General features: G+C 46.9%; 2 protein-coding genes and 1 pseudogene across 3 annotated transcripts; 2 read left to right on the forward strand and 1 right to left on the reverse strand.

Moving 5' to 3' along the window:
* The first annotated feature begins 24,965 nt into the window (after positions 1–24,965).
* LOC136526924 (cyclic nucleotide-gated ion channel 17-like) lies at positions 24,966–29,487 on the forward strand. 2 transcript variants are annotated; one of them, XM_066519491.1, is made up of 8 exons: positions 24,966–25,274; positions 25,794–26,292; positions 26,647–26,859; positions 27,005–27,109; positions 27,200–27,282; positions 27,577–27,688; positions 28,006–28,242; positions 28,418–29,487. In XM_066519491.1, the coding sequence occupies exons 1-8, from the start codon at positions 25,213–25,215 to the stop codon at positions 29,057–29,059; spliced, it is 1,953 nt and encodes a 650-aa protein (XP_066375588.1). In that variant the 5' UTR covers positions 24,966–25,212; the 3' UTR covers positions 29,060–29,487. The 2 variants fall into 2 exon arrangements, with proteins under 2 accessions (XP_066375588.1, XP_066375587.1); XM_066519490.1 differs by having other exon boundaries at positions 27,005–27,282.
* Positions 29,488–29,799: 312 nt separating this feature from the next.
* Positions 29,800–37,120, reverse strand: LOC136525719 (glutamate receptor 2.9-like). Its single transcript, XM_066518608.1, has 6 exons — positions 36,862–37,120; positions 33,704–33,729; positions 31,715–33,001; positions 31,306–31,618; positions 30,824–31,230; positions 29,800–30,737 (listed from the first exon to the last, which is right to left on the reverse strand). Exons 1-6 carry the CDS (start codon positions 37,118–37,120, stop codon positions 30,315–30,317), a joined length of 2,715 nt encoding a protein of 904 aa, XP_066374705.1. The 3' UTR covers positions 29,800–30,314.
* Positions 37,121–64,395: 27,275 nt separating this feature from the next.
* LOC136525720 (nuclear pore complex protein NUP98A-like) overlaps positions 64,396–72,089 on the forward strand; it is a 10,364-nt pseudogene continuing 2,670 nt past the window's right edge.

A 72,089-nucleotide genomic window follows, 5' to 3' on the forward strand; every position in this document is an offset into this window, starting at 1 on the left:
ACCTTGTGAGCTTAGCCAAAGCCCTCCCACTCATCTCCATCATTGATCCATCATCATTGTGAGATTGGGAGAGAATCCAAGTGCATTGCTTGAGTGATTGCATCTAGAGGCACTTGGTATTCGTGTTGCGCTGTGGATTTCGCTTGTTACTCTTGGTGATTGCCACCACCTAGACGATTGGAGCAGCGGTGAAGGATCGGCATGAGTTGGTGATTGTTCGTGGCCGCCTTCGGTGATTGTGAGGGGAGTTGTACCTTCCCCGGCGGAGTGCCGAAAGGTAACTCTAGTAAATTGCTCGTGTCATAGAGTTACCTCACTTGTGGGTCGGTTCTTGCGGTGTCCTATCGTGTGGACGAGGTTTGTGAAACACCTCTTAGCCGCCGAACCACAAAAGTGTTGGTTGACACAACGGGGACTAGCGTGTTGGCAAGCACGTGAACCTCGGGAGAAAAATCGATTGTCTCTTGTCATTTGCATTCTCTCGGTGATTGGCTTAATCTTCATCTTGTGATTGGTTCATCCCCTACACAGCGGTATAATCACCCTATTCACTCATTTACATTCTTGCAAACTAGTTGATACAAGCTCTTTAGTGTAATTAGAATTGAGAGCTTGCTTTATTATTTACATTCATCTAGTTGAGCTCTTAGTGAGTAGTTACATAGAAAGTTTGGGTGCCTAAGTAATCATTGCAACTAGAATTGTTGGATAGGTGGCTTGCAACCCTTGTAGAGCTAGAGCAAGTTTGCATTACGCCATTTGTCATACTAATCAAATTGCTCTAGTTGATTTGTAGATTTTTAAATAGGCTATTCACCCCCTCTAGCCATACTAGGACCTTTCAGTGGGTCACTTGGGCGTATCTAGGTGAGCAAGATATGATACCTCAGTGAATGGTAAGCCAATCCATACCTAGGATGACCTCTAGGCTTGTGGAAGGTAACAGGGTTAGGTCAGCTTCAAAGACAAGACATTCAATGGTAAGACTCACTCCCTTACAAATGTGTGTGCACTTTAGGTCTCCTAAAGGTGAACTGGTGATGATAGGTTTTTCACGTGGGGTTACAGGCAGGTCATGCTCTCATGCAAACTTGGATGATATGTAAGAACAAATTGCTCCAGAGTCAAATAGAACTGATGCAGTATTGCCATTAACTAAAAACATACCATACACAACATCAGGGGCAGCCTTTGCTTCCTCGGCGTCCAGATGGTTGAGATGCCCATGGGTAGTAGATCCCTTGAACTGAGACTTTTGAGTAGCTAAGTTCTGTGGGCACTTAGTGGCTTTGTGACCTGGTTGGCCACAAGCGAAGCAGGTGAAAGGCGTACCGCCTATAGGGGTTGGCGCGGGTGCCTTCTAGTTTCCAGTGCTTGGTGCAGAACGGTTTTGTGCTGGGCGTTCATTCATAGAGCGGGAATGGTTGAAACAGTCCTGAGTGTTGCGGTCCTGAGCATAACGGTCCCGGGTGTAACGATCCTGAGTAGGGCGGGAGTATTTGGCGGTGTAGCCTCCACTACCCCTACTCAATCTAGGGTTGTCATCCCTGTTGTGGCGAGAGCATTCCTTAGATGGTGCATCTCTGTGGAACCTCTTGCGATCACGGCCACGGAAAGACTCCTCAGGCTTATGCTTCCTCTCCCTATACTCCTCTCCAGCTTCAGCATGGTCTTTCTCAATCTGGATGCAGTGATCCACCAGCGCACGTAGCGTGCTACTCTCAATACCGCCAAACTTTAGCTTGATGCGCGGGTTAAGTCCCTTGTAGTAATAGTATAGCTTCTCCTTCTCAGAGTTCACAACATAGGAAGGTGCATAGCGTAGAAGGTTGGTGAAACGAGTAGTGTACTCAGTCACCCTGTCCTTTCCCATCTTGATGTTGCAGAACTCCTCAGCTTTGGCCTCCATGATACCCTTGGGAATGTGATACTCAGTGAATGCTTCGGCGAACTCATCCCACGAGATGTTGGTAGGGTCCTCATGGGAGTCACTGAAACTATCCCACCAGGTGCGTGATGCACCTGTGAGCTGGTGTGTGGCAGCTCCAACACACTCATCGTCCGTGAAAGTAGTGAGGTCAAGCTTCTTCTCCATCTCCTTGAGCCAGTCATCGGCTACAAGTGGGTCAGGGTCAGTGCCATCATAGGTAGGTGGCCTTAGCTTTAGAAATCCTTCCAGCTTCCTTTGGAAGTCATTCTATTGGCCTCCCTAGCGACAGTTTGCTCCATTAACAAGAGCTACAAGAAGTTGGGTCTGTTGTGCCATCACTTCTGCCAGGTTCGATGGTGGTGGTGGTGGAATGTTCTCCTCAGGCGGCGAGGTATTCTCTAGGTTGAAGGGTATCCCTCCATGTCCACGGCCATGGCCACAGCCATGGTTGTTGCCACAACGCCCCCCATTTGGTTCGGCTGGTTCAGGGGTGGGCGCACGTCCACGGTTCATTAGGCGATTAGATCGGCGGTTCGGCATCTGCAACACGAATCATAGGAATCTTAGTGGTTGTGCCATAAGTGCTTATAATTTAGTATGGTTACATGATTTTGACGATTTAAGGAAAACATTTATTCTATCCAACACTCATTACAAAGAAGCAATAAGGTCCATAAAATGCAATAAGATCCAAAACATTCATTACATGAGTTTTATTACATAGCATCATCTCCAGTAGCTACACTTGAAGACTTGCGAGAATCGTACTACGCATAGGGTCTCATATTACATCTCATAAGGGGTACATCATGGGGTACAACTTATGGAAGTCACTGACATGACTCATGACCACGTAGGGTCATCTACTCTAACTCATACACCGTAGCTAGGATACGACTGTTCTCGATCTCGATCTCCTCGTCAGACTTGTGAAGTCGGGACACGTACTTCAAGGCCTCGGCGAGCTCCTCAGTAGGCTTGGCTCCAGGTAGGGTAGGGCAGGCATCTTGGTTGAGGCGAGTCAGGGCTAACTCAAACTCCTCTATCCTAGGCTTTGTCTTGATGCAAATCTCCTTGGGTAGCTGATCCCACATACCCTTCATCTCCCTGAGGCACTTCTTGTTAGACTTCTGCCAAGCCTGCCATGTCCTCTCACACTTGTCCTATAGGTACTCATTCTACCTGAGTGCCTCGATCAGGTGACCCTGGTTGCAAACGGCCTTCTTCCTGAACTCTAAATCCTGAGTCATGGTCTTGTTCCGAGATTGGATTTTTAGCATATCAATCCCCTTGGACCTCTCTCTGTCTCCTCTGTGGTTGAACTCGACCATCTTGTCATCCAACTCTCTCTATAACTCCAAGACCTTGCTGTCGAGGTAGCAGTTCCTGTTGCCTAGGTCGGCGGCTTTGTCCTGTAAATTTGCGACCTTGGTTCTATGGACTTCTTCACGATGGTTGAGCTCGTCCTGTAGCTTGGCAACTGTCTCAAGCAGACTAGCTTGCTCCTATGCTCCCTATGAGTCTCACTCCTGGTACTCCCACAGAAGGGCCTGGTTCTGACGTCTCCTCTACTCCAGCTGGGTCACGTACCTGTCCTGCTCCAGTAGGTGGATAACCGAGATGCGAAGGCATCTGTCCTCCTCGACAAGGATAACTCTGCCGGCTGCAAAACTCTACTCACTAGGGGTAAGGCTGAGGTCGAGGGCCTAGGGAAGTAGATGAAACTCTATCGTCTTCAGGTGCTCGTAGTGGTCCCTCATCACTCTACGAAGTGCCTTGTGTGAGATAGCTTGCAATCCCTCCTCGACTGTGTCCTCTATAGTCAACTCGGTGAAAGCTGGGACAGAAGGTAAGGTAGTGCTAGCTGAGAACTCGACTAAGGTGACAATCGGTCCTTCGATTCCTCCTTCCTGTGCTGGCTTCCCGGTGCAGGTGACCTTGACAAGCTCGTCAGGGACTCCTAACATGACGAGAACTCGGCTGAGGGTCTGTGCAAAACCCCCAAGCTCACATAGGTCGAAGGTAAGCTTGGCGTGGTCCAGAGGTAGCGGTCCTAGGGGCGGTCAGTCGACGTTCGTTGCCATCTGCATGTTTTAAGGAACAGGTGTTAGCAGGTCAATAATAGATAAGCCTTGCATAAAAGTAAATGCAGGGTCGGTATATAACCGAAAGAAGGGTTGTTCACGTCCTATTCCATTGTCCATTTCTAAGGGTTTCGTCCTATGGTCAAGTATGGCTCTGATACCAACTGAAGCGACCTGATTTCCGCGAAGGGAAATCCATAGAGTTGAAGTGTATTATGACCATTGTAGATCATATTACCCAAATTCCAGTTGAATACCACATCCATACAACGATAATATCAGAGTACAAATAGTGCGGAATTACATAAATTATTACATCACCGCATTGGTAGGATCCAAAGTAGCATTCATTCAGAACAGCTTGAAGATAAGATCGCCAAACTTGAGCGTAGGAACGAACCCCTAAACTGTCAAACTCCTTAGAGCTATACTCCTCAGCAGAACCTGTGTGCCAAAATTTATCAGTACGATTTGTACTGGCCACTCCCACCCTATGAGCATTGCTTTGTGAAAATTGGATGCAAGTTGGATATAATCAAAAGGAACCTATAAGGCTGGGGTTTCCTATGTATTAGCATATCAAGAGTTTGATAATAGTTGGTTAAGTTTTAACACCATTCCCACACCCATTCCACCCTATTTCCATCTAGAGCCAGGTTTCGATCCTAGGATTAATACACCACCATCTCCACACCATCACCATACCATCACTCAGTCGATAGGCCAACTCCCTCTCAGCACTGTCTCAAGGCCTATAGCCCCTGGCTACGACTGACACTCTCTCACGGGGGATGAAGAGAAGGACTCATCTCATTATCTAGTTTAAGCGAAACCCAGGAAAGGTCCATAGCCGATAAGTCGGCACATGTATCGATCGATCAACCATACACTCTGTAGAGGTTTTACATAACCACAAGATCTGCCTTCTTCGCTGACCGTCGTCAACTAGGCTGATTCCGGCCGCTTGCTAGCCTAGGATAATGCCACTCTACCATTCAGCCCTGGTACACCCCAAGTCTAGTCTGGGGTGGCTGAAACTGTGAGTCATGAGCTAGGTCCACAAGGTCTCCATGAAGTCTCAGAAGGGTGTGGGGGAAATCCTCCTTGCCCCGTACCTCCTTACACTGTCCTCTATCAACCTAGCAGTAGTGGCAATATCCTACCAAGTAGTCCAGCCGTCCCGCACCATATAGGGCGAGTGGTACGTAAGGCTTCTCGGTGAATCTGAGTACTAGTAAGTCCTTAGGGATGACCAAGCCAGAATGTCTCCATCAGGGTTTCCATTTATCGTGCCACCACAGCACCTCCATCCCAGGCTCCTCCTATCACAGGTTCACACCCAGGACCACCTCATATACCATTTACCCACCATAGGTATCCATTCCAGGGGTGCCCAGGTAGCACCTCGCAGTAAGACTTGCCCCAAGCTCGTCGTATACTCCAACTTGGTCAACACAACCCTCACCCTCCACACACCCAAGTCACACATGCAGCACTCTCCCCATAGTCTAGATAACACCAGTTTCCACCACGCATTAATGTAGTATAAGCATAGTAGAAGTATAAGCAATGAAATATTGTAGTAAGCATGTGTCTAGCCTAATAGCAGGGTATGCAGGGGTAAGGTTACGTCCAGGTAAAGGCCATCAAGTAAGCTTACTACCATGCAAGTCCTATCATAGTATGATTATAACAGTAAAGTAAAGCAATAGCAGTTCTATATTAGCCATGCGTAATAGGTGCTACAAGATTGGGTGGGATGTGGCACCTTTAGTGTAGTTGTCTTCATAATCCTCACAGTACTCATGATCCTCGTCCGTCTGGTTCTCCTCCGAGTCTGCATACGATCGAATTATAGTCGCGTTAGCGACGTCTATAGATTAGCACCAAGAAGCAATGAAAATTCAAAAGAGACAAATGCACTCAAACATGGGTTCATTGCATAAAGCTCGATTTTTGATGAATTTTGGTCCTGGTTTCGTATTTTTCTGAGGTTGTATGAATTAGTTATGAATTTCCGAAGTTTTAATCATTTCTAAAATTGGGGAAAAGGCTGATTAATTCAGGGCTGACACGTGTCACGATGTGACTGGTCCACGTGGCATGCTGACGTCAGCATGATGTCATCATCTTGGCTCCGAGCTGACAAGTGGGGTCCTGCTGATGTCATCTTGACGTCAGCATGACGTCATCAACGTCATCGTTTTCGACAGGTGGGGCCAGAGGCTCTTAGGTCACTGACTTGTGGGTTCGGTCAAAGTCAACATCAAGTCAACGGGCGAGTCAACGGTCATTGGATCACTGTCACTGATAGGTGGGGCCAGGGCTGCTGACGTCAGCAGTTGACGTCACCGTGACGTCATCATGACGTCACCTCGGCTGTGTTTGTTACTGACAGGTGGGACCCGCGTGATGTCATCATGACATCAGCATGACATCACCTACTGACAAGTGGGTCCAGAGTCTCTGTGTCATTGACATGTGGGGCCAGTCTATCGGTCAATGTTGACCGGTCAACGGTCAACACGGACTGGGTCAAACTGGGCCAGTTGGGCCTGGATATGGGCTGGGCTTTGGCCCACCACGTGGCATGCTATGGCGCTACCACGTCGTAGCCAAGGGCCTCCACTGGGCTTCGTCCATAGCTCGACCCACACTGCATGGTTCACGGTGGACTCGTGTTCACGGTGGACTCATGTTCACGGTCCATGGACCGTAGGCTGGGTCTTCGGTGGACCGAGTCTACCCTTCTTCCCTCTAGCCTGGTTCATGTGCACCGAGTGCAGGCGTGTGCGGCCGGTGAGGGGAATCCTCTGCTTCCATCCCCGGTGTGCTCCCGCCGGTGGTGAGCTCTCTGGCGAGCTCCGACAGCGGCGCTGGCATCCAATTGAGGTGGGGAAAAGCATCGTCAGGTCTCGGCGAATACGGTGGTGGGGTCAAGGTGGAGGCCAGGGCTTCCCAGGGCGTTGGCCACGGTGGTCGGCGGCTCGGTCGTGGCGGTGCTCGCCGGCGGGGCATCTCGGGGCTGTTCCAGGGGTCCTGGTGCCCCGTTTCCTTTCAGACGGCTAGCGGGTGACAGGATATAGCGTCGACGACGACCATAGGGCATGGCAGAGTCCGCGCGCGGTGGTGGTGCATGGTGGAGCTCTGGCCAGTGGTCTGGTGCTCGTGGCCAAGGTGCTGCGGCCGGCTAACGGGGTCTCGATCTACGCGGCTATCCTCCGGGCGTCACGGTGGTGCTACGGCTACTTCCTAGTCTAGCGAGGCGGTCGGGTGCGCAAGTGGTGGCCACACCATGACGGCGGCGTCGTCAGCGCGGCGTGCGCGTGCTCTGCTACGGCGTCCAAGGGCTAAGAGGAGGTCTCAGCAAAAGGTCTCACCGAGTGGTGTTGGTGGCGTTCGGTGGTAGTGCGGTGGTGAGGCGCGTTATCGGGGTAGGCGCTTAGGGCGGCGCTCCGACTCCGATGATCGGCGTCTCCGAGCTCTCTACTCGCCTCCCTCTTCTGAACTCCTTCTCGGCCCTCTTCTCTCGGTGCGGTGCGGGTTGTTGGGCCACCGAGCGGCGGCGGCGTGGGCTGAGGAATCCCTAGGGCACTCTGGCGTCGCTTTATAGCCTCGGTGCCTGAGCTTCATCCATGGCAGACGGGGCGGACGGCTAGCGATGCGTCGAGGGCATTGAACGGTATCGTGGGCGTGGGTGGTTGGCGTGGAGGTTGCGTGGGCGCGATGCTAAGGGAGCAGGGCCAGGTGATTCGCGTGACCCCAGGCCCGCGCCTGTCACTTTGGTTGGGACTCGGTCGGAGGCGGTACCGGCGTGGGGAGGAAGAAGATACTGTGGCGGGGGGTGGCTGACACGTGGGGTCAGGATGGCAGCGACAGCAGGCGAAGCAAGAAGGCGCGCGGGCGTGAGCAGCGCGCGCTGGGCGGGCTTGCTGGGCCAGGTGCTGCCACGCGCAAGCTGGGCTGGCCGTTCGGTCGCGCGAGTTGGGCCGGTTGCGAGCCGAGCAGGCTGAGCCGCTGCGAGGCCCTCTTCTTTTCTTTCTTTTTTTCTGTTTTGTTTTTCTTCTTCTTTATTTGAATTCAAATTGGGTTTGGAGTTTAAATTCAAATCTGGTGTTTCTCATCCATTGGATTATTAGATGTGTGGTCCACAACACTCTTATACATATTGGGAACTTTATTTAGCTATTTTGTATAACAAAAATAGGTGTAGTTTTGTTATACAAAAATAGAAATAGTTTTCTCTTTAAGCATTTATTCTTTGGTTTGATTAATAATTACTTTATGGTTTATTTCTTTTAAAGGAGTTGTTAGGCATTACATAAAGCAAATGGAAATCCAAATCACCATTTGAATTAACCATGTATGCTATATTTTATTCGTCAGTATCTAAATAAACATAATTAACAAATGACATGCCATGCTCATAAAATTATTTAGTTGGGTTACAACTAATGCAACACCTAGGGTTGGCTCCTACAGATGTCACTCAACATTGCATGGGGTTACAATAAAAATTTTGTAGTTGTGATTTTTGGTGTGTGGATTTTTAGATCGTTACAATAAGAACTCAAGTAAGAGGGATAAAATTGAGTGAAGAATCGATAGACATAAGATGAGGAATAAATTATCTTACTTAAATATTAAACATATAATATGCATAGTCGTGCTGTGCCTCTCACGGTCACGAAAGAAAACCAGTTTTAGATATTTACGAGATGATCAATACTCCCTCTGTCCCGTATAGAAATGGTCACAGAGATCAATGCGCAAGCCAAAAGACCCTGACACCACTACACTGGTATCTTGTAGCTGACGGCGACGTCAAGCTTGGCAGCTACTGCTCCGGCTGGGAAATAATATTTTACTAAACTCTCCACACCGGGTAGAGACATCAGCAGTGAATCTCCTTTTTCTATTCGATCTTTCAACCGAGTGGAAGACAAGAAGTGACAGTTTGATGGTATGTTGGTAGTGGCCAAGCGCGTATGCTGGTTTATAACGTCAACAATTGTTTGACAAATTTTGAATCTCAAAACATGGTATTCCAGGACGGAGGGAGTATATTACTTTAAACGGTAACCACGAATGAGAAAGTGTATGCAAAATATGAAATGCCATAATAATAGAACTTTCCGAAGTGTATATACTCCCCCAACCAAAGCATTGTGCGGTCAAACAGCACTCTCCTTTTTGAGATTATAAAATATATAGGTAGCGTGTCCGTGTGTTGCTATGGGATAGCTAACATTTTGTACTAAAAACATACGAATCGCACGATAAGATAATAATACTGTAAAAAATAAATATCAACGTTAAAGTTACAGTTAATCCAAAAAGCAAAGTTTGTGAAATTAACAGTCACGAAGAGCGTGACGTCACATGCTTATAAACTCTACTTTATAGACCTTTCCGTGATGCACCTAAGATAATGTTTTATATCGACAGGAAGAAATCTCCGATATCCATTTCTTTCGTGCGCCAATAAATCCATGAATAAATTCCGCCTCATCTCCATACGATCCTATACACAGGTTTGAGTATATATATAAATATTAGTGCTTCACATGGATAATACTGCGTGTCTTGAAGAATCTCTCGCAAAACCTTAAAACAAAGCATGTTATACTCACTGTATAAACTTTTTTTCAATAATTACATTGCAACTCCACTAATTACAATACAACAACACATATGACGAGAAATATACATTGTATGGCCTCTAAAATTCTTTTTGATAAAACTGATCAGAAGTTTCATGAAAGACTAAAATTATGGCGGACACCCTATGCCGCTGTAGCCCATGCCGCGCCACCTCGGCCGAGCCCCAGGCGATCTATGGCGCCGCAACTTCCCCGCCCCTCGCCCGAACCACCTCCGACGCTGACAGCTCTAGGTGGCCACCCATGCTCGGCCCCACCAGGGCACGCCACATCAACACCCACAAACAAACGCAAACCCACACTACTCATCGTGTAAGTCCACAAATCATGCTGAACAAAAAATATCAATTCAACTTTGCAGTTGTTCATTTGTTACATCATATATGAACATGGTATATATTTGTTTAAATAAAGGTATATAGATAACGCATAACGTCGTATGGTGTACATGAAGAAGTGAACATCTTTCTTTCTTCTATAGATGGATACTCAATAAACTACTAAACCTGAAAGAATAAACACCGTACCAACAGTGTTTCCACCAACAGTGTTTCCACGTAGTTCTATCCCCCCAAATAAAAGTCCCTGCACATAAATTCGCAAATGTTCAGTAATCATGTAACTGAACATCCCCGCAAATGTTCAGTAAGATTCAGATGAATTTTCTAATTCTATGTTTCTTCTACAAGAAAAGGTAAGCTAAAATATACCAAATTGAATTGTTACCCTAAAAGTATTCAGAGCCACCAGCTAAGATTTTTTTCAAAATCATTGAAAAGAGCATTGTCCAACTAATAGCTAAGAGGAAATTATAATGGCTCAAAATAAGCTTATTACCAAATAAATGTCTGCTCCTTCTAGGGGGGAAAAAGGCAACGGTGTCCTTGCTTTCTTAGACCAACTGCAAAAAAAACACTTCATGAACAGACCACTGCAAATATAACTGGTATACTTCCTGAACAGGCCACTCAACAGTCAATACACATTTGAAACTGGGAACAAATCCAGCTGTCAAAAGGATTCAATAATAGTGAAGAAAATATGAGGCAATAGATTTATTCAGCATACTTGAAGAAAGATTGTTACCTGCTTGATTGGTCCAGTAAGTTCTATATCATTTAGAAGAAAGAGCAAGCATTCAAGCACTTTGATCCCAATTTTTGTATTGAGAACAATGCTCTTATCAATATATCAAATTAGCTCCGGTACCTCATTTATGTGGGAAGTGTCTCATTTGCAAGTAACCTAGCATTGTTTTACATTAACTGCTATTTGATTCTTGGGAGCGGGCTACCATGCTGTTGCTCCTCGGCGGCCACCGTCTTCGCTACCAACTCCATCGTCGACCTTCCCGGCGTCCAGAGACATAGTCGTGCCGATCTCGTCGATCCCGTCGACCTCATCGACAATCAAAACCCCCACATCAACTACCATTTCCTTGTTATAAAAAAACTACCATTTCCCTAGGAGGGAGGGGTGAACCTTTCATATATAGTTGTACAAGAGGAAGCCGAACAGGCTTCAGTTACAGGAAGCCGGATAGGCTTCAGTTACATTTATTTCTAATAGCTACGATAACATTTAGGATAACATAAATTAAACAACCAAAATGGTGTAATCATTGGAAAATAGTAGAACAGAAGACTGGGAAAATTTTATGTAGTAGAAGAATGACATAATGAAGAGAAGTAATAAGATGTGAGGAAACACATACAACAAGGCAAAACCAAACACTGGCATCCTAATATGTGCTGGCATGCCATCAGGCCTAGTAACTATAACAGAACTCTCATGATCTTTGGATGTGCCTTGACCTGAAGAATTAGTATCTGCTGTGTTTTTTGAGTCTGGACCTGATTCAGTATGACTGGTGCTGCATTCAAAAGTCAAAACTCCCATAGTCCCATAAACATATTATATTTGCTGAAGCTCCCAATCACAGATTGAAAGGACCTAGAAGAGTAAAAAGAAATCTCAAATCTCTACAAATAAGTTGGCAAAGTATCTGCTTGGAAGAAAAATAATAAACACACACGGTATCTAGGATAATATACCATAATAATAACAAAATATAAATAACTTATCCGAAATTTAAAAAGTTGAGATAAGAGGTAACGTACTGACTGAATAGAATTTTCTGACTTCTCCAATTTTCTTTTTCAATTCAGCAACTCTCTGCACTCTGCTTGTGAAGCTCTTGGAACCATGCACTGCGTCGAAGCAAATAGATAGAACAAGGTGCTAAACAGACATGTAGTAGCAATGCAATCCGGCCCTATAGGACCTGAAGTCCATCCCAAAGGAAATTGAGGTGCATCAGCCGCTGTGTCCGTTGATGGGGTCTGGTTTGCACATGGTAAAGGCAACAGTAAGAAACATTGTTAGCAAGCATGCACATTGTTACCTTTTTCTAAAACTGTAAAAGAGCTATTCGTATATGATATATATTTGGATTCTTCAGCACTTGTCGGGATCAGAACCTAGAAGTACCTAGAAATATCAAGGCCATTTCTTAGCACCTTGTGACTTTGCTTTCTTCTGGATACAGACCGATAAGTCTTTTTGAGTTTCACAGAAAAAGAATTAAGTCAACCCATCAGAGGACAATTTTCATATACACTAATAAATGTTGGAGTTGTTGCAAATTCACTCCAGGATATAGGCCGGGCTTCTGACGGAGCGAAGCGGAGGCCCGTTGCCGGAGGCTTGCTAGGGTTTCGTGGAGACTTTCTCTTGTAAGCCGCCATAGGCGTGTAACCCAAAACTCTTGAGATAGTGAGATTGTTGCTGGCTGGTGCCCGTGGTTTTTCCCCTTCACATCGGAGGGGTTTTCCACGTTAAATCGTGTGTCTCCTCTGTGGCTTGATTCTTTACTTCATATTCCTATACGTCGTTCATAACAAGTGGTATCAGAGCTTTGGTTGCTGTTAGGGTTCATGACGACGTCGATGAAGTTCGATCTTCCGCTGCTGAACTACGACACGCGGTTCTCGCTATGGCAAGTCAAGATGCGGGGGATTCTGGCGCAGACTCATGACTATGATGAGGCGCTGGATAGTTTCGGAAAGAGGAAGGCCGAGTGGACTCCAGAAGAGATCCGCAAGGATCAGAAGGCACTCGCCCTAATTCAGTTCATCTTCATAATGATATTTTGTAGGAGTGTCTGAAAGAGAAAACTGCTGCAGAACTATGGCTGAAACTGGAATCGATCTGTGTGTCCAAGGATCTAACCAGTAAGATGCAGATGAAGATGAAGCTGTTCACCCTGAAGATGAAGGAGGAGGATTCAGTGATGAGCCACATCACTGAATTCAAGAAGATCGTCGCCGACCTAGTGTCGATGGAGGTGAAGTATGATGATGAGGACTTAGGTCTTTTACTGCTATGTTCTTTGCCAAATTCGTATGCAAATTTTCATGACACCATACTTTTGAGCCGTGATGAACTAACCCTAAAGGAAGTTTATGAGGCTCTCCAGTCTAGGGAGAAGATGAGAGGCATGGTGCAGAATGACGGGACGTCGTCCTCCAAGGGCGATGCTTTGCATGTGAGAGGCAGAACTGAAAACAGATCCTCCAATGATGGCAATGATGGTAGAAAGAACTACGAAAGGAGAGGTCGTTCAAAGTCCAAGCCGCATGGTAATAAAAAGTTTTGTGTTTATTGCAAGCTGACAAATCATAATGTTGAGGATTGCAGAAAAGTACAGAATAAGGAGAAGAGGAAAAACAAGTCGGCTGGTAAGGTCTCTGTTGCTGCCGCTGCGTCTGATGATGATTTTGGAGATTGTCTGGTAGTATTTGCTGGTTGTGTTGCTGGTCATGATGAATGGATTCTCGATTCCGCATGTTCATTTCATATTTGCACTAACAGAAATTGGTTTAGCTCGTATAAGCCTGTGCAGAAAGGGGATGTTGTGCGGATGGGAGATGATAACCCGTGTGACATTGTGGGGATTGGATCAGTTCAGATCAAGACTGATGATGGCATGACACGCACGCTGAAAAACATCAGGTATATACCAGGGATGTCCAGAAATCTTATCTCATTGAGCACGCTTGATGCAGAAGGTTACAAATATTCCGGTTCAGATGACGTTCTGAAGGTATCAAAAGGTTCTCTTGTTTGCTTGAAAGGTAATCTTAATTCTGCAAAGTTATATGTCCTTAGAGGGTGTACTTTACCTGGTTCTGATTCCGCTGTTGCTGCTGTTACTAATGATGAACCTAGTAAAACTAACCTTTGGCATATGCGTTTGGGACATATGAGTCACCATGGTATGGCAGAATTGATGAAGAGAAACATGCTGGATGGCTGCACTTCGAGTAAAATAAAGTTTTGTGAGCATTGTATTTTCGGGAAGCATAAAAGGGTACATTTCAACACTTCTGTTCACACCACTAAAGGTACTCTTGATTATGTTCATGCTAATTTATGGGGTCCTTCCCGTAAGTCCTCACTTGGTGGTGCTCGTTACATGCTTACAATTATTGATGATTACTCTAGAAGGGTTTAGCCTTATTTTCTGAAACAGAAAGATGATACTTTTGCTGCTTTTAAGGACTGGAAAGTAATGATAGAAAGGTAAACTAAAAGGAAGGTAAAATTGCTTCGTACTGATAATGGTGGAGAATTTTGTTCGCGTGAATTTAATGATTATTGCAGATCGGAAGGCATTGTTAGGCATCACACCATACCCCATACTCCACAACAGAATGGTGTGGCCGAACGCATGAACAGAACCATCATGTCCAAGGCCCGTTGCATGTTGTCTAATGCCAGGATGAGCAAGCATTTTTGGGCTGAAGCTGCTAATACTGCCTGTTACTTGATAAACAGGTCGCCTTCTATTCCACTAAATAAAAGAACTCCCATTGAGGTATGGTCTGGTATGCCTGCTGATTATTCACAGTTGAAAGTTTTTGGATGCACTGCTTATGCTCATGTTGATAATGGAAAATTAGAGCCTAGAGCTGTTAAGTGTCTTTTCCTTGGTTATAGTTCAGGAGTCAAAGGCTATAAATTGTGGAATCTTGAAACAGGAAAGACTTTTATGAGCAGAAGTGTTGTTTTCAATGAATCTGTGATGTTTACTGACAGTTTGCCCTCAGATCATGTTCTAGAAAAAGAGCTGCAGCGTATGCGCATGCAGGTGGAGCATGTTGATGATGATACAGGTGTGCAGGTGGAGCCTGTTGATGAGCATGATGACCATGATAATGATGTTGCTGAGGATGATGCTCATGATGATGTTCAGCAAACTCCTCCTATTTTGCAGTTAGAGGAGGATTTACCTATTGCTCAACGCAAGTCAAAAAGGACAATTGCACCTCCTAAGCGTCTTATTGAAGAGTGTAATTTGTCTTACTATACTTTGAGTTGTGTTGAACAGGTGGAGAATGTTCATGAGCTAGCAACCTATAAAGAAGCTATTCGTTGTGGTGATACTGAGAATTGGATTTCTGCTATGCATGAGGAGATGCAGTCTCTTGAGAAGAACAGTACATGGGAGATTGTACCTTTGCCTAAGAATAAGAAGACCATCAGCTGCAAATGGATCTTCAAGAGAAAGGAGGGTTTATCTCCAAGCGATCCTCCAAAGTATAAGGCAAGGTTAGTTGCTAAAGGCTACAGTCAAATTCCGGGTGTTGACTACAATGATGTGTTCTCTCCAGTGGTAAAATATAGTTCAATTCGTACTTTCCTTAGTATTGTTGCTTCACATGATCTTGAGCTTGAGCAGTTAGATGTGAAGACTGCGTTTTTGCATGGAGAGCTTGAGGAGGACATATACATGGACCAACCAGAAGGGTTCATAGTGCCTGGCAAGGAAAAATATGTGTGCAAGTTGAAGAGATCCTTGTATGGTTTGAAACAGTCCCCTCGTCAGTGGAACAAGAGGTTTGATTCATTTATGTTAGCACACAGTTTTAAAAGATCTAAGTATGATAGCTGTGTTTACATCAAGCATGTTAATGGATCACCTATATATTTGCTGTTATATGTTGATGATATGCTGATTGCTGCCAAGAGTAAGATTGAAATCACTAAGTTAAAGAAGCTATTGAGTAGTGGTTTTGATATGAAAGATCTTGGTAGTGCTAAGAAAATTCTTGGTATGGAAATTAGTAGAGACAGAAAATCTGGTTTGCTATTTCTTAGTCAACAAAAGTATATCAAGAAAGTTCTTCAGCGTTTCAACATGCAAAATGCTAAGGCTGTTAGTACCCTTATTGCACCTCACTTTAAGTTGTCAGCTGCTCAGTGTCCTAGTACAGATGCAGAGATTGAATACATGTCAAGGGTTCCTTATTCTAGTGCTGTTGGGTCTTTGATGTATGCCATGGTTTGCTCTTGTCTAGATTTGTCATATGCTATGAGTCTTGTTAGTAGATATATGTCTAATCCTGGCAAAGAACATTGAAGGTCAGTTCAATGGATTTTTAGGTACCTCAGAGGCACAGCAGATTCCTGTTTAAAGTTTGGAAGAACTGATAAGGGTCTTATTGGCTATGTGGATTCTGATTATGCTGCTGATCTGGATAGGCGAAGATCACTTACAGGTTATGTATTTACTGTTGGCAGTTGTGCTGTGAGTTGGAGGGCTACTTTATAGTCAGTTGTTGCTTTGTCTACTACTGAAGCAGAATATATGGCTATTTGTGAAGCGTGCAAAGAATTAATTTGGCTGAAAGGTTTGTACGCTGAGCTTTGTGGAGTTGAATCTTGCATAAGTTTGCACTGTGACAATCAAAGTGCAATTTACCTCACTAAAGATCAGATGTTCCATGAGAGAACTAAACACATAGATATCAAGTATCATTTTGTGCGTGATGTGATTGAAGAAGGTAAGCTGAAGGTATGCAAGATTAGTACTCATGATAATCCTGCTGATATGATGACAAAGCATGTTCCTGTTGCTAAGTTTGAGCTGTGCTCAAGCTTAGTTGGTTTAATTGGATAGTCCAAGAGACTATTGTTGGCACCAGTGGTTTTCTATCTTTGTTATGTTCAGGATGAAGGGTTGATTTATGATACAAGATGAATTTGTCTCAAGGTGGAGTTTGTTGGAGTTGTTCCAAATTCACTCCAGGATATAGGCCGGGCTTCTGACGGAGCGAAGCGGAGGCCCGTCAACTCTTGAGATAGTGAGATTGTTGCTGGCTGGTGTCCGTGGTTTTTCCCCTTCACATCGGGGGGGTTTTCCACGTTAAATCGTGTGTCTCCTCTGTGGCTTGATTCTTTACTTCATATTCCTATACGTCGTTCATAACAATAAATAGTGTCATACTCAAAATTACTTGTTCGTATGAAGAAAGGGACATCTTCACTAAAGCGGCGAATGCCAGGGGAGCGACGCGGACGGCGATTTCCTTTTCTTTTCTAAAGCGCGGTGAAAGCGGGCGGGAATCGCAGCATGATGGTTTCCTTTTCTATCGAGCGGGGAGCGCGGCCAAGGATCACAGGGTAGACCGACGAGGTGAGGCGAAGTTTTTATCGCACCAAAATGGTGTCTCCTCTTTAGGCTTTTTAGTTGTGGGAGATTCTACAATCGACATCTTGACTCTTGATTTCATATGCTTAGAGCTACAAACAATAGGTTGTTCCATAAAAGATGACAAAGCAGTTCAAATCGTCTGCAAGCCAAGGATGTTAAATAGGCATTTCACGTCATAACTGGATGCACAAGCAGTTCAGTATCTGATTCGATGATGTATTTCTTCTTTGGAATACTGATAGCATATGACATGTCACAAAATAACAGGCCTCTGCTATAGGATAGAACTATTTGTTCTCAATTTCTTTCGAAAGAAATTGGCTATACGAATACCTTAGTTGAATATGTGAAAGAAGCCAAGAATTAAAACCAATGGTACAAAGAGATGCATACTGACAGAATTGCTATCCTATTTTTGTGTTGTGGGGATCTGGAATTACATTGCATGCTCACTGCAACCGCACACTAATAAGCAAATTTGCGAATAGAGAACATGTAGGTTAACTTAGAGAACGCACAACGTACCTTGTTACCAGTGATGACCTTATTGCTCTGGCACTCCTTGCCGCACTGACACCACGTTTCATCATGGCAGGGAGCAGCGAGCAGTGGCCTCCGTGTGTAGCGTGGTTGCGGCAAGGTTAGCAGCAGGACGGGCCTTTCGTCAGCACGGAGACGATGGTGGCATAGGTCACGTTGTCCTTGGGCACCCCTTCTTGGCCATTTCATCGAGCTCTACATTCTATCATTGGATGATAAACAAACAAATGAATGCTCTCTGTAGCACAAAAGTAAAATTTCACATTCAATCAAACTACGAGCTACAACAGACCCAACTAAAGATCTGAACAATGATGCAGCCAAGCTGCTGATGACTGAAACCTCCTATGCATGGTGGTGACGGAGGTTGCCTGCTGCAGAACTGATGAAAACCAAATACATTTGCTGCTAATGTCACCTGCAAATAGAGACTCAAACTGACAAGCTACTGCTCGTATTTAAGAATTGAGTGTTATAATAGGTAGTGCTAATCCCTATACTGATAGCTAGTCAAAATAGTATAAACCTCTTCTTGGACCTTGCTTATCAACGAGTTTAGCCACTGTTTTTTTCATAAACAGTAATTGCAGTGTGAAAATATTAAACACATTAATCCTTACCAATCTCAAGTGTCGATTTTATTCTTGAAAGCATAGTTAGCAGAAACAGAGGGCACTTCTTCAAATGTCATACTAAAAACTTGCTGCCACTTTGTGCTGCCCGATCAATCTTGACAATACAACAGTTGGTAGATCCACTGTAGGTGCAAACAATTTTGACCATTTTTGGATTCTAAGTTTTTGCAATTCTGAACAAACCATACAAAATTATATCTAGATTATATATATATAATTGAAATTCACCAAGATAATTAATGACTGCAAAATGTGAAAGGACTCATTTACCACATCTGTAATATGAAACTACTCTGAAAGGGAACTGTCCCTTCTTCCCACTCTAAAATCTCAAACTACAGTAACTATGATACTAATTGGATGCAACTGGAAAGGAACCGTGCCAAGGGGAATTTTTTTAAATTTTAACCCCTTTTTGAATTTAATTTTAAATCTAACACTGTCGGTTTTTTATTTTAAAACTAACACTTTTGGCCGCGCCTATTGCCCTGGCGCGGCCAAATGCCTGTGCCGCGCCATGCATGGTGGCACGGCAGAGGGCTGACGTGGCGACGACCGGAATCGCTGACCGCTGGCGAGCCATCCATCACGGCGCGGCAGGGATCGACCTGAATGGACTGTGAAAGAGACCGAAAGAGACCGCTCGGTCGCAGGGCTAGCTTTTTTTAAAATGGAGGGCTCGCCACCCGAAGAGAGAGGATGTGGCCGGAGCTAGCAGTCGCATGCTGTGCTGCCTACGGCATAGGAGCCAGCTACTTGGTCTGTGGCACTGCACGTCTGGAAGAGCGGTGCTAGCGTGGTCTACAATCACCATGGTCTACAATCAACGCACATTAGGAAAGTGCTGGCACAGGATGTGCAGTGCTTGCAGCCATTTTTGACCAAGAATCGGAGGGAGTAGAGTAGAGAGGGAAGCGGCACAGGCATGCAGGCCAGTCCATGCGCCCAAGCCATGTAACATTCATTAGGGCACTCCCAATGGAGAATTAAGGTCTTGTTTAGTTCCAAAAAGTTTTCCCAAAAAGTGCTACAGTAGCTATCACATCGAATCTTGCGATACGTGCATGGAGCATTAAATGTAGACGAAAAAAGAACTAATTGCATAGTTTGGTTGGAAATCGCGAGACGAACGTTTTGAGCCTAATTAGTCCATGATTGAATACTAATTGCCAAATAAAAACGAAAGTGTTACAATTGCCAAATTCCCAAATTTCCTCAAACTAAACAAGGCCTCATGGTGGTTTCTATCTCTATCAAATGAGATGCCAACTCAGCAAAATGCTGACATGGCAGCTTAATTAATGAAGAAAGAGATGAAAAATAGAAGAAACCGTTTCTTCAAGAGGAAACGAAGTCGTCTCTTGAATCGATGCACGAAGAAACTGTGATTTCACTGTTGGGAAGAAACGAGTCGTTTCTATCAAGTTGCGGCGCCTGTGATGGCTTGCCGGCCACCGCGGCACGCTCGCTCGCCAATGGCCCCAGCGCTTACCCTGCTGGCTGCGCGCTTGCTAGCCGCCACCGCGCTCGCCCGCGCCGCCGTTGCGCTGGCCGCCACCACGCTGGCCCGCTCGCTCGCCGGCCGCCACCGTGCTCGCCCGCACCGCCGCTGCACGCGCTAGCAAGCAGCCACCGCGCCAGAACAGCGCCAAAATCATGAGGCCGCGGCGCCGGAAGGGGCAGGACAAGAAGGCCGTCGTCATCTACTAGGGCATCCAGCCGTGGAAGATCATGAAGGAGGACGGCACGGAGTGGAGGTGGTTCTGCTTCAGGCTGAGCACTTGATCTGCTCTACACATTGCAACCGTCGGGTTCCAATTTGTGATGGTCGTCGTTTGATTGTTCGCTGTTCGTTCATATGCATCATGTACGTACGTATAGAGCGGACACGTCGATCGACATGAAGAAGCACCACGAGCCGCCGGCAGCAGCGCGCACTCGCCTGGGCCGCCGCGCACCCGCCGACCACCGCACGCGCTCGCCTACGCCGTCGCGCACGCCCGCTGGCAGCTGCGCACCTTCGCCCGTGCCGCAGCGCGCTCGCGTGCTGGCAACTGCTTTCACCAGCTGAGCTTGCCCACGGCAGAGAGTACCAGAGGCAAGAGCATCCATGGTAATCGGTGGAGGAAGTGAGAGAGAGAAAAAACACACATTTATTACGCGAAGAAACCTGCATTGTGGGGATAGTTTCTATAGACGAAATTTTGTTGACGTGGTCACTACGGAAACCGTGCGTAGTGTCTACCGTTGGGACTGCCCTTAGAAACTTAGTAAAATGTGAACTAATTTAACTAGCATGCAAGGCATAGTTACATTCTTTTTTTTAACAGAGGTAGTATACTGTCACCACTGGAGTAATATAAACAGTACCTATTTCGTACAGAAATGCTTGAGAGGGAGTATAATAATACATATATTATCATCATCACTTCATCAGTCACCCATCGAGCAGAATGACAATGCAAGCAGCGTACTAGTAGGCAGCAGGTACTACTGCGCTCTGAGACGACGTGCCAGCTGGGAGCCGTGCAGTGGTGCAGGAGACATACGTGATAGGGACACGACGTGACGATTTGAGAATGGAGAAAAAAACAAATAAACTAGTACTACTGTGACGCGTGCTGCAGTACCTTGCCGCTTTAGCATCCTCACCACGACCTCACCGTCAGTACAAGGCCTAAGATTTGGGAGAGTGACGTGACGTTGCGGCAAACATCATCATCACTGCGTGCTTTTCAGGCCGGTCAGCGAGGCCGCACACAGCAACCGAGCGGTCTCTTTCGGTCTCTTTCACAGTCCATTGAAGTCTATCCCTGTCGCGCCATGATGGATGGCGCGGCCCTGCCGTGCCAAGATCGGTGGCGCGGCAGGCCCAGCCACGTCAGCGGTCAGCGATTCCGATCATCGCCACGTCAGCCCTCTGCCCCGCCACCATGCATGGCGCGGCACAGGCATTTGGCTACGCTAGGGCAATGCAGCGCGGCCAAAAATGTTAGTTTTAAAATAAAAAAACCGACGGTGTTAGATTTAAAATTAAATTCAAAAAAGGGTTAAAATTAAAAAAAAGGGAATCTAATTTCTTGTGGCAAGACAAGTTATATACGACAAAGACTGCAGAAAATCAGATCTGAATACAAATGACTCCAGGGTTCGTGTGCTCGGTTTCGCACAGCACGAAGGGAAGAGAAGAGTGGGCATACCTATTGGGTGCTCGTCGCTGACGAAGGGCCCGATGTACACCTGAGCACCTTGCATGCGGCGGCGGCATCTTCTCCTCCTCAGTGCTCCGTCCTAGGAGAAGGGAATGATAGGTGCGGGTTGGGCATGGGCCAGGCGGCATAGGTTGAGGATGGCCTTGCGGCAGTGGCTCGGCCTTGTGGCGGCAGCGCGGCAGAGCAGAACGGGGCACGGCGGCGTTGGCGACGTGCGGCGGTGCAGACAGGCGCCCTAGCCTAATTTCTTGCGGCGAGCGTGACGGCGCAGGCGAGGGCGACGACGAGGATGACGGCACGGGTGTGATGAGCGCAAGGGCAGAGCGAGGGGAGAGTGTGGGGGTATGGCCCCCGGTATCCATAAGACAAGACATGGGCCGCACCATCAGAGCTGGCCCAGCCTGCAAGATCAAGGCGTACACGGCACTGGTCGACGTGCACCGCAAAATATTGATAGTACCAAATAGGATACTTTCCTTATAACCCTATCCCTCTAGAGTATATAAGGAGAGGCAGGGGTCCCCTAGTGGATAGATACATACATCTTATGTTCAATATAATACACCAAAGACACAGGACGTAGAGTATTACGTCGATCAGACGGCTCGAACCTGTCTAAATGGCTGTCTCTACGCCTTGTGTCACCATCCGGTTCCTGATTACGTGCACCTTCACCGATCAATCTACCTTCGTGGGATATCCCTTAGAGGACTGCCGAGCATATTCTATCGACAGTTGGCGCCCACCGTGAGGCTCATGCACGTTGATCCCTGGCGAACCAGATGGCGTAACTCAAGATCAACATCCTTCGTGGCAACTCGGCTGATCGCATCGACATCCTTCGACAACCACGACGCACGTCTTCGTATGTGGATTGACACCGCCAAGCTCCGACTACGTCCGTCCTACTCCAATATGAGATCAACTTCATTCCAGCCATCAAGCGAGCTGCCCGCGTCGCTGAATAGATAACGCCATACGCCGCCGACTAGATAACGCCATACGCAGCCGACCAGACATTCTATCTAACGCTAAGTCACGCTTTAATATTCTTTTAAATATTCTCCAATCTTCATATATCGCCATGATGTTTCTCTAAGCTGTTTTCTCCATGTTTGCTCTCCAAATGATTTTCTTTCATGTATACCATCTTAAAGATGACATACAGCTAAGTCTAAGACGTACCCCCAAACAGTCATGTTGACGCTTGGATGTCCCCAGAGACGGCCTTGTCTTTGGCTCCTTCCTACACGTGCATGAACGTCTACCCTCTGCGTCATGGGTGGTCGGCAGCGGCTCCTTAGCGACGCTTTGTTCTTCCTACACGCACACGGGCTCCGCGCTCCGCGTTATGGTTAACAAGCTAGCTAGGGCTGGAGACTCAGCTACACACTAACTGGTCGGGCGATTTATATTAAATATAAATACATCTTAACACCAACTGATCGCCGAGCTGCATACGCTATTTCATCACCACTGCTGATTTTTCTCCAGAGTTCATATATTTTTACATCATGTACTACCCGTTCTATATATTTGTATTGCAGGATCATTGTCCAGGTGATCGGACCACCTGGTGCTCGAACCTCTCCACCGATCAATTGGTCGGATCGCTAGGTTCATTGACTTCATTGCCGACCAGTTGATCGGACTGTTCGCCGGTCGCTTCTACTCAATGCTCACTTCGCCGCCGACCAGTTGACCGGACTGTCATCACTCGTGCTTCATCATCAGCTATGCTGGGGACTCCTCGGTGCTCGGACATCGCCAGCTACGCCGGGGACTCCTCGGTGCTCGGATATCGCCTGCTACGCCGAGGACTCCTCGGTGCTCGGACATCGCCAGCTACGCTGGAGACTCCTTGGTGTTCGGACATCGCCAGCTACGCTGGGAACTCTTTAGTGCTTGGACATCGCTAGCTACGCCGGGGACTCCTCGGTGTTCGGACATCGTCAGCTACGCCGGGGACTCCTCGGTGCTCGAACATCGCCAGCAATACCGGGGACTCCTCGGTGCTCGGACATCGCCAGCTACGTCGATGACTCCTCGGTGCTCGAACATCGCCAGCTACGCCGAGGACTACTCGGCGCTCAGACATCGCCAGCTACGCTGAGGACTCCTCAGTGTTTGGATTCTTCGTGCACGCGTCGCCAGCTAAGCTGAGGACTCCCTTGGTGGTCGGATCTTGCTACGTCTCATCGGTGTGCTATCAAGCTGCTCCATGCTGTTCAGATTAGGGTGTTGATTTTGGGCAGCACATCTGGGGTCTTGATACGCGCATGTCAGATGACGTCGGCAAGCTTTCAGGCTTCTTTTTCTTTGATCCTACTACAAGATTCATTCTTCATCTTCCAGCAAGCTCGGGGACTAAGTGGGCACACTTCACCTTGCGGTGAATGTGCGCTTTTAAATTCAGGGCTCCGCCCGTGGATTGGTTGCCTGCTCGGCTGGTCTTCTACTTTTCTTCTACTTTGGACCCTGGCACCACGTGACTGCGTCACCTACTGTTAGGCTCGGGGACTAGCTGTGGGGGTATGACCCCTGGTATCCATAAGATAAAGACATGTGCCGCACCATCAGAGGTGGCCTAGCCCGCAAGATCAAGGCATGCACGGCACTGGTCGACGTGCACCGTAAAATATTGTATAGTACCAAATATGATACTTTCCTTGTAACCCTACACCTCCAGAGTATATAAAGAGAGGCAGGGGCCTACATACATCGACATACATCTCATATTCAATACAATACACCAAAGACACAGGACGTAGGGTATTACGTCAATTAGACGGCCCGAACCTCTCTAAATCGATGTCTCTACGCCTTGTATCACCATCCAGTTCGTGATTACGCGCATCTCCACCGATCAATCTACCTTCGTGGGATACCCCTCGGAGGACTACCGAGCATATTCTGTCGACGGAGAGGGAGAGGCGCAGTGGAGAGGGATCGAGACCGGGGGCTGCGAGAGAGAAGGGCGAGGGCGCAGGGGAGAGGGATCGCAGGGGCGACGACGGCGAGGACCGCCCGCGACGGTGATGACGGGGGCGGTGGATGAGGACGACGCGTGTGGAGAGAGCCGGGTGTCGCACGAACGCGCGGTATCGCAAGGGCATGGGCGGACCGACGGAGCGACGATTGTCGTACGAAATGATGGTCATCCTTTCTTTCTTTTTAGTTCGAGGAGAAAACCACCCATTTCTTTTTAGTTGGAGGAGAAAACCACCCATATACCGAAGTAGCAGTATATTGCCGTAATTTCCATGCCTGTAGGCTGCTGATTAACTGTTGATTAAACTGTGCTTTGCTGTCAGAATCTGATGCTTACAACTGAGTCAGCAGTGAAATTTCCATATCCCTATTTTTTTATCCCCAACAACCGGTGGACTGTTTTCTCCAACGGGTCAAGCACGACAGGAGTGCGCGGTCTCCGTCTTCGGCCCGCGGCAGTTCTTGCTTTCCAAGTCTCCTCACTTCCTCGAACTCCGAGCGGGCGGCTGCGATTCCCAGCGTCCGAGCACCCCGCCCCCAGTCTCCTCCGCGGGGAAGGACCGGCCTTGGGCTGCTACGGCGGCGGATGAGCGAGCAAGGCTGTTTCTTGGGCGAGCTGCCGGTCAGTGTAGCGGCGGAGTAGTGGACGAGCGGGCCCCATGAGGTTCGGCTCCGGGAGGGTGGAGGACGTCATGGCGCTCACGCGGCAGAGGACCGTGAGGTGAGCACAACGCAAGGAGTACCGAGCTATTTATTGTTTCTCAGAATGTTTTGGGGGCTTGGGGAAGTGGTTGGTGGCCTGCAGGTGATCAAAACCCTGGGTAAAGCAGCAATTTTGCAGCGAATTTTCTTGGTTTTGGAGGGGATGGGAGGAAGACTCTTGGTTTGGGTTTCCTAAGTTGGTTGTTCCCGTGCTCTTGGTCTCTCGGACTTGTTTGTAGCTCGGTAGTCGTAGTACCTGTGTGAAGCTTGGAACTTAGTGTTGGATTTTAGTTCCTTGATTCGGATATAAAATTAGTTTGGTACTAAGACTATAGCGAGTTCCGTGATTTTGATAGCTAATTGGAGTTATAGTTTAGTTTCTGGTGAGTAGAAACAGATAGGGGATTAGCAGTATGTGGATGGATGGGATAGCACGATATACCATTTTTGGGATTAGCAAACAATCACTGAAGTGTCCAATATGCTATTTTTGGTGCTACCTATATAGGGCAATCCTAATGCTATTTTCCATTCACAGATTCCATGATGAGAGGGCAAAGGCAACTATTCCCATTCACCAGAAGCGGCATAGGCTGGCTGCTAGTAGGCTCGCCTTGGGAAGTTCGGGGAAAAACAAGATCTTTGTGGCAGGAGATGACTTGTGGTACAACAAGATTATTGACCCGTCAAGCGACTTCATCTTGACATGGATATACGTCTTCCGCGTGTCATGCTTCATTGCTCTGTTCATGGACCCTCTGTATTTCTATGTGCCTGAAATCGATTACAGGCAAACCAATCATTGTGTCAGGAAGGATACACGCCTAGCCATCATCGTTACTGTATTCCGATCAGTTGTCGACCTCTTTTATGTCATCCAGATGATAATAAAGTTCAGGACTGCATACCTTAATCCAAGCTCAAACCTAGGGGTTTTTGGTCGAGGAGATCTCATCACAGATCCTAAGGAAATCGCAAAGCGGTACTTGAGATCTGACTTTGCAGTTGATTTGGTGGCTTCTTTGCCTTTACCACAGGTAATTCAGCTCATTTTCGGAACTGAATGCTGTAATCTGTTAAGTCGCATATATACTTCATTATTGACTACTTGTTTTAATTCAAATGGGCGCTACTGAATTACCAAATATAACTTTCTTTTTAAGGTTTCACCCATTGTCTCATTAACCGTGTCCCCCTGGTACACCTCCTCTCTTGTGGGAAAGAAGTTTTTAGGGGGAAAAAATATGAAACATGCCTTCTCAATTTCTTACCCTTGAAGATTATGTGCTATAGTTGAGAGTTTGTGGATGGTAAAACCATCTGATATCTGATGTTCTGAGTTACAGCTGTAATCTGACTATCTAATATATACCTTTTCTTCTTTCTTGCAGATCATTGTTTGGTCTGTGATACCAGCTATCAAATATTCTTCGTCTGAGCATGGCAATGACATGCTGCTTCTGGTTGCTCTTTTCCAGTATATCCTAAGATTATACCTCATCTTTTCCTTGAATGATAAAATAGTCAAAATTACTGGAGTTTTTGCAAAGACTGCTTGGCAAGGAGCTGCATACAATCTGCTGTTATACATGATTGCTAGCCATGTATGATGTTTATATGAGTAATACTTGAATGTTTTGCCATTTAATATTTTTGGAATTTGTCATATTACTTTTAGACTGCTACCATTTTTTTTCTGTCTTGCTATCCTACTGTGGAATATCTAATCATGCAGTTCTCTTCTTTCAGGTTTTAGGAGCGATGTGGTACCTTCTATCTGTTGATCGCCAGATCGCTTGCTGGAAAAGGTTTTGCAATGAAACTGATTGCCACACTCGGTATATGTATTGTGATGTAAAACCAGATTCGAGTTGGAATGGGACCTTAGTCTTTTCTAGTTGTGATGCTAAGAACACTAACAAATTTGACTTTGGTATGTTCCAGCCATTGTTATCAAACAAAACTCCTAATGAGAGCTTCCTGAAGAAGTATATCTATTGCCTTTGGTGGGGCTTGCAGAATCTAAGGTATGACTTGCTGAACACATGTTCTTTTATGACTGTTAATTGTGTCTCAAAGAAAAAAGGTACCACTGTAATTTACAACTTGTGGAAGTACAATATTAGTATTCTCTGTTATTAAAAGAGAAACTCAGAGATAACATAAGCAGATCTATGTTAAGTGCTAATATGATATGCTAACTTGGGTTATGCATGGAAAGCACGCACAAAGATATAACAGGAGCAATTAACCTTATAATCTGTATGATGATCATATTATGTTTCTAACATGCTATTTTGGTACCCATTTTTTTTCTACAGTTGCTATGGCCAGACATTGAATGTGAGCACCTTTATTGGTGAGACACTTTATGCTATACTCTTGGCAGTGGTTGGTCTAGTCTTGTTTGCACATCTGATTGGAAAAGTTCAGGTACTTTCATCTATGTTATATGCAATGAGGAATAGAATCCTAAGATTTTGCTCTTGATTTGTTCAAACTTCCCCGTTCATATCCCACTTGGTAGTGTATGTGTGTTTTTACTAATGTGTGATAGTACATCGTGATTCTCAGTCTGTAAATATTCTAGCTTATCTTAAGTTGGTAGGTTGAAATTACCAGTTAACCTTACCGAACAATCTCCCCAGTCCCATCATGTTCATACATTAAGTTAGTTTTGTTTTCGCTGCGTAATGTCAGTGGTTCTTTGACAAGGAACATTGTTCTGATCAAATTATATTTTCTGCTAGACCTACCTGCAATCAATCACCGCTAGGGTTGAGGAGTGGAGGCTAAAGCAGAGAGATACTGAGGAGTGGATGAGACATAGGCAACTGCCCCATGAACTACAGGAAAGAGTGAGAAGATTTGTTCATTACAAGTGGCTCGCAACTCGAGGTGTGGATGAAGAATCTATATTGAATGCCCTACCTACAGATCTTTGTCGTGACATCAAGCGCCACCTTTGTCTGGATCTCGTTCGTAGGGTAAATTAGCTTACTACCTTTGCTCTCATATTTTGGTCAGCAGCACAGTTGATAGTGCTAGTTCAATGCTTATCCCTTTGTGATGTGATGAATGGTACACCTGTAACGGTTACAGTCTAAGGGATAACCTGATCATGAGCATTACTTATTAATCTTTTATATCGCAATGCTGCAGGTCCCACTTTTCTCTCAGATGGACGATCAACTTCTAGACGCCATATGTGAGCGTCTTGTATCTTCCTTGAGCACAGAGGGCACATATTGTGTCCGTGAAGGCGACCCAGTGACTGAGATGTTGTTCATCATTCGTGGTAAGCTGGAAAGCTCCACCACAGATGGTGGCCGAACAGGTTTCTTCAATTCAATCACCCTCAAACCTGGAGATTTCTGTGGCGAAGAGCTCCTCGGATGGGCTCTTGTTCCCAAGCCTACCGTCAACCTGCCGTTATCCACTCGGACAGTGAGGGCGATTGTCGAAGTTGAGGCCTTTGCTCTCCAAGCTGATGATCTCAGGTTCGTCGCCAACCAATTCAGGCGCCTCCACAGCAGGAAGCTGCAGCACACATTCCGATACTACTCTCACCACTGGAGGACCTGGGCCGCGTGCTTCATCCAGCACGCTTGGCGCCGCCTGAGAAGGAGGAAGATGACCAAGGACCTGAGTATGAGGGAGTCAATCTCCTCCATCAGATCATACGAAGGCGACAACTCCCCTGAACAGAATCTCGCGCTTAGAAGAGGAGCCAGCATCATCAGAGAACTGCCTAAGTTCAGGAAACCATCGGAGCCAGATTTCTCAGCAGAGCATGATGACTGACTGACGGAGAACTGAATAGCTGATACATTATTTGTTAAGGCAAGATTGCTTTGCAAACAAACCCTGCTAGTCGCTTGTCCCCTGCAAACAAGCATTGGTTTCAGGCTGGCTGGTGACTGATTGTGGATAATAGTGGCTTGATATTGTGGGCTAACCTATTGTTAGTGCATTTTCACCAGGTGTGCATCCACCGGTTGTTCATACTGTACATACATATGTAGTTGTGCTTGTGGCATTGTATTGTAGGGATCTCACCTTGACCTTGGATTAGATGATTGCTTGTATTGGCTGGCCGAGCAGATTTTACTTCCCTGGCCAGGGCTCTACCATTCTTATTTCTTCCACGTGTGTAAATTGCAGCAGGATGTACCGTTATCTGTTTCTCTTACACCGGTTTGGTTATTGATTCTGTGAAATTTGTGGTCTGATTACCGAGAATTTAATCATTTTACAGTTGTGCCTGCTCTCTTCTCAATGTCACAAATGCGGTTGGACTTGAATAGTCTGTACGTCGTAGCGCGTACAGCAGTTTTTTGTTACGTTGTTTTTTACGAGGAGCTCCAGAAGTTCCATCCCGTAGCTTCTTTGGCAAACACCGCATCACCCTTGATGAACTTCTGACTGTACCCTGTGACAATGCTTAACCTGAAAAGAACATTTTTCACGATATTTGAATGAAGAACATCTGAATTAGCAAATCTCCTAAAGATCGTTGCATCATTGCTAGAGAGTTGTTTGTCTAAAGATACCAGGCAACCATCTTCTAAAACTCAATTACCATAATTGTTTCTCCTTGCAGGCTTGCATGGAAACATCATAATGGGCCAGACTCACAGGTCGAACCTTGCCCTGCTAAAAGTCTAAAACTTCTTCTGGGTCTGGGGTTGCCAGCTTACAATGTTCAGAAGGCACAACCGCGAAATCAAAATGCCTCACAGGGCAATATAAATTATATATAAAACCTCGATGACAACCCAACTGAACTGCTATTACCAACGAAGCTACCCAGCCAGCCGAACAATGACACCGGGCTAAATGGAACATATATACAAAGATCATGAACCATTTTAATGATAGCAGCACGCTCATCAGTCATCAAACCTCACGCGTTGTTATCTTCAAACAAGTGAATCTTTTAAGGCAAAATGGTGCAGTCATGAGATCCACCGGTTTGACTTGCCTATATAAACTGCTATAAGATCAAGGGAGGAAGCAAGTTCATCTAACAGAAGGACAAAAGGTACAGCTGATTCCCTTATGCATCTCCTTGAAGCTGACTTGATCCATACCCATCCATCTCATACTCACCTTCCTGCCTATTGATGATGGGCAACTCCCTGTGCTTGGTACTGCGAAGGCGTTCAAGCCACGTGTGCAGACTCTGCAGTGACATCGACCTGGTGCGAGACGCTTCAGCCCTGAGCTCGTCTCGTTTCTGGTAGACGAAGATGCTGAGGCTGATGAGCAGCGCAAGGCCAGAGGTCAGGCCACTGATGAGGAACAGCCCACTGAAGTTGCTGAAGACGAGCCTGGACGAGTTGATGCCTCCACTACTGCTCGCACAGGCTCCTGGGTCGCCGAACCATTTCCTCTCTATCCGCACCATCTCCTCCTGCACTCCAGGTGTCATGATGGCCTTGGATATTTCATGCACCATGGGTGACCCTATTGGGAAAGCCTAAAATATACAACGAAAATCAAATACAATACTGTTCTTTCTACATAGGAGTATGAAATATCAGATTGATTAGTGAGATAACTTACAAACCCAAAGCCTCCCAGCCTGTAGGTCGGGCCAACCATGGTGTATCCTTCACAGTGCTTTGACAAGAAGATCTTCAGGTAGGGGTTTTCGTCGAATATCGCAGAGACCCCTCCATTTCCTGATCCCATCTGTAGAGCCTCAGCATACTCCTCCACTGTGTCATAACCCAGCAAGTTCTTCTTATGGAAGCCCATTTCCTCCAGCCAGTACTTCACGGCAGAACCCCTTTGGTACCCAACGAAGTGACCATTTCTTAGAAGATCTTGCACGCTAGTCACTGTTGGCTGGAACCGCTGGAATGTCAGCATTGATGTCAAACTAGCCGTATAGCTTGAGGTCAAGATAAGCACGACAAATACCCATACAATCACCACGAGTCTTGATAGGTTGCTCTCCAGTTTCTCCTCTGAAATCGACATGTGATACTTTAGGTCATCAGTTAACCAAGCATTTTAGCAGCAAACATGGAGGAAATGCTTACTGTGGGAGAAGACAAGAGTCGAGAAGGCAAAGTAGAAGATGATGCCAAATTGTTGCCAAGGTGTGCCACGGAACTCAGGGTTTATCCGGTGCTCTATCGCCCACACAACAAAACCAGTTAGGAAGAAGAAGGCAAGGCTGGTGATCCAGAGGGTACGAGTCAGTGGCTGCAGGAAGATCCACATGCTCCTGCTTGAATCTTTCTTCAGTACCACGATCATTGACAATCCTGTGTCGGTGTAGGGCATTGTGAAGGCCACCTTATTCATCCTGTCCGTCGAGATCGTCGTATCACCAACCACGGCATCAGCTTTCTGCAACCGTCACTGCAAGTTATCATTCACACAAATCACTTCAAAATTTACAATGGTCATATTAATTACATTTGTCATGTCTACCTCTACACTAACCTTTTCATACACCAGATTGAGAATACTGTCATAAGTGCTAATATTATGAAAGGGTGAGCTCTCTGCACTGGATACATATTGGTAGGCCACTAGATAGGGCAAATTCTTCATCAGTGCATCAAAAACATCGATGCAGTAGCCTGTAACAATAAAACTGATGTTTGTTGGGTTGTAGGAAACCTTCACGAGCTGATCGAACCCATGTCTTGAAGGCACAATAACACAAAGCGGGCTTCCAGTTGAAGACACATCCCACCCTCTCGGAGCAGTTGCTAGATCACCTGGCCAGAGGATTTGTTTGAGCCCTTTCTCATTGTTGGCTTTTAAATTCTTGAATATCCCAGATTCAGGTGTCCAGAACCCAACTGTCCTTGCACCTTTGCCAATGATGTTAACGACCTCATATGTTGAGAGTTGTAACTGGCCATTTACCAGTGTGAACCTCCCTGCCAGCCCATCAAATGTTGTGTTGAGCACTGCACCAAGAAGTGTTCTTCCAGGTGTTGAGCTGGACACTCTGTTTCTATTGATTGCTGCAGCAAGAGACCATGCTGTGTCATACGCCCAGAGAAGAAGCAGGCTTGGGTTAGGCACCTCTTGAATACCCGGATTTTCCATCTGGAATTTGTCCTTGAACCTTACAGTGAAGTTCATGATACGGTCAGTTGACTGAACATAAGGTCGGAAGGTAACAACACCCTGCATGTTATCAATCCTGTCAGGGCCATAGCTGTCCACCGCACTGCCAAAGCTGGCGGTGGCTATCCAGACGTAGCCATCAGACATCATATCAGCAACACTGGCCTGTCGGAAGAAGCGAGCAGCAAGATCTGGGAGCATATGCACAATAAACACCCGCGTGGAATTCTCCTTGAGGCTGTATACTACCTTGTCCAGGTAGTTCTCAGCTGCATCAATGGGCAAAGCTACACGATCCGTGATGAACGTGTTGTAACCCTGAAGGGCGTACACAAGCTCTGGGAGAATGCCAGCTCCATATGGCGAGTCTTCATAGACCAGGATAGCTTTCCGCCATCTGAACTTATCAAGGATAGCAGCAGTCAGCTCAGCCTGGGAGGAGTAAATAGGTGCAGTATGCAGAAAGAATGGTGCTACCAATGGCGTCAATGCTGCAGAGATTGGAGCAAGTGCGAGGATTGGTGTGAGTGTGTGCTTCCCAAGGTAGGCAATGAACTCGGCTTCGGCTGAAGTCAAAGGCCCAATGATGGCTTGCACTCTATTATTTCTGATCAAATCTTCAGGTGCAACACATTCGCATAATTCACACTGGTCCAGTCAATGTTGAAGAAATCAAATATGCATCCTTTCTTGCTGACAGAATAGTTAATCAAAATTACATGCTGACTATGTATCAAAATAGCAGCTGCATCTTGTGCCTCTTGTGCCTTAGAGGATGAAGCCAGCTGTTCTTCCTTTATCTAAAAAAATAACATTCCTTGCTTTCCCTCCATTCACAGTTCTTTACTTCCCTTGTGTAGTTGTGTAGGGTGGTTAATTAATCTACAATCTTACAAATGTAGCACTGCTCACTAATATTTTTTCTTTTAAAAGAGAGGAATTCAATTTCCAATTTTGCATACTAGCTAGAGTGAAGTACTCCCTCCGTTCCAAATTATAAGACGTATTGACTTTTCTAGATACATTGCTTTTAGTATATATCTAGACACAATGTATATCTATGTGCGTAGCAAAAACTACGTATCTAGAAAAGCCAAAACATCTTATAATTTGGGACGGATTGAGTAATTGCTTGGCGAATGTTACAGACTTGCAGTTAGGAAAGATCCATCCACTTATCTGTATCTAGGGTTCATACTTCTTTCCACACAAAAAATTCCTAAACATTCGTCATCAGTTTACCATCTTTCACATTTTCTTAGATCTTCTCATACGTGAATACTCGTTCAAACAAACGCGCGGCCCACTACCTGATCGAGTTGAATCGATCTAATTAATCGAACAGCGTACCTGCTCCGTTGAGCTGCATTTGACAGCTGTAAGAACAGGTTGCAGAGGCAGAGCTCAACTAGGAGCCAAGAGGTGTGCACATCCTGGCTCCTCCGAGGAGGGGATCAGCAGACAGCAGCAGCCTTGCCGTGGGGATTGTGGAGCGTGGCGACGGCGCAATTGAGGTCGAACCGGGGCAGTGGCAGCGTGGAGTTCATCAGCGCCTCAGCGGGGTGAATGGTAACGCGCATGGCATGCAACTCTCCAGATGGTCGCCGGCTGGACGCCGTCGGGGATGAGTTACCAGAGAGGGCGGGAGCTCGACGGCGGCCATGGCAGGGTTGTGCGGGCGACAGGAAGAAAAGTCTTTTTACCCCCTCCGACCGACAATGCGCGGAGTGTAATTTCCCTCATCCTCAATATAAAATCAAATGTTAGTTAACTTTGAAAACGGTAACGCTCGCCTTGGGTAGTGTTTAGTTCTCAAATTTTTTCAAGATTTTTCGTCACATCGAATTTTTGACGCATGCATGAAACATTAAATATAAATAAAAAATAAAACTAATTACACAGTTTAGACAAAATTCACGAGACGATTCTTTTAAGCCTAATTAGACTATGATTGGACACTAATTGTCAAATAACAACGAAAGTGCTACTGTACCGTTTCGCCAAAAAAATCGCCAACTAAACAAGCCCTTGGGGCATCCGTCCGTTCGGACGTGGCGCGCGCTACCGGTCCAAGAACGCTTGCTCTCTCGCTAAAATCTCTCTCCCACTCTCCATCGAGAGTCATCTCTTCCACTCGGCTCATTCCTTTCGAGGCAGATAAGGCCTGCCGCTGTGCCCCTGCCCGACCACCGCCGGCCATGGTCAAAACCAAAATTTTATTACGTTTTTTATATGGTCTTGTTCGGCTTACCCCATGTTCGATTTATTCGGCTTCTTTTTTCAGCTGGAACAGTGTTTTTCTCTCACAACAATTTAGCCGGAACAATGTTTTTCAGCCAGTTTCAGCCAAATTTCAGACCAGCGAACGAGGCCTATAAGGTTTAGACGGCTGTTTTAGGATGGCACAACGTCAACAGCAGAGCTCAAACAAATTTTATTAAAAATATAAATACTTTAACAAAAATCTAAATATTATTTAATTTTGAAAAAAAAATGCAATTAAGAATCTTGAAATTAGGTGAAAAAACTGAAACAGGTACTTGTCAGAGCTAAAACCAAAATTTTATGATTTTTTAAGATTTAAACTAGACTTTAGAAATTCTGCATAACTTTTCTATGATATTTTCTCTATGCTCTGTCTTTATGTTTGACATTTTGAACGTGTGAAGAGATAGGAGCAGGTAGGTCATTTCAATGAGAAAACAATGGAGAAAATATAAATTTCATGCGTATGTGAAATGACGGAAAAAAATACTAAAATACCGATTCAAAATTTTCAAAGACATGGAATGGCATCAAACTAATGGTTGAAGATGCGATGATCACTCCAATGAGTCAGGGATTTGAAGGGGGGAAACTGGGTCTATTTGGATGTTATGGTTTTTTTTAAGAAAATGTAGTATAAAAAAACTAGTTTTAGGAGGAGAGATGTGAAAAACTATAGTTTAGAAAAAAGAGATATAAAGTGAAGCTTTTAAAAGTCTAAAAGACTACAGTTTTTTAGTAATACCATAGTTTTCAAAACTACAAAGACCTTTACGTCCAAATAGCTTATAGGTCTCAAAACCATGGTATTTAAAAAAAACAAAATACTTTACATCCAAACAAGACATAATAAGTATTAAACTTTGTTTGTCTTCGATAGAAATGAACTTCTCTGTCTAAAAATTTGTACGAGAACACAAACGGTTTTTATTTAGAGGATTTGATGATGATGACGATGCCTTTTACTGGTCCAGAAGAGGAGAAAGAGACAACAGTCAAAGCCCAATAGAGCCTCAACCTTAACAAGACGAGTTTTAGTAAGCTTGTCGCCTTAAGCTTGGGCTCCGCTAGTTAAAAGAGTTGAGCTCAGCCTTAGAATCATCTAAGCCTTATAAGGTTAACTTGTTTGTGATTCGAGCTAAGACGAGACAAACACGGGTAATTGGTGATCAACTCTAACATTTGCTTACCAAAGTCTATCTTGTATAATTGGGCTTCAGTTCTGCTAAAAGGCCATGTTTGGTCAGATTTCTGCTGGCTCCTACTTCGACTCCAGCTTTAGTGCATTGTTGAGTACCGTTGAATCTACTTTGTACAGTAACATTAAGGCCTTATTTGGATTTACCTCAATCCACCGTACCCAGCACATGTGGATTGATGTGAATCCAACTACATCCAAACAATGCCTAAAACGGCTCCAACTCTCATAAGTCTAGAAAGAACTATGGAGAGAAAAAAGTTTTCTCTGGCTCAAGCTACATTATTATCTTAGGGAGGATTTGGTTCAAGTTATGGGACGTCAAGCCACAACTAAAGCTGTCACACTACTGTTTGGTTATTGATTAAAAGTAGACAGTCACAGCTTTTACAGGTCATTTTCACCACAGTTGTGGTGCCCGATTCTGCCACCACCAAGTGTGGCGCTACAACCGAACAAACCCCTAGTTGTGGAGTTAGGCGCGCGATGTATGACAATACTAGGTTTTGAAGCTAGGATAGTACCAGATCTTGTTACAAATTGCAACGAGCAAAACGAGAATGGACCGAATCAAAGGGCCTGCTTGGTCTGCGACAAAATTTTGCCAAGCCAAAATTAGGTAAAAAAAATTTAACATAGATTTAACAAGTCAAATATGAGAGGCTAGCAAGTTTTGGTAACAAACCAAATAATAGTTAAAATTATTTCTTGCCAAATATTTGGCTTGACATAATTTAGAAGTCAACCAATCGTACCCAAAATTTTCTGGCTCATTTTTCAAATCAAAGTACCTGTATTCAAATTCGGGTTTTTGCAATTTGATTTGCTTTGTTACTCGAAATGCTTAATTCCAAGACAGCAGACATGGGTGGGCGTTAGGTGTGTTTTATCTTCGTCGGGTGTGTGTTACCTTTATGTGTACTTAGTGTAATTATCGCCTGTACTGCTGTATTTGGGTTTTTGTGTCGGTTTTCCATGCAGGTCCGGTTTCCCTCCTTCCATTTTTTGCGTTAAAAAAAAAAGAAGAAGATAAAGACGGCCTTACCAGCGTGTGCTGCGGCGACGACATCTCCACGCGTGTCCCCCACGAACAGGTGCACCCGCCGGCTGGAGTTGGCATGGGCAGAATAGAAGTCGTCTAATGCCATGGAGACGCAGCTGAGGCTCTTCCTCCCCGCCTCGCTCGTCAGGTCCAGCACCACGCCGACTCGCACGGCGGCCGCCGGTGGCAGCTCGGAGGCGGAGGCGGAGGCGGACGAGAGCACGAGGAGCAAGTGGAGGAGAGCAAGGCCGCGTGGGATCATGGACCGTAGTACCATTAGCTCACACTCAACCAACTAGTCGCAGGATCGGAGTTGCAGAGCCGCAGACGCATCGTATTAATTTATATACAGTAGCCACGCGTTTCAAGTATTTCAATTTCAACGAGAGCTAAAATCTCCCAGAAAATTCGAACTTATACCGTAGCCACGCGCTTTAGAATTCCAGCAATAGTTGAAAGTTCCCTCGAATTCAAATCTATAGCGGGGCCGGGGGAGAACGCTGCAGCGGCGCTATCAAGATGAAATCGATAAGAAGATGAAAAATTGGACCACCGCTCCTCTCCTCCTGAGCGGCTTCTTCGCAGGAGCTACAACCGAAGCCGTTTTGGAGCCACTCCAAAATAACGTGTCTCCTCCAAAAATGACTCCGACTATTCTATTTTTTACTAGAAAAACAGCTCATCTAATAAAAATTTTGGTATAGCTCCTCCGAAGGAGCCAGAGCTAGAAAGGAGCTCTATCAGCCCTGATAACAAGCAAAGAGTAGCATCACCCTTAAATATACTCTTGGCCGGAGCTTTACGTGATTACGTCGGCTTGTTTTCATTGGTAGTGTTTTACGTGATTACGTCGGCTTGGTTTCATTTGTAGCGACACTACCACCCTTTGACCACAGCTGTAGGGTTTGTTTCCCAAAGCTCCACCGTTAGTTCCAATTCTTTAGTAAACCGGATTCTTTGCTTTTAAGGTACAAAATAAGAACTAAAAAACCTCTATTTTACAGTACCTTGTACTGTAGTAATCAAGGAGTTGGAGCGCAGCCAAAATGGCCTTAGCAACGGTGCGTAGAGTATTCCTTTTCATGCCCATACACCGGTGAATTTTCAACGCTCTGGATAAAAATCTTCCAGTAGGACTGTAGGAGTATAACCTGTTGATCATTTCCATCAATTTCAAGTCCTTATTATGATTCCTTTTATGAGAAAAAATGTCTAATGATTTACATTCTTTCATTTCTAATCCTGAACGTTCTCGTTGGACTTTCCACGGAATCAGCGACCAACAAGAAAGCCAGGGTAAGCAGAACAGGACCGATCCTAATTTAAATGATTCGGGGCAGAGAAATGCATGAGATAAATAAAGAAATATCACCAGCCAATGGAAAATAAAATCGGCGACAAATGAGCTTGCATCCTTCGGTGATTCAGCGCAGTTCAGCCTCGCTTCTATAACCTACTCCCTGAACTTGCGAAACGAAAAATGCTTTCCCAGATTGTCTATTTGAACACCTTTGCATGATCATATTGTTCGAATCGGAAAAAGAAAAGAAAAAAAATCCTTCAATCAAACTTAAAACGCACCGTAACATCTTCAGTACCGACCAAGCAGTAACATGCTGCCAAGCTTCCCACCAGTCGGCCCAGCAGCCAACACTTCCCTCGACCACGCCCGCGAGCGGCCGAGTCGAGCGCCATCGATTTCCCAAAGGCCGAAGGCGTTGGTGTTAGCTAAATTGTTGCACCATTTTGTATAAACTTTGTTCATCATCTGCATTAGTCAGGTTAGCGGGTAGCGCGTGGCTGGAGGCGTGCTCGGCCCACGATGCAGCCCGGTTGGGTCTGTTTGTCAGTGCCATGGCGTGTGACGCTGCACGTAGCGCGCATCGCGGTGAAACGGCATTGCGCACGGCACGCGGCATGGCGCGGGGACTCGGAGGTTGTTCCGAGATTCCAGTGTTGCGTTGTGTAAACAAAAGGGCAACGAGATGATCCGAAAGAGCTGCGACAGTTCTGTAGCGCATATCTCTCTCTCGTGTGTTTTCGCGTTTTCATCTATCTCGCTCTCGCCACGGTCACCGCGCCTCCGCCGTGCCGCCGCCAGCGTTCGCGTGTGTCTAGGGCATCGTCTGGCTCCAACAAGTGGTATCAGAGCCGCGGGTTGCCGAGGGGGAGGCGTGTTGTGGTGGTGAAGAGTTGCTGAAGACACCGGGTGGAGTAGTTCACCGGATCGGAGGAGAAGGAGGCGTGAACGCTATCGCCGACATGGGTGAGCCGAGTGACAAGGAGGTGATGGAGCGGGCGTTCATTCAGGCGGTCGGAAATCGAGTGTGGCCGATGTTGACCCGCACCAATTACTAGGAGTGGTCCTCGCATGTGCAGTGCAATCTCGAGGGTATGTTTCTCTGGGACGCGATTGAATCTGACAAGGTAGAGAAGCGTCGGGATCGGCTGGCTCTTGGAGCCATGATCCGAGGCATGCCACAGGAGATGAATTCCATGCTCCTGAACAAGAAGACGACGAAGGGGGCATGGGAGGTGGTCAAGACGATGCGTCTTGGAGCAGATCGCGTCAAGGAGGTGAACGCCCAGAAGCTGTTGGCGGAGTTCGAGTCAATCTCGCTCAAGCCAGGAGAGACCATCGATGATTTCACCATCCGCATCACCAAGCTCGCCACGGATTTGCGTGGCCTCGGGGAGAACAGCATCGACGACTCGCGCGTCGTGAAGAAGTTCCTCCAAGTCATTCCATCGCACTACAATCAAGTGGCGGTCACGATCAAGATGTTTTGTGACATGAAGACACTGACGATCGAGGAGCTTGTGGGTCGCCTCTAGGAAGCAGAAGATCGGTTTGGGCCCTCGGTGGAGCAGGTCACAGACAAAGTTGGTTGCCTCCTGTTGACGGAGGAAGATTGGGTGGCTAGGAACAAGAGTCGTATGCTACCGGACGCAACATCATCGTCAGGTAGCAAGGCCGGCGACCACTACATCAAGAAGGAGAGGTCCGGGGCGCACGGTGGCGGCGAAGCGCGTGACTCTAGTGTGAAGCTCACGTCGTTGGGCACTCCATGACGGAAAGGCAAGTGCTGCAAGTGTGGCATCTACGGGCACTTCGCGAAGCAGTGCAAGATGAAGGCGCCGAAGGAGGAGCGGCAGGAGGCCGCTAACCATGTTAACGCCGACACCGAACAGCCAGCGCTCATGGTGGCGCGAGTCTGCAATCTGGTGCAGACCACGACAATGGGTGCGCAGCGCATGTTCTTGAATCAGGAACACGTGTTCCCGACCGAGTACAATGAAGGGGCATGGGTGCAGGACACCGGCGCCACGAATCATATGACTGGGTGCCGGGAGTCACTAGCGAGCCTCGATGAGTCGGTGCGTGGCGCCGTGCGGTTTGGAGACGGATCCATTGTGGAGATCCACGGGATCAGTGCAGTGATGATCGTCGGGAAGAACCAGGATCACCGAGTGCTCACCAAGGTATACTACATCCCGTCCCTCAAATGTAATATTGTCATCCTTGGTCAATTGGAAGAAGGGGGTGCCACATCAAGATTGATGATGGTGTCCTGAAGGTGTTCGAGCTCCGCCATGTAGTGAACCAGCAGCGGGGCGTTCTGATCCGGGCAGAGTGGAGGAATCGCCTGTAAATCGTGAAGGTGAACCTGACCTCGCCCATTTGCCTGCTGACCAAGATGGACGAGGAGTGTAAGTGCAATCAAGCTCTAAGTGGGTTTTGGTGATGTTGAATACATAATTAAAGGACTAATGGCTTTGACAAGTGTTCGACAATATATCTTTAATCGTGGGTGCAAAGAAACAAAAGAGGAGACCCCCAACTCGAATGGATGGCTTGCAACGGCTCCAAGAGCTAGTTTTTTTTTGAAATTGAGTTATAGGACAAGCCATACTATCAAGGGGGGTACTAATAGTGTGATGGGTGGAACCAAGTGCTCAAAACTCCATCTATATCTCAAATAATCCCAGCCGCAACAAGCCAGCCGAGCTGAATTCTTATCTGCTCTAGCCTGCGCGGAACCTCCGTGCTCAGGTGCGGAACCTCTGCGGTGCGGAACCACCGCGTCCTGACGCGGAGGCTCCGAGGTCTGTCTCGACCCGACCATTTTGTGGGTGACGGTGGGGGGTATTTATACTCACCCCTTCGCCCCCAACGGTTATCTTCTTCATAAACTCATTCACTCCGAATAGAAGCTCTCTCTCTCTCAAGCTCAGTGCATCCCAACTCCCTTGCTCAAGATCTCCATGATTCCTTGAGGGATTTGACTCTAGAGAGTGTGAGAAAGCTTGAGAAGATTCTTCTCCTTTGTTCTTGTGCACTTGGTGAAGCCCTAGCCGCTTGGTGTGTTCATTACTCTTGGAGCTTGGCTTCTAGACGGCTAGCGGTCGCCCGGTAGCTCCCAATCCGCTGTGGTTGAGCATCGGGACGTTTGTATTACCCTTGGTGACTTAGTGGAATCCTCCAATCCATTGCCTTGGTGATAGGTTGGAGAAGAGGAGCGAGTTGAAAGAGACTCCATAGCCTTTGTGGCTAACCTCAACAATGTGGACATAGACAAGCCTTTGTGACGAGTTGAACCACGGGATAAATCCTTATGTCCTCTGTGATTGCTGTTGTTGTTGCTATTACTTGTGATTTGAATTGATTTTTAGGGTTTGCATTCGATCTATGAATCCCCCATCCTCTAGGTGCAACCGATAGTTTGGATAGCTCAACACACTCCCTAGGAAGGATGGTATTACATTCGATCTATTTTTCATTCGTTAAATTCCACAGTAGATCGATTTCTTACTCTGATCCCGGAGGTTCCACGCTTTGCCCTAGAACCTCCACGCTCAGGCCCGTAGGTTCCGCGTTCTGACTGGTTTTGTGAAGTTGATTAAATTTTAGAAAAAGGCCTATTCACCCCACCCCCCCTCTAGGCCACTTGCCAGATCCTTTCAATTGGTATCGGAGCAGGTTTGCTCATGATAGCACTTAACCGTGTGAGGAAATGGCAAGTCCTAGAGAAAGGGTACCGGAGGAAGATGGAGATGACCACTTTGAGGATGTTCCTAGTGAAGAGGAACCCAAAGCTTTTGAGGATGATCCCATAGCAGCGCTTGAGCAACTTCCAAAGCTTAAGCTTGGTGCTAAGGGATCCTCCAAGGGAGACAAACAAAGGGACAAGAACAAGAACAAGGAGAAGAAGAAATACAAAGCAAGAAGAAAGATGCGATCAAGCCCACAACCAAGCAGCAAGTCGAAGAATGGAGATGATGATGATGAGTACTATGCTCAAAGGCTACTAAAGAGGACACTCAAGTCCAACATCAAGAGATCATATTCGAGTGTATCATTTAATTATGATTCTGAAATTTGCCTACTAACACTCACATCAACATACCCGCGGGCAAGTTACCCCAATTTGATGGGACTAACTTTGCCAAGTGGAAGCATATGATGAAGGCTTATCTTATTGGACTCCATTCGAAGATGTGGAATATTGTGTGTGTAGGTTTTGAAGATCCTGTTGATCCCAAAAATCCCACACCAAGAGAGATTCGCATGATACACCGCAATGCTCAAGCTATTAGTGCTCTTCTAAGTGCATTAAGCCCGAAAGAGTACAACAAAGTGATTGGTTTGGAGATTGCTAAGGAGATTTAGGACACCCTTTATCTTGCATATGAAGGGGTTAGTAAGGTAAAGAAGTCCAAGATTGATCTATTGATGGCTCAACTCAATAGGTTTGTCATCAAGGATGGAGAAGGCCCTCAAGAGATGTTTGATAGATTGATGGTGATAGTTGGCAAGATTAGAGGCTTGGGTGGGGATAACTTGGATGATCATCATGTTGTAAAAGTGACGCTGGATGCATTTGCTCCAAGAAACCCAACTCTTGTGACATTGATTAGAGAGAAGAAGAGGTTTGAAGAGTTCACCCCTAGTGATGTCCTTGGAAGAATACTCACTCATGAGCTCATGGAGATGGAGATACAACAAAGGATGAAGTTTGGAGAACTAGAAGCAAAGATGGAGAACTTAAAGGTCAAGGAGGTAGCTCTCAAGGCAAACAAATCAAACAAGGCCTTCACCTCAAGGAAGCCGCCAAGATCAAGATCAAGCAAGGTTGAGATGGTTGATTCATCAAGTGACTCAAGTGATGATGAAGATGATGAAGTGTCTTCTAGTGAGATTGGTGATGTTGCTTTGTTCATGAGGAAGTACAAGAAGGGGCTGAAAAGAGAAGGGTACAAGTTTGTGAAGAGAAGGTTCCCCAATAAGCAAAAGAGAAAGTGCTATAATTGTAGAAGCACGGAGCATTTTATTGCCAATTGTCCTTATGAAAACAAAGAGGACAAGAAAGACAAGAAGAAGCACTACAAGAAAGATGACAGGACCCAACACAAGAAGAAGAACTATTCAGGTCAAGCTCATATTGGTCATGAATGGGATTCAAATGATTGAAAGGTCCTAATGGCTAGAGGGGGGTGAATAGCCTAATAAAAATTTCTACAACAACACTTAACAAAATGGTTAGACAATTATGAGGCGAAGCAAGTGTTGCACTAGCCTACTCAAAATGCAAGCCACCTACCACAATTCTAGTTTAGATAGTATCTATTCATACAATAGCTATGACACTACCCTATATTAGTGTGCTCTCAAAGGCTAACTAAAGCGCCACACCAACCAAGCAAACAAGCTCTCACAACTAGTTACACTAAAGAGCTTGACAACTATTTTGTGATAATGTAAGGAGAGTGATCAAGAAGGTTATACCGCCGTGTAGATGAAGGAACCAATCAATCACAATGATGAATAACAATGAAGACCAATCACCTCGGAATCAATGATGAACACAATGATTTTTACTGAGGTTCACTTGCTTGCCGGCAAGCTAGTCCTCATTGTGGCGTTTCACTCACTTGGAGGTTCACGCGCTAATTGGCTTCACACACCAAACCCTCAATAGGGTGCCACACAACCAACACAAGATGAGGATCACACAAGCCATGAGCAATCCACTAGAGTACCTTTTGGCTCTCCGCCGGGGAAAGGTCAAGAACCCCTCACAATCACCACGATCGGAGCCGGAGACAATCACCACTCTCCGCTCGACGGTCCTCGCTGCTCCAAGCCGTCTAGGTGGCGGCAACCACCAAGAGTAACAAGCAAAATCCGCAGCGAAACATGAACACCAAGTGCCTCTAGATACAATCACTCAAGCAATGCACTTGGATTCTCTCCCAATCTCACAAAGATGATGAATCAATGATGGAGATGAGTGGGAGGGCTTTGGCTAAGCTCACAAGGTTGCTATGTCAATGAAAATGGCCAAAGGTGTGAGCTTCAACCGGCCATGGGGCTTAAATAGAAGCCCCCATAAAATAGAGCCATTGTACCCCTTCATTGGGCACAACGTGGGCTGACCGGACGCTCCGATCAAGTTGACCAAATGCTGGACCTCAGCGTCCGGTCGCCCGACGACAACCACGTGTCCTGATTTCAATGGTCACTTGAGTTGACCGGACACTGCGCTATTACTAACCGGACACTCAGCTTCTAGCGTTCGGTCGTTTCCAGTAAGGTTTCAGAAACAACTTTCTTTGACCGGACGTGTCCGGTCATGCTTGACCAGACCCTGACAGCGTCCGGTCACACATTGACTTTCATCAGCGCTGTCCGACAATAGGACCAGACCCTGGACCTCAGCGTCCGGTCAGTTCAAGACCCAGCGTTCGGTTGTATGACCGACGTCAGTGTCTTTGCTATCACACTTGACCGGACACGTCAGTCCCTCTGAGACCAGCGTCCGGTCACTTAGTGACTAGCAAGACTAACTTCTTTTTATCTCTAACTTCTTCACCCTTGCTCAAATGTGCCAACCACTAAGTGTATCACCTTGTGCACATGTGTTAGCATATTTTCACAAACATTTTCAAGGGTGTTAGTATTCCACTAGATCCTAAATGCATATGCAAAGAGTTAGAGCATCTAGTGGCACTTTGATAACCGCATTCCCATACGAGTTTCACCCCTCTTAATAGTATGGCTATCAAATCTAAATGTGATCACACTCTCTAAGTGTCTTGACCACCAAAACAAAATAGCTCCTATGGTTTATACCTTTGCCTTAAGCTTTTTGTTTTTTTCTTTCTTCTTTCCAAGTCCAAGCACTTGATCATCATCATGGCATCATCATCACCATGCTATGATCTTCATTTGCTTCACCACTTGGAATGTGCTACCTATCTCATGATCACTTGATAAACTAGGTTAGCACTTAGGGTTTCATCAATTTACCAAAACCAAACTACAACTTTCAACGATGATAGCTTAAGTGAAGAAGAAACAAAGAAAGTTGCAACCATTGCTATCAAGAAGCATTCTTCTTCACCAAAGCTCTTCACCAACTTGACTGATGATGAGGAGAGATCTACACTCTTTTGTCTCATGGGCAAAGGAGAAAAGGTAAAACCAAAATCCAAGCCTAAACCCTCTCCTCCATCTAGTGATGAATCTGACATAGACTCCAGTGATGATGAAATAAACAACTTGGTAAGTAAAATGGATAAAAAATCTAAGAACTTCATAGCCAAGGTGGTAGATGAATTAGAGAGAACTCAAGCTACTCTTGTCAAACAAGAGAAACTCTATGTTACTTGCAAGAAAGCTCTTGCATCGGAAAGAAGTGAGGTTGAAACTTTACGTTTGGAAATTGACCAAGCGGAAAGTGTCATAGCTACCCTAAAGGATGATCTAAATACTCTTTAAGAAAAGAATAATGCCCTCAAGACAAGAAATGAGGAGTTTGAAGTGCAATTTAGCATCCTTTGGGATAAAACCTCACATCCTACGAAGGCAAGTGAGATATCTAATGCATCTACTAGCAAGGGTTGTGATAGATCCTATAATATTGATTTAGAAGCTTGTGCTACTAACCTTGCTAATATGGAAGCTATGAAGAAGGAAATTACAAGACTCAACAATATCATAGCTAGTGGGTGCATGGATGATGCAAGCAAGAAGCCCAAGTTCATTCAAGGAAGACATCCTTTTATCAAGGATGGTCTCGGCCACAAGAAGGGTGGCAAGACCAGTGAAAGGAAGATGGTGAATCAAGTGTCTTGCATCAGGTTTGAGAAGGAGACCATTGGAGAGGTGCAGCCAGTGCAGACCATAGAGGCTCCACGTAGAAACGCGGAGGTTCCACGCCCTGGAGGCTCCACACCAAAACATGGAGGTTCTGGGATCTGGCAGAACAGTGGTACCAACAAGATCAAGGCACAACCTCGATCATGATAGCAAGCTCCTAAAGCATCTAACACTCATGTACAGGTCAAGGAGAACACAATTATACCAAAGAGGAACAAGTATGCTTATAAACCCAAGACCCATGCACCCCATGAGAGCATGTCCTCTAGCTATGTGTTGAGACGCAACAACCTTAGTAAAGTTGTTGCCACGTATGTTGGGAATGAGCCTAGCATATATGTGAAAAGATCTCTGCTAATTGGGGACCTAAAATAAGGAACTAAACTTGTTTTGTAGGCATACTCCTCCGGTGGATCAAGTTGGGTGCTTGATAGTGGATGTACAAAGCATATGACCGGGGAGAAGAGTATGTTCTCATCTTATGCCCAAATGGAAGGTTCAAGTGAAAATATAGTATTTGGGGATAATTCAAAAGGATAAGTGCTTGGTGTCGGTAAAATCTCTATAACTGAAGATCATTCAATTTCAAATGTTTTACATGTTGATTTGTTAAGTTACAATTTATTGTCCGTATCACAATTATGTGAGATGGGCTATGATTGTCACTTTATGGATAAGGGTGTGACCACCATTAGAAGGGAGGATTCCTCTATTGTTTTTATGGGCCGCTTGAAGGGCAAGCTTTACCTAGTTGATTTCAACAAAAGTAAAGCAACACTTGAGACTTGTTTAGTGGCAAAATCTAGCATATGTTGGTTATGGCATCGCCAACTAGCACATGTGGGGATGAGGAACTTGGCCAAACTTCTAAGGGGGAACATATCCGTAGACTAATGAATGTTCAATTTGAGAAAGATAGGATATGTAAAGCATGCCATGCCAGAAAGCAAGTAGGGGTACCACACCCACTAAAGGGCATCATCACTACCTCAAGTCCATTAGAGCTCATCCACATGGATCTTTTTGGACCGGTTGCCTACGTTAGCATTGGTGGTAACAAATATGGTCTTGTTATTGTTGATGATTATTCTCGCTTCACGTGGGTGTTCTTTGTGTATGATAAGAGTGAAGTGCAAGGGAATGTGAAGACCTTCATTAGAAGAGCACAAAAGGGAGTTTAGGCTACCTATCAAGAAGGTGCGAAACGACAATGGCACCGAATTTCGCAACACCAAAGTTGAAGAGTTTCTTGATGAGGAAGGCATCAAGCATGAATTCTTGGCTCCATATACCCCTCAACAAAATAGGGTGGTTGAGAGGAAGAACCGCACTCTTATTGACATGGCAAGAACAATGCTTGATGAGTACAAGACTCTAGACAACTATTAGGCCAAAGCAATCAACATCGCTTGTCATGCTATCAACCGCCTCTATCTTCACAAGTACTATAAGAAGACTTCATATGAGCTCCTAACCGGTAACAAACCCAAGGTGTCGTACTTTAGAGTATTTGGGTGTGAATGTTTCATTCTTAACAAGAAGCCCCGAAGCTCTAAATTTGCACCTAAGATTGATGAAGGATTTCTTCTTGGTTATGGTCCAAACGAGCACGCCTATCGGGTTTTCAATCTTTTGACCAGAAGAACTAAAATCACGGTAGATGTGACGTTTGATGAATCTAATGGCTCTCAAGTGGAGCAAGTTGATCTAGATGTTGTAGGAAAAGAAGAGCCACCTTGTGAAGCAATCAAGCAAATGGCCACAGGTGATGTGAAGCTACTGAAGAAGAAGATCCTCCACTCCAAGCTTCAACACCATTCCAAGGGCCAACTGCTGTTCTCGGTCATATGGACATGTAGGACGCAGAGGCTCTGTGCCTGAACATGGAGGCTCTAGGGCCTAGAGGTTCCACACCAGGACGCGGAAGCTCCAAGGTTTGGGGCAACAATCAGCAAGAAGATAAACATATTGAAGCTAATGAGCCTCAAGCTGATGTTGATGATGACAACCAACCCCTATATCAACCTTCAAGCAGGACACCTCATCCAAGAGTGCATCAAAGTGTACAACGAGACCATCCCATTGATAACATCCTTGGGAGCAAAAGAAAGGGGGTAACAACTCTATCTCGTCTAGCAAATTTTTGCCAATTTTACTCGTTTGTTTCCTCCTTGGAACCACTTAAGGTAGATGAAGCTCTTAAGGATCTGAATTGGGTGATGGCTATGCAAGAAGAATTGAACAACTTCGAGAGAAATCAAGTGTGGGAGTTGGTGGAAAGACCCAAGACTAATATGATTGGCACCAAGTGGGTCTTCCGAAACAAGCAAGATGAACATGGTGTGGTGACAAGGAACAAGACAAGATTGGTTGCTCAAGGGTTCACTCAAGTTGAAGGGCTAGACTTTGAAGAGACCTTTGCACCAGTGGCAAGACTTGAAGCAATCCGAATGCTTCTAGCCTTTGCTATCCATTATGATTTCAAGCTATATCAAATGGATGTGAAGAGTGCTTTTCTCAATGGTCCACTCTCTGAGCTAGTCTATATGGAGCAACCACCAGATTTAAAGATCCTAAGCATCCTCATCATGTCTACAAACTCCATAAAGCACTCTATGGGCTTAAGCAAGCACCAAGAGCATGGTATGAATTCCTTAAGGAATTCTTGCTCAAGCAAGGCTTTGAAATAGGCAAAGCCGACACTACTCTCTTCACAAGAAAGATTAAGAATGATATATTTGTGTGCCAAATATATGTCGATGACATAATATTTGGTAGTACTAACCAAACTTTTTGTGAAGAATTTAGTAGGATTATGACAAAGAGGTTTAAGATGTCTATGATGGGTGAATTGACGTTCTTCCTCGGATTTGAAGTCAAGCAATTGAAGGAAGGGACATTCATATGTCAAACAAAGTACACAAGAGATATACTCAAGAAGTTTGATATGGTGAATGCCAAGCCCAACAAGACACCTATGCCTATAAATGGGCACTTGGACTTGGATAAAGATGGAAAAGCCATTGACCAAAAGGTATATCGTTCCATGATTGGCTCCCTACTTATGTGCATCTAGGCCAGATATTATGCTTAGCGTGTGCATGTGTGCTAGATTTCAAGCTAACCCAAAAGAGTGCCATCTTATGGCCGTTAAGAGAATCTTGAGATATTAGTACACACTCCTAACTTTGGCTTGTGGTATCCTAAGGGCTCCAATTTCAATCTATTTGGGTATTCGGATTCTGATTACGCTGGTTGCAAAGTAGAAAGAAAAAGTACATTGGGAATATGTCAATTCCTTGGATGGTCCCTAGTGTCTTGGAGCTCTAAGAAGCAAAATTCTATAACCCTTTCCACTGCTGAAGCTGAGTATGTGGTCGTTAGTGCATGTTGTGCCCAACTACTTTGGATGAAGCAAACCCTCAATGATTACGAATGTCGCTTTACCAAAATCCCACTTTTGTGTGTTAATGAAAGTGCCATAAACCTTGCAAACAATCCCGTAAGCCACTCAAGAACTAAGCACATAGACATCATTCATCATTTCTTGAGAGACCACAAAACCAAAGGAGATATCGCAATTCACCATGTGAGCACCGAAAAACAACTAGCCGATATCTTCACAAAGCCCCTCGACGAGTCAAGGTTCTATGCTTTAAGGAGTGAACTAAATATACTTGACTCTCATAACATGGTTTGAAATCGTGTACACCTCTGTTTGTTGCTTTATGTTGCAACTAGTGAGGCTTGCAAAATTTTCATAAGTGTTTCTAAATGTTGGTTCTTATGTCCAATCTTGTCTCTAGTATCTATTGTTATGTACTTGTCGGGGACCAATACTAGGGTACTCAAAGAAGAGGAGTTAATACCGATCAACGCTAATTCATCAGAGCGATCAAGAACACGACTACATTTCCCAGTAGGCCCTGCCTTGTCCAAACCACCAAGGTCACAGGCTCCATTTCATCCAATCATCTGACCCCCGAGGGTTGGGAATGCCTCACGCTAACCCCCGAGGGTTGGCTCTGCCTCGCCGAACATCTGAGAGCTGGCTCTGCCTCACCCGACGTCTGAGGACTGGCTTCGCCTCGCCTGACGTCTGAAGGCTGGCTCCGCCTCACCTGATGTCTGAGGACTGGCTCTGCTTTGTCCAACCCCCGAGGGTTGGCTCCATCTCACCCGATGTCTAAGGACTAGCTCCGCTTCGCTTGATGTCTGAGGACTAGCTCCACTTCACCCGATCCCTGAGGGTTGGCTCTGCCTCGCCTGACGTCTGTGGACTGGCTTCGCTTCACCCGACCCCTGAGGGTTGGCTCCACCTTGCCCGATGTCTATGCACGACTCCTTCCTAACTATGCATGCAGATAAGGTAGGGCACTCAAGTCAACCGCAATACCGAGGACCATACCCTACACGCCTATAGGAAAGTACCATCAGGATATGACAAGAAGGGCACTTTGAGAGCTTCCAGGCATGTCAGAGCCCAAACAGTGTTGTAGGCGCCAATATTTGTCTTACAGTGTTGTGGGCGCTGTCATTTGCCTTCGGGCACAAATACTGACAAAAGCTCACGACAACCACTATGGTCCAGGCGAAAACTCACATCACCTACAGTAACGGATGTGTGGTCACTATGCCGTCTGCTCCCTGGCCACAGATCAGCACCCTGGTCTGCCACGCCGCCCGCTAGGATGGGATGGGACATGACAACTTTCTGACAATGCCAGGACATGGCATCATCAGTGGACAGATGCCCAACACAGCCCTATCAGGATTAGCAGACATGCACCTAGCGTGGAGCTATCCCTGACTCCGCCTACCATGTTAGCAGGGCCTGCACAGAGGAAAAGGAGGACCCAACATCTTTGAAATACCTCCTTTGCCTCTGTTTTTTCTCCCATCTATAATCTCTGCTCTCCTTTGGCCTATAAAAGGGAAGGTAGGGCACCCCACTAAGGGGATTGATTCAACACATCACGTATCACGTCACACATAGCTGAGCAGCAACCAAGTTCTCAGCAACCATTTGACCTTTCCATCATAGACTTGGAACATGTCCTTCTCTCGCCCGTTTGTAACCTCTACTATGAACTTTTCAGTGCTAATAACATGAGCAGCAGCCATGAACTAGACATAGGGACATTCTACTCGAACCAGTATAAACCTTGTGTCTTTTTTAGCACACCATCTAGGCTAGACGCGTAATAAACAAATTTACTCATTGGTGTTTACTCGAAACACCAACAGTTGGTACGCTAGGTAGGGGACTTTGTGCGTCCTGACATTAACATTAGGCCACGGATGGCTAGTCATAGCATCAGCTAGGTCCTGGGTGCACACATGCGCTTTGGGGACCTAGACTTCATCATTATGGTAGGAGGAGAGTTGGCATTGGCTCATGCCGCCGTCCAACATCTCCCCTCCGTTGGCCTCAACTACGGGAGGCTTGAGCTCTAGCTCGGCGCCTCCCTAGGACCCTAGCCATCTAGGGAGGACCCGCACCGCCTCACCTTCTCTTATGCCAATGACATGGCACTGCTCGCCGAAGGGGAACCCCTCTCTCTGAAACACCTCATACGCAGCGCCCCGACAGTGCTTCCGTTTGGTCTCCGCAACGCCGCGGCGACCATTAGCCACCTTGTGGCACAACGCATGATTCTACCTCCCACGAATGATGAATTCATGGGGGTGATCTAACACATCATGGAATCTTTCCATGACCTCCTAACAGAGGAGCTAGAGTCACCCTCTGGCTCTGACTCTAGCAGGGGGAGTCATCACCCCTCTCATGATTGCTTCAAGACGGGTACCCCTAAGGGACACATCGAAAGCATCGTTGAGGGGGAGGCTACCCCAACAAATGACCTTGACAACAAGGCCGAGAGGGAGACAGTGGCCCCACCTCACATGTAGGTGGAGCAGCTAAAAGCCCCACACCGAGAGATTGAGGAAGCGCGACTCCAGCTTGAGCAGGAATGTGTGGAGCTCGATCAGGAGATCGAGCGCCGCTGAGACGGTGGGCGCGCACGCGCCATGGCCTGCGATGTGAACTGGAGGATCATCACGGAAGATGAAGCCCACCCTCACTTTGCCCAGGCAAGCCAGAACATCGCCGCTGCGGTGGCTTTGCTCCATGGTCTTCTAGAGGCCATGACGCCCGAGGATCATCGGGCCCACCACGAGATTCGCATGCTACTCAAGCATGCGGCTACGTAGCAGGCCAAGAGCTCGTTGTCTCGACGATGCAAGCTCGATGCTAGCCAACACACACTCTCCGAGCACCCTAGCAAGGACACATCGGTCCACCAGGTGCCACAAGGAGACAGGCAGCGCGCCATGGTCCCGATACATCAGCGTCTCGGCCGCAACCATGACGCACGCGACACCCTCGATGCTCGCAGGCATTCCCACAATGACCCAAGAGAGGGAGCTAGCCATGGCTATCACCCTCGCCATGGTAGACGCTATGACAACGGCGAGGACCGAAGCCCAAGCCCCGCCAAGGTACCAGCCACCAATGCTGCCTTCCCGCTAAGGTACCAGCCACCAACCAACATCCCAAAGTACTCTAGGGAGACAAACCATGGACTATGGCTCAAGGATTATCGGCTTGCCTACTAAGCCAGTGATGCAGATAATAACGATTTCATTATCCACAACCTTCCACTGTTCTTGGCCGATTCGGCACGAACATGGTTGGAACACCTGCCATCCAACAGAATCCAGAGTTGGGCGGACCTAAAGGAGATCTTCATGGGGAACTTCCAAGGCACATACAAGCACCTTGGGAACCCATGGGACCTCAAGAACTACCGATAGAAGGTCGGTGAGACCCTCCGTGGGTACATCCAGTGTTTCTCCCGGCAGTGCAACGAGCTACCTAATGTTGCCGACGCCGATGTTATAGGAACTTTCTTGTCCGGGACCACATGCGAGTCTCTAGTTCACAAGCTAGGATGCAAGGGCCTATGAACCACCCAGGAACTCCTAGACATCGCCACTAGCCATGCCTCGGGTGAAGAAGTAGTTGGAGCGATCTTTGACCGCCTCAAAGGTAAGGCGAGACGGGACGAGGATGCCGACAAAGGCACCTCCAATTGTCCCGCTAAGAAGAAGAGCAAGCAACAGTGCAAGGGCTCTCTCGTGGTTGCCGCAGACTGCAGGGGTGGTCGGAAGCCTGCGGAGGGCACTTCGAACCACTTTGAGAAACTGCTCGAGGGACCATGTCTGAACCATGCCTTTCCCGTTAAGCATTTGTACAAGGACTGCGGCCTCATGAGACGGTTCTTGTCTGGAGGCTCAAACAAAGGGGAGCACGGGAAGGACACTGACCTGACCATGGACGACGCCGAGGGGAAAGACAATGGCTTTCTAACACCGAATGGCTGCCTCATGATCTTCGGAGGGTCGGCGGCCTATGACTCCAAGCACCGCCAGAAGGTCACACGCCGTGAGGTCTATATGACTGAACTAGCCACGCCTGCCTTCCTCCGGTGGCTAGAGTCTGCCATAACCTTCGACCAGACCAACCACCTAGAGAGCATCCCGCAACCGGGGAGATATCCGCTCGTGGTTGACCCAATCGTCGGTACGAAGCGGCTCACCAAGGTACTAATGGATGGGGGCAGCGACCTCAACATCATGTATGCCGAGACGCTCGACGCCATGGGCATCGACCGAGCATGCGTCTGGCCGACCGGTTGTAAGGTCGAGATGGCGGACTAGAGGGGGGTGAATAGTCCTTTCTAAAAATAATCGCATCGGCTAACCGAAACAAGTGCGGAATTAAAACTATCGGTCTAGCCAAGACTACACCCCTCTATTTATGTTCTCTAGCACCTTCCAAAGATACTAATTAAGCAACAAAGGTGTCGGGCTAGCTAGAGCTCACCTAACCAATTCTAGAAGCAAGATCACACAAACCTATGCCACTAGTACTTCAAGCAACAAGGGAGCTCCTACACAAGCTAGTAAGCAAAAGCACAAAGCCACCTAAGCTCACTAGCAATGCTCAATAACAAGGCAACCACTGCCAAGTTAGAGAGCGCAATTACTTAGCTACACAAACTAAGTAATGTGACTAACAAGGTTACACAAACCAAATTAGCCACGCAAGGGAGCTATTTCTATGCTACACAAGCAAGAAGGTAACTAGTAAGCTACACAAGCTAACTAATTACAAGAGCAACTACACAAGCACAATGTATATGAAATATAAATACAAGCTTGTGAAAGGGGATTGCAAACCAACGGGAAGAACAAGGTTGACATGGTGATTTTCTCCCGAGGTTCACGTGCTTGCCAACACGCTAGTCCCCATTGTGTCGACCGCTCACTTGGTGGTTCGGCGGATAATTGGCATCACCCACCAAGCCCGCATGTCAGGTACCACAAGAACCTACCCTGAAAGTGAGGGTAGCTCAATGACACGCTCAACTAGAGTTGCTCTTCGCAGCTCCCGCGGGACGAGCACAATGCCCCTCACAAAGCTCTCCTCCGGAGCACGCACAAGCTTCTTGCGGGCTTCGATGGAGACCACCACCAAGCCATCGAGGAGGTGGCAACCTCCAAGAGTAACAAGCACCACCAGCTTACAACTCGATCACCTAGTGCCACTCGATGCAACCTCATGATGCAATCACACTAGAATCGCTCTCTCACACAATCGGATGATCACTATCAAGCATATGTGAGATGGAGGGCTCCCAAGCACTCTCAAGCATGGACACAAAGTCCCCCAAGGTGCTCAGCACTAGCCATGAGCGAGACCCCCTTCTATTTATAGCCCCACAGGCTAAACTAGCCGTTACCCCTTCACTGGGTGTTTTTGGGTTGACCGGACGCGCCGGTCATATCGACCGAATGTAGGACCTTAGCGTCTGGTCAATGGATGCTTGCCACATGTCACCTTCGTTCAACCTTAGTCACTTGATCTCAACGGTCAAGTGATGACTAGACATAGCTGCTCAAACTGACCGGACACAGTAATCCCAGCGTCCGGTCGTTTCTAGTAAGGTACCAATCACGAACGGACGCGTCCGGTCGGTCACGATCGGACACAGCGTCAGCGTCTGGTCCTTCTCCAACTTTTTTGTGTTGCCTACATCACCGTATGTTAGCCTGACCAGACACACCCTGCCAGCGTTCGGTCACTTCTAGCGCTAGCATTCGGTCAAAGACCGACGCCTGCACGCTCTCGGCCGCCACTGACCAGACGTAGGACCCTAGCGTCCGGTCACTGCATGACCAGCGTCCGATGCACTCTGTGAGACCCTATCTTTTCTGTATAGGGCGCCAGTGGCACCGTCGGACTGTCCACACTCTACGGGCAGACACTCCGCCGGTGGAGTTTGAACCCTTGCCTCCGTTCCTTCACCGAGTTGATCCACATCAACTCCAACTTCATCTCCTTTGTAAATGTGCCAATACCATCAAGTGTACACCACAATGTGTATGTATGTTAGCATTTTCACAAACCTTTTTCAAAGGATTAGCCACTCAACTTGCCACGCCACTCAATCCTAGCAATGATGCAAAGTTAGATCACTCGAGTGGCACTTAGATGACCGATATGCAAACAAGTTTGCCCCTCTTGATAGTATGGCCATCTATCCTAAACCCGGTCATCAACTTCTCTACACACCTATGACCGGTGAAATGAAATGCCCTAGGTTATACCTTTGCCTTGCACATTCTATTCCACCTCCTCCAATGTTGATGCAACACATGCACCAACATGATCAACAATGATATGATCCACTTCATATCATCACGTGATCATATTGGTTCATCGATGTTAACTTCACTTGGTTTTCACCGTTGCCTTCATCCATCGGCGCTAAGTCTTGCTCAAGCTTCACCGCCACGTGGTCCATCGCTCCAAAGCCTCCGACTTGCCCGTCATGCTTGCAACCAGTCCATCAAGCCAAGTCTTGTCTTGATCTTCTCCACCTTGATCATATGACTCAATGTCATGTCTCATGTGCAATGAGCTCCTTCATCATCACATGTGTGAGCTTTGCAACATCTCCAAGCCATTTTCACCTTCATGGCATAAGTTGCTCACACATATGTACCTGTGGACTAATCGCCTGTGTATCTCACATAAACACAATTAGTCCACCTAGGTTGTCACTCAATTACCAAAACCACACAAGGACCTTTCACCAGAGCACCTTTCCACAACATCGTGCCTGGAAAGTAGGCCATGCCGCTTGGGCAGATCGATCTACCCATCACCTTTGGGGGACCATCCAACTATAGGTCGAAGACCCTCACTTTCAAAGTGGTTGGGTTCCATGGAACCTATGACGCCATCTTGGGATGACCATGCCACACGAAGTTCATGGCCGTCCTAAACTACACCTACCTCAAGCTGAAGATGCCAGGCCTAGGAGGGGTCATCACCGTTGGCACCTCCTTTCAGCGTGCCTACGAGTGTGAAGTCGAGTGTTGCGATCACGCCACAGCGATTGTCGCCTCCGGAGAGCTCGCGGCCCTCAGGCAGGAGGTTGCCAAAGAGGCACCCGACCCCAAGCGGTCAGCCAGATCCTTTGAGCCAGCGAAAGGATCTAAGGAGGTCCTCATAGACCCCGGGAGCACCAAGGGCAAAATGGTGTGCATTGGTACCACACTTTACTCCAAATAGGAAAGCGCGCTCGTCAACTTCCTCCGCGCCAACAGAGACATCTTTGCATGGAAACCCTCGGATATGATGGGCATCCTGAGGGAAGTCGCCGAGCATGCCTTAAAGATCCACCTAGGCTCTAAGCAAGTGAAACAACGCCTATGTTGCTTCAACAAGGGGAAACACAGGACCATCGGCGAGGAGATCGAAAAGCTCTTGGCGGCCAAATTCATCAAGGAAGTGTACCACCCAGAGTGGTTAGTCAATCCCATTCTTGTATGAAAGAAGAATGGGAAATGGAGGATGTTTGTTGACTACATGGGTCTCAACAAGGCGTGCCCAAAGGATCCATTTCCTTTGCCACGCATAGACCAAATAATTGACTCTACCTTAGGGTGTGAAACCCTCTGCTTCCTTGATGTGTACTCCGGGTACCATCAAATCATGATGAAAGAGTCTGACCAGCTCGTGACATCTTTCATCACCCCCTTTGGATTGTTCTGCTATGTCACGATGTCGTTCGGTCTAAAGAATGCTAGGGCTATGTACCAACGTTGTATTCTCAAGTGTTTTGGGGACCTCATTGGGTGAACCGTTGAGGCCTACGTTGATGACATCATGGTCAAGTCCAAATGGGCTAACCACCTCGTAGCTGATCTTGAGCGAACCTTTGCGAAACTCCAAGTAAATGGCATCAAACTCAATCCCAAGAAGTGCATATTTAGAGTCCCAAGGGGCATGCTGCTTGGTTTCATTGTCTTCGAGCATGGCATCGAAGCCAACCTAGAGAAGATCTTAGCCATCACAAGGATGGGCCTGATTTAGAATGTTAAGGGAGTACAGCGAGTTATAGGGTGCCTCGCCATGCTTAGCCGCTTCATCTCGCACCTCGACGAATGAGGTCTCCCCCTTTATTGACTTCTGAAGAAGATCGACCACTTTGAATGGACATCCGAGGCCCAGGAGGCACTTGACATGGTCAAGCTGCTTCTGACGAAGGCCCTAATCCTTGTTCCTCCTACCGATGAGGAACCCCTTCTGCTCTACATTGCGGCCACCACGCAAGTGGTCAGCTCCATCCTGGTAGTGGAGCGGGAAGAAGAGGGGCACACCCTCAAAGTACAGTGCCCTATGTACTTCATCAGTGAGGTCCTATCCGACTCAAAGACCCGCTACCCCCAAATCCAGAAGCTTTTGTACATCGTCCTCATCACCAAAAGGAAGCTATGCCACTACTTCGAGTCACATCCGGTGATAGTCATGATGTCCTTCCCCCTCGATGAGGTCATCCAAAGCCAGGATGCCATGGGAACAACCGTGAAATGGGCACTCGAGCTAATGGGTCAGGGCATTGCGTATGCCTCTCAGACAACCATCAAGTCCCAGGTGTTGGCTGATTTTGTTGTGGAATTGACCGAGGTCCAAATGCCACCAGCGGTCGTCGATCAAGAGTATTGGACAATGTACTTTGATGGGTCATTGATGAAGAAGGGCGCTGATGCGGGGCTAGTCTTTGTGTCGCCCCTTGGGGTACGCATGAGGTACATGTTCCATCTCCTTTTCCCCTCCTCCAACAATGTGGCTAAATATGAGGCGCTCATCAACGGCCTACGCATTGCCTCAATGTTCGAGGAGATTCCTAGCTGGTCATCAACCAAGTCATGAAGGAGTCAAGCTATCACGACGCCAAGATGGCTGCATACTACCAAGAAGTCCGCCGGTTGGAGGACAAGTTCGACAGCCTCGAGCTCAATCACATCCCGAGGCGCCTCAACGAGGCGGTGGACGCGCTTGCGAAAGCAGCATCTGGCCGAGAGCCGGTGCCAATAGGCATCTTCGCCAGCAACTAGCACAAGCCTTTGGTTCACTACGAGGGGTTGGAACAAGGTGGTGATGGTCCATCCAATGTAGGCCTAGGGGCTGACCAACCATTGGCTCCATCTGGCCCCGAAGTCATGGAGCTCGAAGAGGACCCAGCGACAGAGCCCGACCCTCTGGTCGACTAGAGGATGCTCTACCTCGACTACCTCCATCTGCCTGCCCCTACTGGTTTAGAGGGTAGGCCAATAGTCTGGCCCATCTCTGCTGGCCTCACGGACGTGCTTTCCCCTCCATGAAACGGGAAAGGTCCCAACCCCTGCAAGGACGAGCGGGCGCCTATCAGCATGACCTTGCTCTCTAGGCCACCACGCTCGGTGTCATCAACTACCTCATCATCTTCTTCCTCCTCATCGTCGTCACTATCAGTTTCCTCCCCTCACTCCTGCGCATGCAATTTCTGCTTCTTCTTCTTCTTCCTCTTGTCCTCGTTCGCTTTCCTCTACCGCTCGGCCTTAGCGTGGTTCACCGCCATCAAGGACGGATCTCTCGGCAACAGAGTCGGGAGATCTATGAGGATGAGGTCCCTCAGCTAGTCCCCCAATCTCAATGTTAGTATCATGGGGTTGAAAGTTCAATTGAAGAAGAAGGCATAAGGAAGAGAAAACTTACAAGGACAATGTACCCTGGTTCTGGCCACATCGGGGGATGCCCCAGCACTAGGTACACAAAATCAAGAGGGGCGCTAGCGCTGTCCCAAGAAGGCTCCATCACCTCCTTGATGCGCTGCGCGACTTTGGAGGGAGAGAGCACCTCCTCGGCAAGCGCTGTCCCCTTAAGTGACGCCCTGGGCGCATCGCGTACAGGGGAAGCACGTGCCTCATTAGTGGCACCACCCTCCTCGCATGGTAGCCACCAATGATTCCTAACCCCTTTAGCCCCTTCTCCTTCAGGAAGCGGATGGCGGCGAGATGGGCCTGGATCCTCTTCTTGTCCTTCTCTAGGATGCCCCAATTCCTCCATGAATCTAGGGCCTCTTCGATTAAGTGCCTGGTAAACTCCGGTAAGGGGGCGACGACATCGTTCTTGAGATAAAACCAATGCGAATGCCACCCCTTATTGGAGGTCGACAGCCGCATTGCCGGGTAGTCGCCGACTCAGTTGTTTCGAAGCTGGATGCCAGCACATCCCATTGGCACATTCAGCTCCTGCCTCTTCTCCCTCTTCTTCTGGAGGGTGACGACGAAGAAGTGTTGCCACAGATCAAAGTGGGGGCTGATCCCTAGGAATCCCTCACACAGGACAACAAACACCGTCATGTGTTGGATCCCATTAGGGTTGAGGTGTTGTAGCTCTATCTTGTAATAGTGCAACAGTCCTCGGAGGAATCCGTGGGCGAGGGTGGCGAACCCGCGCTCATGGAAGCGTGCGAACAAGATGACGTAGCCATTGGGCAGCAACGGCATGTCCTCTTTACTGGGCAGCCACCACTCCTCGGTGGCGGTCCACGCACAGAGAAGACCGCAGCGAACAAGGCCCTCTAGGCGCTGGAGGGTGATTTCAGAGTGGCACCATGGCTCCATTAGAAGATGGGGGTGGGTGGATGCGAACTTGACAATGGCAAAGATGCAGATGCGGGGAGCTTAGGCGATTGGCGGTGGAGGTGGCAGATGCGAAGGCAAAGAAGCAAAGTATGAAACCCTAGGGGTGAACCTTTTGGTTTTATAGGGGCGACAGATATGAGGAAACCAACTGTCCGCTAAGATCTCTGTGCCTCCCATGATCTACCACAACGTCACGCCGCGGGATACATGCACGCAATCCCTATCCTTTCCTTCGAGAAACTCACCAAACATTTCGCCTCCCCGGGTGGACCGGGACTCATTACGAGTAGAAGGAATATGGATCGAAAGCGCATCTACGGCCCATCTGGGCCTAGGAGTCCGATGGTTGGCCCATCAATGGGCCCAACAGCCACTCCAAACACCCCTACAACAAAGGGTGGAAAGAGCTAGGCCCCACAAGCGGCCGGCGCCCAGACACACGAATGCCACGAGCATCTTGGCCCATGATTAAGTCTCAGTTAGGCATACCCTAACCGGGACCCCAATCAAACTATCTAGCTAACAAACCATCAAACCTCATGACCACACCTGCGAAGGGTTTGACCTCGACAAAAAGGGAATCGCCATCCCCAAGGCACGTCGTGGGCGACAAGAGAAAGCCAAGGCCCACAAAGTCCTCCCTTTTGAAAAAACCTCCGAAGGAGTATTCTACTCCTCTGTAGGATCAGGGGCTACACCTACTGGGTGCGCTCATGTGCACCCACTGGCAAGTCGAAAAAAGCCTCTGAAGGAGTATTCTATTCCTCCGCAGGCTCGGGGGCTACACCCACTAGGTACGCTCGTGCGCACCCACTAGCAAGTCGAAAGATCCCCCAGATGATTCTACTCAAATCGATCAGGGGCTCAGGGGCTACTGTGGGAGACCAATACTAGGGTACCCAAAGAAGAGGAGTTGATACCCATCAACGCTAATTCATCAGAGCGATCAAGAACGCGACTACATTTCCTAGAAGGCCCCGCCTCGTCCAAACCACCAAGGCCGTAGGCTCTGTTTCATCCGATCGTTCGACCCTCGAGGGTTGGGAACGCCTCAGGCTAACCCTGAGGGTTGGCTCCACCTCGCCTGATGTCTGAGAGCTAGCTCCACCTCGCCCGAAGTTTGAAGGATGGCTCCACCTCGCCCGACGTCTGAGGACTAGCTCCACCTCGCTCGATGTCTAAGAGCTAGCTCCGCCTCGCCCGATGTCTGAAGGCTAGCTCTGCCTCACCCGATGTCTGAGGACTGGCTCCACTTTATTTGACCCCCGAGGGTTGGCTCCGCCTCGCTCGATGTCTGAGGGCTGGCTTTGCTTTGCCCAACCCCTGAGGTTGGCTCCGCCTCGCTCGACGTCTACGGACTGGCTCTACTTCACCTGACCCCCGAGGGTTGGCTCCGCCTCGCCCGATGTCTGCGCGTGACTCCTTCCTAACTACATGCACAGATAAGGCAAGGCACTCAAGTCAACCGCAATACCGAGAACCATACCCAGCATGCCTGTAGGAAAGTACCATCAGGATATGACAAGAAGGGCGCTTTGAGACCTTCTAGGCATGTCAGAGCCCAAATAGTGTTGTAGGCGCCGATATTTGTCTTACAGTGTTGTGGACGCTGCCATTTGCCCTCAGGCATGGATACTGACAGAAGCTCACGACGACCACTATGGATATGAGGTCACTACGTCGTCTACTCCCTAGCCGCGGATCAGCACCCTAGTCCGCTGCGCCACCCACCGGGATGGGATGGGACATGACAACATTTTGACAATGCCAGGACATGGCATCAACAGTGGACAAACGCCTAGCATGGCCCTATCAGGATCAGCGGACATGCACCCAGCGTGGAGCTATCCCTGACTCTACTTGGCGTGTCAATAGGGCCCACACAGAGGAAAAGGAGGACCCAATATCTTTGAAATACCTCCTTTGCCTCTGGTTTTTCTCCCATCTATAATCCCTGCTCTCCCTTGGCCTATAAAAAGGAAGGCAGTGCACCCCACTAAGGGGATCAATTCAACACATCACGCATCACATCACACATAGTTGAGCAGCAACCAAGGTCTCAGCATCCATTCAAGCTTTCCATCAGAGACTTGGGACCTATCCCTCTCTCGCCCGTTTGTAACCCCTACTATGAACTTTTTCAGTGCTAATAACACGAGCAGCAGCCACGAACTGGGCATAGGGACATTCTGCCTGAACCAGTATAAACTTTGTGTCTTTTTTAGCGCATCATCTGGGCCAGACGCGCAATAAACAAATTTACTCATTGGTGTTTACTCGAAACACCGATAGTACTGTTGTTTTGTTGGCTAGCTACAAGAGACAAGAAGTCCATGACCATTAATAAAAACACTTAGAAATTCCTTGGAATACAGACCTAGTTTTTGCTCAGTCTCAAATCACGGAGGCTCCATGTTTCTGCATGGAGGTTCCATGGTTCAGAGTCTTTGTGGCCTAGTATGGAGGCTCCGCGCCTAGACGGTTTCGCTAGGGTTTGGGTAAAATCAAAATGATTTTCATCTTTCCCTTTTTACCCAAGTTACTGGGCTTCCCATTCACCACGTCATGCCCCCTCGCTCTCTCTTGCGTGCGCGCTCGCCTTCATAGTCGCCGTTGTCGCGTCGCTGATCCCATCACCGCCGCATCATCGCCCACTTCCCTATGTCACACAGGCGCTTGTGGTGGTGATGCCGGAGGTTGGGACTCAGGGGGAGTCCGTGAAGGAGGAAGAAGAAGCCATCTTCGTCGCCATCCGAGGAATCCATGCTGTCGGTCAAATCCTTGGCTCCCTAATTGCAACCGCAGCAGAGGAGCAGTCCCCAAGGCCATCCGCTACTGCAGCCAATCTTCTCCTCTCCTATTTCTTGCATTCAAGGTGAAACCCTAGTTCCATTGTGGATTCAATTTGGATCAATCCTTCTATCAATTCCTTGCGTAGATGAGTTTGTTTTCATTCTCTAATGCTAGATTTATACGAGTAGATGGTTGAATCAAACTAAGGGCTCATCTGCCAGAACACGGAGGCTCCGAGTCTCATCGTGGAGGCTTTGGGGTCTAGAGGTTCTGCGCCCAAGCACGGAGGCTCCATGGTCTGGACAGACAGAGTGCCTTACTTTGATTCAAAACTCTACTTGAACCTTCTTCAATGTTGCTATTACATTTGGCATTGGTTTCTTATCAGTTCTATGTGCTTTTTCTCTAGATGGAAGGTCATCCGGGATGAAGAAGGGAGAAAAGATCAAAGGGGGCTCATGATCCAGTTGACAGGGAAATAAGAGGCATTGTGATTCGAGAGCTTGTTGGTGGCAGTGTGTAGCAAAGCCATAGCAGTGAGCAGCAGGCTCATGGTAGAGGCAGCCGCAAGCCTCCATCTAGGAGGGGTGGAGGGACAGGCAGCAGCAGTGGTGCTAGATGTGGTGGTGTCAGTCGTGGCGCTGGTGTTGCTGGGCATGGTGAAGGACTAGATGATGATGGAGGAAGAGTGGGGAAGACTATTCCTGCTATTAGTGCACTAGGCACACCCCCTTAGTTTCTAGAGTTTGATCAATCCTATATGGTTTAGAATCAGGGTGCCCCAGTGAGGAGAGAGCTAGTGATCTATGATCATGCAGTTCAGAGGTAGCACAACAACTATCACAATTTGGGAGTGCAAGTCAAGAGAGCTAGGGCAGAAAATCCCTATGTGTGGCTGAATGATAGAGGGATAGACTACAGGTTTTGATCTCTATTTCAGTTTGACTTCTACAAGACTATGATTCTTGCCAAAGAAAAGAAGATAGTGCAGATGAAGTACATTAACTGGGATCACATTGAGAGCATGAACACCCCAGATTCCAAGAGAGTGATAGATACAGTGATTGAGCAAGGTCTGAAGGACATCATGGGTTTCCAATATGATCCTAGAGGTTCCACGCTTTGCCCCAAAACCTTCATGCTCAGGCCCGGAGGTTCCACATTCTGGCTGGTTTTGTGAACTTGATTAAATTTCAGAAAAAGGCTTATTCATCCCCCTCTAGACCACTTGCTAGATCCTTTTAAGGAGGCATGGCTCTGGCATGCTTGGTATGGACATCTCAATTTTAGGTCTCTACGTGAGCTGGTAGCCAAGGAGATGGTGGAGGGCATTCCACTAATCCGATGGGCAGAGCAAGTGTGTGATGGATGCGCTCTCGGCAAGCAGCATCGCACACTATTCCCTCAGGCCTCGGCATACCATGCATGTACGAGGTTGGAGCTAGTCCACGGTGACTTGTGTGGACAGATCACCACCTACATCGGGTGGGAAGTTATACTTCTTGTTGATCGTCGATGATTACAATCGCTACATGTGGCTGGAACTCTTAGCATCTAAGGATGAGGCGCTGGAGCACTTCAAGAAGATCAAGATGGTGGCTGAGGTGGAGTTGGGTCATCATCTCAAGGCGTCCAGGATGGATCACGGTGGTGATTTTAACTCAGGTGTGTTTATGGTTTTCTATAATGACCATGGCATCAAGCGCAACACCACCACAACTTATTCCCCACAACAGAATAGAGTTGTTGAATGGTGAAATCAGACCATTGTGGAGATGGCCCACTGTTTGCTCAAGAACATGCGGGTACCTAGAAGGTTTTTGGGTGAAGCAGTAAAGGCGGCGGTGTACTTGTTGAATCGATCGCCGACGAAGAGCCTAAACAGGAAGAATCCGTTTGAAGCTTGGTTTGGGAGAAAACCAAGTGTCTGACATCTGCACACATTTGGTTGTGTGGCCTACACCAAGTGCATTGGACCGGGTGTGACAAAACTGGCAGACAGATCAACGTCGGGTGTATTCTTAGGCTATGAGCCAGGAACAAAAGGTTATCGGGTGTATGATCCGGTCAACAACAAGTTGATGGTGACTAGGGACGTAATCTTTGATGAAAAGAAGGGATGGAATTAGGTGGAGAATGGTGGCAGGGAAAGCAGTAAAGCAGCAGTAGCGACGCCGTATTTTACAATTCAGTATGCAAACTCTGAGGATATTGTTCATGGTCCAGCAATAGAGCTAGCACCATCTGCTGGTTTGGAACCTAAAGAAGTTGTGCCGCCCTCACCTGCTGCATCAATTCCATCGGTGGGGGTACTCCTGGTACACCACCACATACGCCACTTAGGTCAGTAGTTGGATCGGCGCCGCATATACAGTGGGCAACACCGCCAATAGATGCCTCTAAAGACTCTGATGGAGCACCGAGGAGATATAGAACTATCCCAAACCTGCTTGACAACATTGATGAGGTACAGGGATTTGAGTACAATGGGCTCTGTCTAGTTGCATCTGAGGAACCGACCACAATAGAAGAAGCAATGTCTGAGAATTGTTGGAGACAGGTAATGCAGTCTGAAATGCAGGCAATCTAAGACAACAAAACCTGGGTGGTCAGTGATCTGCCGGCTAAACACAAGGCCATTGGTATGAAATGAGTCTTCAAAGTAAAGAAGGATCCAGAAGGAAATATTGTCAAGCATAAAGCAAGATTAGTGGCAAAGGGCTATGCTCAACGCCAAGGGGTGGATTTTGATGAAGTTTTTGCACCTGTTGCCAGGATTGAAACAGTGAGGGTGTTATTGGCCTTAGCAGCACAAAGTGGATGGGAAGTACACCATATGGATGTCAAATCGGCATTCTTGAATGGAGACTTAACTGAAACTGTATATGTTCAGCAACCTCCTAGATTCAGTGTGGGCAGTGGAGAGAAAGTGCTAAAACTGAAGAAAGCTCTCTATGGGCTAAGGCAGGCACCTAGGGCCTAGAATGCTAAGCTTGACAAGGAGCTCATTGCTCTTGGTTTTGTGAAGAGCAAGCTTGAATATGTTGTATATAGAAGAAGCAACAAAAACTCCATTTTGTTTGTGGGGGTGTATGTTGATGACTTGATCATTTCTGGTCCAAATGTCAGTGATATTACACATTTCAAGCAAGAAATGAGAAAGAAGTTTAGCATGAGTGATCTCGGCCTTCTGAGTTATTACTTGGAAATTGAAGTGAAGCAAGGAGATGGGGGAATCACTTTGAGCCAGAGTGCATATGCAGTCAAGATACTTGAGTCTGTGGGGATGATTAATCGCAACCCTTGTGCAATACCCATGGAGGCTCGGCTCAAGCTCAGCAAGGAGGATTCGATTGTGGATCCAACAACATATAGGAGTATCATTGGAAGCCTCAGGTATATTGTCAACACCAGTCCATACCTTGCATATTCGGTAGGTGTTGTCAGTAGGTACATGGAGGCTCCAAGCAAGGAACACTAGGCTGCTGTGAAACATATTCTAAGATACCTGAAGGGGACTATCAGGTATGGCTGCAACTATGAAAGAGGCACTGAACTAAAACCCTTCCTACTTGGGTTCAGTGACAGTGACTTCGCTGGTGATGTTGAAGATAGGAAGAGCACCACATGTGTTGTTTGCTTTCTTGGAAATAGCTTGGTCACATGGGCGTCGCAGAAGCAGAAAATTGTGGCTCTGTCGTCCTGTGAAGCTGAGTACATGGCAGCAGCAGCATGTCAAGGTGTTTGGTTGAGCCGACTAATTGGTCATTTGATGGGAACAAAGGAGGCACTGGTGAAGCTCCTCATGGACAACATGTCCGCTATCGCTCTAAGCAAGAATCCAGTGCATCATAATAGAAGCAAACACATTACACATTGATACGAAGTTTCACTTCATTCGTGAATGCATTGAGGAAGGAAAGGTGGAGGTGGATCATGTTGGGACTGCTGGGACGCTCGTTGATATCTTCACGAAGGCGCTGGGCGAGCAAGGTTCTTGGAACTGAGGAAGGCGTTGGGCATCGTCGAGCTGCAACAAGTTTAGGGGGTGTTTTGTTAGCTAAATTGTTGCATCATTTTGTATAAACTTTGTTCATCATCTGCATTAGTCAGGTTAGCGGGTAGCGCGTGGCTGGAAGCATGCTCGGCCCATGACGCAACCTGGCTGGGGTATGTTTGTCAGCGCCATGGCGTGTGACGCTGCATGTAGCGCGCGTCACGGTGAAACGGCGTCGCGCACGACACGTGGCATTGCGCGGGGACTCAGAGGTTGTTCCGAGATTCCAGCGTTGCATTGTGTAAACAAAAGGACAACAAGATGGCTGCGACAATTCTGCATCGCATCTCTCTCGTGTGTTTTTGCGTTTTCATCTGTCTCGCTCTCGCCGCGCCGCCGCCAGCGTTCACGAGTGTCTAGGGCATCGCCTGGCTCCAACAGTTGGTCTGTTGGAAAACCTAGCCACTCGACACTCGTGACCGCCGCCCGCCACCTCGCCCCGCCCGGTGTGCATGGTCGAGAGAGAGAGAGAGAGCGATTGCCCGACACTGCGGCCTACGGCGCTGCCTGTTCCACCTAGCCGCTCGGCACTCGTGGCCGCCGCCCGCCACCGCGCCCCCGCCCGGCGTGCGAGGTCAAGAGAGAGCGACTGCCCGACACTGCGGCCTGCCCCCGCCTCGCCCATGCGGAAGCCACGCTACTGTACCTGAATACGTCGCATGGAAGAGTGTTGGATGTAAGCTACGCTGCTACACTGTTTCGTATAAAAGCTGCGACGCATCAGGGGCCAACCCTTCATTGAGACAAAACACAGAATCGTGTATCGCATCCCCTTCTCCTCGTCGAGAGAGAGAGGGGGGGCAAGAGTCGCAGACTCAGAACCAGACCACACCGCGCCGACGCCGCCGATGATCGAGTCGCGTAGACACTACCTTCACGCTAGAAGACAAGAAGCATCGGCAGCCATGTTCGGCTCCACCAACCGTAAGCACTCACCCCCTAATCCCCTCCTATTCTCGTCGATTCCATCACATTGCTAGCAGTTCAGCGGACTTCAGCGTCACTGCTCCATTTTTTTCCTCCATGCCACTGTCGTCTGATTAGGCTATAACGGTGTCGAACTGCATGCATGAAAAGTCAAAAATACCCTTAGGTCTAAATACGCCATTAATTATTTTTTAGCATCTTAACGACTTTAAATGAAAAAACTATTAATTATTTTTGAGTATCTTAACGACTTCAAATGAAAAAACTTAGAACTAGAAAGTTGTAAATCTCGTCGATATCTATAATTTTCATATAAAATTATCTTTATTTAATACCGAAAAAAAGACATGATTTGATATGATTAATATATCTTAGAAAAATTATATCTTTTTTGCGGTATTAAACGAAGATAATTTTTATATAAAAATTATAGATCTCGACGAGATCTACAACTTTCTAATTTTGAGTTTTTTCATTTGAAGTCGTTAAGATGCTAAAAAAATTAATGGCATATTTAGACCTAAGGGTACTGTTAGAGCCCAATCTAAAGGCAGTGGCATTGATGGCAAAAAAAAAGTTAGAGCAGTGACGCTGAAGTCCGCTCAACTTTTTTCAGTGGGTCGTAGGGAATTGTGATTTTTTTTAATGGCTCATGAGGAATTTCCCTTTAAATCCTCGATTTCGTTCTGGTATGTATGTATTGCTACTGCTGCGCTTGCTTCCCGTTAGATTGATTATTTGATTTCATATGTTTCGATGGATTGTCCATATGCCTCCGCACACTAGGGTTTCGTCAATCAAATAGGCTACTTGCAGTCTCAACTTCAAGGATCTGTGGAACACCTAACCAAACTCTTTTATCTACTTGCAAATAAAACAGAAGAATGCTTCAGTGCTCATCGTTTTCATTTATATTTGTATAATATATGATAGCTGGTACAATGCAATACCTGATTACGATTGTACAGTTCAAGTTTCCCTTGCTGCAAGCCCTTACATGTCTCCATAGAGAGTATACTTTTTTTTCTTTTCTTTTTTTGCAATGTTGATTATCTTCTCACCTCTCGTGTATGCTATCTTCATTGCAGCATTCGGGCAGTCGTCCACCAGCCCATTTGGCCAGACCTCATTTGGAACTCCGCAGGGATTCGGCCAGTCTTCCACTGCTGCCAACAACCCCTTTTGCCCCAAAACCGTTTGGCAGCCCAACGACAACTATTGGGGCACAGACTGGAAGCTCGCTCTTTGCAACTACATCCACTGGTGCCTTTGGCCAGCAGCAATCCACTCCCGCATTTGGCACAACATCTACTGGTGCCTTTGGCCAGCAGCAATCCACTCCCACATTTGGCACCCCATCCTCCTCTCCATTTGGGAGCTCCACACCAGCCTTTGGTGCATCCCCCACTCCTGCCTTTGGTGCCACATCCTCTGGTCGTATTATGCATTCTCTATTGCTTTCCTCTCTTGCTGGTTCACCATGCTGATCATACCAGGTTGTCAGAGGAAGCCACTTTCTAGATTGTCTAGTTAATGATGCCAGTTTTATGCGTAATTGTTCTTTTTTGTTAGGAAACAATTATCTTCTTACAAATTGGAAACAGCATGAGCCATTGGCAGTTTTGCCCATATCTCACAAGTTTTATTTATCTTTGCATTTCTCTGCATGCTACATTTGTTCTAAGTAGCTACTCATGTGGAATCATGCCAGTTTTTACTAGGTTGGCCTAGCAAGATCTGCTGTATTATTTGTGATGTCATATCTCTGCTCTGCACATGTTATAGGATCTTTGTTCGGACAGAAGCCAAGTTTTGGGGGTTTTGGATCATCTCCTAGCCAGTCAAGTCCTTTTGGGAGCACGTTCCAGCAAACACAACCAACATTTGGCAGCAGCACTTTTGGTTCATCAACTACGCCGGCGTTTGGTACCACGACTACACCTGCATTTGGCACAACTACGCCAGCCTTTGGCACCACAACTACACCTGCTTTCAGTGCATCGACTACCCCAGCATTTGGTTCAACATCAACATCTTTATTTGGTGCTTCTAGCACACCAGCATTTGGTTCTACAGCCTTTGGTACATCTTCTACTGGTTTTGGAACTTCAGGGACTACTGCATTTGGTGTGAGTAGTACTACTCCAGGTTTTGGATCTTCAAGCACACCTTCATTTGGCACATCAGCTAGCGCATTTAGTTTTGGTTCTTCACCATCTTTTGGACAAACAACAGTTTCCTCTGGTAGTACTCCCTTTGGAACAACTCTGTCACCTTTCGGTGCACCAGCTCCTGCATTTGGTAGGTTTTCCCATTGGATGTTCACATTATTTTTAGCTACTTATGATATAATGTTCAGTGAATTATTGTCTGAGACTCTGAGTACATATGATGTAGCAGTTGATATTTACTGATTCTTTTGTTCTCTCTAACTCCAGCAGGCCTATTTTATTGCAAATCTCCCTTTTAAACTGTTTTTACACTAGCGAGGTCATCTTTTTTTACCTGTTTCACCAATTATTTGTTCCCTTTGAGTTTCAGGCTCACAGACAGCAGCGCCAGCTTTTGGACAACCACAATTTGCTAATCAAGCTGGAGGAACCAGAATAAAACCTTATTCTCAAACACCAGATGTTGACAGTGCTACTAGTGGTACTCAGCCTGCTGCAAAACTTGATTCCATATCAGCAATGCCTGAATACAAAGACAAGAGTCATGAAGAATTGAGGTGGGAAGACTACCAGCGTGGAGACGACGACAACAACAACAGCAACAACATAGCCTTTTAGTCCCAAGCAAATTAGGGTAGGCTAGAGTTGAAACCCACCAAGAGCCCCAAGTCACGGTTCAGGCACTTCAATAGCAGTTTTCCAAGTACTCCTATTCAAACATACATCTCTAGGTATATCCCAAGCTTTCAAATCTCTTTTTATTGCCTCCCCCATATCAATTTCGGTCTTCCTCTACCTCTCCTCATATTATTAGCTTGGCTTAGGACTCCATAATGCACTGGTGTCTCTGGAGGTCTCCTTTGAACATGGCCAAACCACCTCAACCGATGTTGGACAAGCTTTTCTTCAATTGGTGTTACCTCTAGGCGATCACGTATATCATCGTTTCGAACTCGGTCCATTCTTGTGTGACTGCAAATCCATCGCAACATACGCATTTCTGCAACACTCAGTTGATGCTCCATACAACATAGCCGATCTAATCGTTGTTTTATAGAACTTGTCTTTTAGCTTTTGTGGTACCCTCTTGTCACAGAGAATGCCAGAAGCTTGTTGCCGCTTGATCCATCCTGCTTTGATTCTATGGCTAACGTCTACATCAATATCTCCATCCCTCTGTAAAATCGATCCCAGATACCGAAAGGTATCTTTCTTAGGCACTACTTGACCTTCCAAACTCACATCTCCCTCCTCCTGTACAACTCCGCCAAAGTCGCATCTCATGTATTCCATTTTATTTCTGCTCAATCTAAAACTTTTAGACTCAAGGGTCTGCCGTCATAATTCTAGTTTCCTATTTACTCCCGCCTGGCTTTTGTCCACTAACACTACATCATCAGCGAACAACATACACCAAGGGATATCCCCTTGTATGTTCCTGGTAACCTCATCCATTACCAAGACAAAGAGATATGGACTTAAGGCTGACTCTTGATGAAGTCCAATTTTAATCAGGAAGTAATCTGTGTTACCATCGTTTGTTCGAACACTAGTCACAACATTGTTGTACATGTCCTTGATGAGGGTCACGTACTTTGATGGGACTTTATGTTTGTCCAAAGACCACCATATAACATTTCTTGGTATCTTGTCATAAGACTTCTCTTTAAACCAGCGTGGAGACAAGGGTGAGGAAAATTATTTGGGGATCAGCGTTTTGCTTGATTTGCAAACACTCTTTAAACCACATCTTTAATTCCATTTATTATTTTGTCCTGCTTGTTTGTATGAACTGCAGTAACCATTATCTTATAGGGGCTTAGCTTGGACCCTGAATAGAATTGACAAATAACTGTTATTCCCTTTGTTAATTGTTTATTATATCATTGCTAGGTTTCTTTTGGTACATGTACTTTTTTCTTGTGAAACATGTGCATCATTCTTAATATTTGGACTTGCAGGTGGACCAAACACTTCTGGAACTCCAGCAGTGGCACCTAGCTTTCCATCATCAATGCCACAGAATGCTTTTGCTTCGACAAGCAATCCCAATCCATTTAACCAGCCTGCC

The sequence above is a fragment of the Miscanthus floridulus genome, chromosome 19 (genome assembly GCF_019320115.1).
Source record: "Miscanthus floridulus cultivar M001 chromosome 19, ASM1932011v1, whole genome shotgun sequence".
Lineage (NCBI taxonomy): Eukaryota > Viridiplantae > Streptophyta > Magnoliopsida > Poales > Poaceae > Miscanthus > Miscanthus floridulus.

What these genes read in the sequence shown, in the direction of transcription:
- LOC136526924 (XM_066519490.1), top strand. Translation starts at nt 25,213, where the DNA reads ATGAGGTTCGGCTCCGGGAGGGTGGAGGACGTCATGGCGCTCACGCGG. An exon ending in ACGCGGCAGAGGACCGTGAG is followed by an intron (nt 25,275 to 25,793) that starts GTGAGCACAACG and finishes TTCCATTCACAG; the next exon opens with ATTCCATGATGAGAGGGCAA. An exon ending in GTCTGGATCTCGTTCGTAGG is followed by an intron (nt 28,243 to 28,417) that starts GTAAATTAGCTT and finishes GCAATGCTGCAG; the next exon opens with GTCCCACTTTTCTCTCAGAT.
- LOC136525719 (XM_066518608.1), bottom strand. Translation starts at nt 37,120, where the DNA reads ATGATCCCACGCGGCCTTGCTCTCCTCCACTTGCTCCTCGTGCTCTCG. An exon ending in TCAATCTGGTGTATGAAAAG is followed by an intron (nt 31,619 to 31,714) that starts GTTAGTGTAGAG and finishes TGACGGTTGCAG; the next exon opens with AAAGCTGATGCCGTGGTTGG. An exon ending in GGCTGGGAGGCTTTGGGTTT is followed by an intron (nt 30,738 to 30,823) that starts GTAAGTTATCTC and finishes TGTATATTTTAG; the next exon opens with GCTTTCCCAATAGGGTCACC.